Source organism: Neodiprion virginianus, chromosome 3 (assembly GCF_021901495.1).
Source record: "Neodiprion virginianus isolate iyNeoVirg1 chromosome 3, iyNeoVirg1.1, whole genome shotgun sequence".
NCBI classification, from domain to species: domain Eukaryota; kingdom Metazoa; phylum Arthropoda; class Insecta; order Hymenoptera; family Diprionidae; genus Neodiprion; species Neodiprion virginianus.
In genome coordinates this window covers 23,475,182-23,547,270 of record NC_060879.1, presented here as the reverse complement: position 1 = coordinate 23,547,270, position 72,089 = coordinate 23,475,182, and the positions used below count along the sequence as shown (strand labels likewise).

The 72,089-nt window shown below is 45.5% G+C and overlaps 1 protein-coding gene across 5 annotated transcripts; it reads right to left on the bottom strand.

Annotated features, from left to right (window-relative positions):
• Positions 1 to 20,865: 20,865 nt before the first annotated feature.
• Positions 20,866 to 71,631, bottom strand: LOC124300457 (uncharacterized). 5 transcript variants are annotated; one of them, XM_046754591.1, is made up of 5 exons: positions 61,730 to 62,355; positions 61,343 to 61,435; positions 54,738 to 55,845; positions 27,526 to 27,678; positions 20,866 to 23,482 (listed from the first exon to the last, which is right to left on the bottom strand). In XM_046754591.1, exons 2-5 carry the CDS (start codon positions 61,411 to 61,413, stop codon positions 22,502 to 22,504), a joined length of 2,313 nt encoding a protein of 770 aa, XP_046610547.1. In that variant the 5' UTR covers positions 61,414 to 61,435; positions 61,730 to 62,355; the 3' UTR covers positions 20,866 to 22,501. The 5 variants fall into 5 exon arrangements, with proteins under 5 accessions (XP_046610547.1, XP_046610549.1, XP_046610552.1 ...); XM_046754593.1 differs by having other exon boundaries at positions 61,343 to 61,431; XM_046754596.1 differs by lacking the exons at positions 61,343 to 61,435; positions 61,730 to 62,355 and adding an exon at positions 71,473 to 71,631 and having other exon boundaries at positions 20,867 to 23,482.
• Positions 71,632 to 72,089: the final 458 nt, after the last annotated feature.

The window sequence follows — 72,089 nt, the reverse complement described above, 5'->3', positions numbered from 1 at the left end:
TGGCAATTAGCTGTCACTGTTTCGAACAAATGTGTAGAAGAAATTGTTTCATGCCCTTATCCATAACTCTGTAAATATTCCTCGCGCCAAACCATTTACAGTGGAGATGATATCTTAGCCTCGTCCACGGGACATTTTCACTTACACATGTACCTTTTAGTTAAAGGTGCATAGGTTTTAGTACGATATAAGATATACGACCAAGTTGACTGCAGCATCTGCTTATATATTTCTGTCGTGCCATAAAGATCCGCAAGACAAACCGAATAAATCGCTGTCCCTATCACAATTAAATATGTAAGTGTCCAATTATTTCAATACCCTTTCCGCTCTCTGCCTAAAACTGAACCTTGGTCGACTCCGAGCATTCCGCTGGAGGGGGCTGCAACCACCATCGAAAGGTAACTCTCACCGACCAGGACGGTATAACTTGACAATGGCACCTGAAAAGGGACGGTATACCGTTACGACTCCTCAATAATCCGATAAAGAAATATTAGCGTACCCTCGTGTCAGCTGTCTTTATCCGAGTTCGTCGCATTCGCTGCAGCCCAGGGGCTGTTAGTTTCTTTCGCGACTCGGGTTTTCGGCGGCTCCACGGGCCTGGGACTTACGAATCTGGGCCCGTAGGCCAAGGGCAATTCGAACTTATTTCGAAGAGGGCGCTGGCTTCCGGGATGCGGTAGAGCTATGGGCACGGACCGTCGATAAATCTCATGTTCAAGGTCATAAACTCCGTATTACAGATGTCATAAATTGTATACAACTCACTGTGTGTATGCGTTTTTAAATATTTCAAAACACAATGACCTCGATGAGGCTGAGTATTCCTTATAAGAAACAACCTAAATTTGCAAAAAAAAGAAAAAAACGATCACGCACTCTGAGTTAAGAGTTACAGCTGCGAAACGAAACTTTCCTTCCTGATTTCTCAGTTGTTAATTCTACAATGTTATAGATGTCTTTTTCGCATTTTTGATACGTCTGTTTGGTGAAAAGAGAGTCCTGCGAAACGATTCGGCGACAAAATGTTTCCGAGCTCTGAAAATCGCGAAATAGCAAGGGTAACTGTTTGGATTTTGACGGTCGGAATTTGGTGGTGTTTGAAAAAAAGGTGAATTACAGCTTCGATGCTCTATACCGACTTCATTTTGGGAGAGGAATCGATTGCGCGCAGTCCGAATACGCTGCGAGCAACTTATCGAGAGTTACAGCCACAAGACGAAAGGTTTCATGGCATTTGGCCCCTCTTAACACATCGTATGCGAGTATATTTGGCCGCAGGCTTACGCCTGTAGCGAGCATTTTTTCGTGAATTTCACCAGAGTTTATACAATACCCGCCTTTCCGCAAAAATCTAGTAAATACGTAATTTTACATGACCCGCGCTGCCGTGACGGGCTGCAAAACACCTAAAAGTACGTTTCCCGCATGCAATACATTAATCAGTGTTAAATTTTTAATACTGGACCACGTTATGATCAAATTATCGAAAAAGTGTTGAATTTCGACTCACCAACCTCCTTAATACTTCGATCAATGTATTCCAGAAAACCTACAACAAATAGCTGGAGCGTATAGAATCAGTTTTATATCCGTGTCGGTTTCTACGCATAAAATTGAACATTTACTGCTAGAATTATATGAGTCAAGTTAATCCAGACCCGGTGCAGCAGGCTGCGTATGGCAGAGAATTTTTGCAATCTGTCAAAGGGTGTTTTGCACCCGGCAGTTTGACGGCGGAATTCCAAAACCACGGAGGTGATCACGAAGCATCCGTAACGCGGAATGCGTTTGATCCGCTCGCGGCGTGTGCGTTCAGTTGTACGAAAAAAAAAAAAAAAAAAAATTATTTTCGACCCATTATTTTTACGGATGAATTCCCGCTCCGTAAACGGGAGCTGTGCAACAATTTATTACTCTGGAATTAATATTCGTAGCTGAAAACCGGTTCGGATTCACCTGCTGCGTCAGTCCGTGCATCCGTCGAACCTTTGCGGAGAGGCGGATTTACTCGGATCACCGACAGCCGCGTTCCCACGTAAATCAGGACCGCGGCTGACCGGCCGGGCCGTTCCGCCAAGAAGCGTTGCTGAATCACAAGTGATCCGGCAAACTCAACCCTTTTCGCCGACGCGACGGCTGCTAGGAACACGGGGTTGTATTTCAATCGAATTTGTCGCGAGCCATAAAGCAACGATTACTCGTTCATTAATTGCCAGCTCTCACCGAGCTGAAACCACTGACATTATACGTTTACGTATACCGACCTACCCGTATCAAACAATTCAAACGGGTTTTAATTGACGAACGGGTAATTAAAAAGCGCCGCGTCGACGCACCGTATTAATAAATAAGCCGCAATCAAGCCCGGGCTCGGTGTGAGCTAGTCGTCAAACTTCGACCGGCCGGACAATATTTACACCGCAACGGGACTTGGTTCGTTATATGAAAATGAGATGAACCCTTTTGCCCACGCAATTGTCGACACGATTTTAATGATTGCGGCCGACCCTCGATCCGCATTCACGTTTTTATGTTTTTCCCCAATTCGTGCGATACAGCACTAGCGTTTTTCTCTTCTTTTCTTTTCCTTGGCCGAAACAATTTTACACGGACATGGCATGTACCGTGGAAAACGAATCGAAGGATAATACGGGTCTAAAACTATTATACGTATACCCGTATAAGACTTGCACTTTTTTCAAGATATGTATATAATTCGAGAATGTTTAAACCTACATCTTCGATATTTACTTCTCGCATTCCCTGTGCATATATAGGTGCATATAAAATATCAGCAAATGTCAGTTAACTACAACAAACATTATAAATTACAATATTCCTGAAAGTTGAATTTTTATCCGATCGTTAGTTTCCTTCCCCTCGTCTTCAAAGATTTTCAATACCAATTCGTGAAATTTTTGCGTCCAGATAGAAAAATGGCAAACAAACATTTTGTAGAATTGAAAAAAACATCAATTTTATTGGACTGGTACAAGTATTATACAGTTTTCGAGACATCGTGGAAAAATTCAAGTTTTGCGTGACCCGTTGTATGTAATGAGGACTTATTTTCCGCATATCTATAAACCTACTGACGCGGATGTCACAATGACGACGCAAAACGTGAATGGTAGATAAATTAAAAAAAAAAAAAAAACACTCCAAATTGTTTCAAATTTTTTTCCTTTGCCTAAATGATGGGAAATAATTGCATCAGATCGTATACCGTACAGTTGACGGGTTATATTCAACGCCTAATTCAAACGTACCTCCTCGAGTTACACGCCCTATCACATTATCGAGAAGCATAATTTCTGTAATATAAATGGGAACATAAAAAAGAAAACCCTTGACAATGGAAACGAACAAATGGAATCACGATGTGAGAAGTGTGTCAGTCAGCGTCAGAAGATGTTGAGTGACGGAAGAAGGGGGCAAAATTTTCAACTTTTCAGCAATCGCCTTGGTGAAGACCCGTCTACACGCGTTCAGCCATTTACCCTAGAGTCTGCAACGTTTATGATTCAACAACCAATGTAATCTACAAGTTAACTTAATGAAATCTTATTCCCGTTTTGTATAAGTTTGTCTGGGTGTGGGTCAAAACGTAGACACGACAGAATGGAAGGGACACGACGTCGAATTTTCAAAGATGGAAAAACCTGTTTCATCGATTTTCAAAATCTGAAGTTCGATGTGTAGAAAATTGAAAACGCAGAAAGAAATCCACAATAAAAAATCGGCAGAATTTTGTGTTGTATCGCGTATCGTATATCGTCTCTACGTTTTTACATATTGACTTTTCTCTACTTGACCTTTGTATTTTTCGAAATTCGGTGAATCAAATTTTTCATCTCGTGTTGAAAACCCGATATTTTTACCCGTCTATTGTCTGGCCTGTCGACTATAAATTGAGCCCCGCGCCTCGAGGAAAGAAGCGTCATCTAATGTCTTCGTAAAGTCGATTACTTACGATCAGTCCGAGTCAACCAGTTGTTGGGTTAAAATATCTCTTCTGCCAAATGGCGAGGAAAATAATATCGAACAGATCGTTTAAATATAGCCCAATGCGCGAAGTGGTTCGACATAAACCCACACGAGACACGAGAGGTGAGACCAGCCCCTGAGTTCGCGTAAAGCGGCTTCTTTCCTTTCTAATTATTTACCGACAAGGTGCGCATATTGCAAGCAGAAACATACGTGCCCGCAAAACGTACGTAACGAACTTTAACCAGAGGGAAGGCTCATTTTTTAACAATCACCGAGTGAAATATTCATCGGGCAGAAAAGTTGTTCCTGGGTAGTTTACCGTGGCCGGGGCGTTATACGGTCCCCGCAACGCACACTCGACACCGTGCGGAATCACCTACACGGGGCCCCCCGTAGTTCCCACTGCCGGGTTTCGAGGAGGCTTTGCGCTAGGGGTGCGGAAACGGGCGGGTGATACTCGTTGGTGACTATTCAGAGCTAGGGGGTGGTATAAATTATACCGTTCAATCGATTTGCTGTCAACCCCCCGCGTTCCTTCCGCACTCACTCGGGCAGCGGTGTGGCGGCGATGCGTTTAGGCGAACAGTCGTCCGCGTCTGTGTTGGGGTTCGCGGCGAGCCGAGGGGGGAGGAAACCGGAGTCCTAGCAAACACGGTGCTCGGGTTATACCTACCGTGATGGGAACTGACAGGGCACTGCTGCTGCTGCTGCTTCTGCTGCTGCAGACCTCTGCGAACGCTGTGAATATACCTTTATTATTAATCGGTACCCATATGCGATTAAAATCGATCCCTCCGCGGGTTAAAGGTAACTAGGATATTCCGCAGGGCACCTGTACCGTGGTCAGCAGTTTAGCGATTTGCTCGTGGAATAGTTGAAATTGACCGGTCTGGACTGCTGTTGATGTATTTTTGAGGTCAATTCGAAAACTTGGCGTTAGACGGTGTTAGGGGAGAGTAGGATATCTGGAATTATCAGGTAAATTGGGAAGATTAGGGATTTTAAACCTGGTGATCCAACTTGCAGTGCTTAGCCGTAGATTGACACAAATTCGGAATCTACGGAAGTACGAACAGAAATTTTTCTCACAGTGTAAATCTGTCGCAAAAGCGGAGCTGCGTTCGCTGCGTCTTGTAAGGCAAAAAAATATCCACAAGAATCCGTGGAGAGATATTTTATAATTGTCTAACAATAAAGCTGACCGTGCGGACAGTGACTAATTTTCATCTCCTCTTCCTTATCCTTTCGCAATTCTGTATCAGACCGGAATTGCGTGTGAATTTTCAGAGACACGGTTATAGCCGTGTTTGGAATCTTTCGACTCTGCAGTGAAACGTGAGCTTCTGCGTGAGTCCTCCGTCAATTTCGTGACATCCCTTGCGATGTAAAATTCAGCTTGGGCGCCTGCCTGACCCGGTCTGGAAGCGGCGTAATACACTAGGTAATGTGTCTGTCGCGTATATAGGAAAGGACCTTGCGTCGGGCGAGAGGGAATATGAGGGCGGGGAAAGGGTGAGGCGAGGAATGGAAGGAGCGAAGGGTCGAATCCTGCACGTCCTCGGTAACTCACCCCCTTCCTGCCCTCCTCCCCCGGACCGCCAAGGCACCTTACGCCGCCTCGCAGGGACGCATAGCGCGACGAAATTCCAAATTTCGTATCCAAAAGGCATACCGACACGCTAAATTTCTTTGCTTGAAAAGCCTTGGGTACGAAATATTACCGCCATACCGTATACTTCCACCCCCGTATATATTTTCGTCAAAGAACCTCTCATCGTGAAAAAGAAATAATCTCTCCTCGAGCCATGGTCGCGAAAATTTTTTTAAACTTTCCAAATGCGGTAACACGTCGGAGGGAATTGTTTCGTAAAGATTGATACTTTTTTTTTTTTTTTGTTCATCTTGTCGATACTTTTCACTTCAAATATGTGGTTAGGGTTACCTATTTCTCGATGTAGGAGAAAACGAACTATGCTTCGATTCTTCTAACTTGAACGTTAAAAAATAATACATTTCGGAGAATCGGAAGAAAGAGGAGATGCAAAATGTTCTTTGAAAATGTCTCAGTTCTGACGAAATAATAATAATTGGACGATCACACCCAAGAATGTTGAGACTGCAATTACATGACGGCCCTGCCGGTCGGCCCCTGGCTACTCCGAAGCCTTTCCTCCTCACCCCGGCGTTGTCGTCTCCGTAGTTTCCCTCGGTTTCCGCCCTTGCTCTCCCTCCGGTTCTTTTTCTCCGTCGTATCCTCAGCCCCTCGGATTGAGCCCGTTTCACCCAGTTCCATCCTCCACCCCCCGAGTTCTCCGCCCTGGTTTCGCCAAGCCTTGGCCCTCCTTCGCTCGTTCCCTGCTCGTTCCGCTTCCTGACGGACAAACGAACGAACGAAGGAACGAACGAACGAGCAGAGAGCGCGCGTCACCGTCTTATACCATCACCCCGAGCAAATATCTTCTCCCCTGGTTTACTGCCGGGGGTGCGAGGACGCAGAGCACCTCGAGGACGACGTCGTCTGATACGGCGATGGGGTTATCCCAGAATTCACATATCACGCGTGCTCGCGACCCACGTTTGGCATTTAGCGAGCAATCGGTTACGGGGAACACGAGGTAGCCAAGTAAGTAATTGAGTTCCGCGAGTCCTGAATACACTGCAGGGATGGTGGCGAAAATTCTTTTGGTTTTCATTAAATCCGTGGATACGTTGGAAAGCGGACGAGCCAAGAACGCGAGGGTATAACAACGAAATACGTAAACAAGAAACAATAAATCTCCGCTTTTGTCAATCTGCCAACAATTGTAATCAGCATGGTTACGTATTGCCTTGGATCCGCTGATCGGGAACAAAGCCCGTACTCGTGGCCGGGTAAAAAGCATCGCAGATAATTAACCACGTGACAATGACATACTCAACCGTTACAGGTATGACACATTTCAGTCGATGTCAACAGAATGAAAAACTCATTTCGATTCGAGTATCGATTTTTATGGTAATACTTCTTTTCAAATCCTCCTTTTCCTAATCCTCGCTAATTCTATGCGTTAAGAAAAAATCGTACTACGATTATAAAAGGATTGTGAGTAATGGGTGAAGAACGTTTTCAGAAAATTCAAAAAGGAAGGCTGTCGAAGATCATCTGGAATCGTTGAAAATTGAAACATTAACTTTTAAGCAAATCCGGAAATATATTGATCATTTTAACCGAAATAAAACGCATTCTCAATAACTTTAAAAATATCACATTGCTATATCATTTCTTAAGTTTCACATACATACATGGCGCGTGTTCAGTTTTGATGAAATCATGCTGACTTTGTTTGTGAAATAAATTCTCTACAAATTGTACGAGCTCATAATTCGTTAAGCTAACTGTAAGGATTCTAGACCGATTGCGTAAACGCTTTGCCTTCCAATTTGTCACATTTTTCATGTGAATTTGAAATAATTCCACAGCCACCACTCAGTAAATAGTAGGAAGAACCGAATTTGCATTTCAATTTGCAGCAATATGATGAACAACTATCAAATTATATGACAGTTATTTGTGCAAATTATTGATGTAAAAAGAATTTCAATAAATGTGTTAAAATCTAACGTCAGATCTATTTCCGAAGTCAAATATTGTTACATCATCAAAACTTTTATAACTGAAAATTTATGGGGATGTTGTTGATACGGTCAGAATAGTTTGGAATTTCAGTGACTTGACCGCTAAACCCTTTGCAGGGCAGTGGGACTCAGAGAGAGCCACTTCGTTTCATGTTGTTTTTTTTTTTTGCAAGTAAAGCAGTACAAGTCGTACTTATGAACTTTTGAGACTTCGGCATAGTTAATACACATAAATTAATCGCTTCTTGTACAAAAAGATCGATTTTGCAATTGTTATAAATAACTAAAGTATGAAAAATGTGATTTCTATGACGGATTCGCGATAACCGACCCAAAAAAAAACCCTATACGAAATTTCATCAAAATCCATTTGATAGACTTAACGTACTTCCGAAAGGGCAAGAAGGAAAAAAGGCTTCACCTCCTGTAATTTTCAATGTCCAAGTGCGTTCCACCTCTGAAGTAAATTCGAACGCTAAAAATTGAAGAATCCCGATAAATAGTCCCATGCCTAACGTCGGTACGAAGAAGAAAAAGTAATAAAATAAGTCCACAGACCGTAAATCATCCGCTGCTTCGTCTTGCTCCGCTGTACTATTCGCTTGCCGAAGGATCAGCAGCGGCAATTCAGCGTCTCGTTCAGTCTCTATTCGCAATAGAGCCTCAATGCCGAAGCGTGAGTTTGAGTACGGGGAAAAATCGGGGCCGCAGCGAACCGGGGTGCGTACACTTTTAGCGAGACGCGGATACGCCCGGTGAAAATCAGCGACGGCCGTGCCAAACGTCGAAAGACCGAAGTGTGTATCGGTGACATTAATCTCTTAATAACACGTCTACTCGCCCCAAAAGAGGCATCTTCACTCGCACGCTAACAATAATCAGGCGAATTTAATTCCCGCAATCCTACCCCAATTCTATGAATACGCTTAGGGGCGCCACCGTATCCTCTGTGCGCCTGTGTTTCAAAACATACGCAGCCCCCGCCGCCCCCCCCCCCCCCTTTTCCCTCCCTCCCTCCCTCTATTTCCCGGCGGAAGGATATACCCTTATTCGCCATGTGGCACCTCGCTTCTATTTGCGTAGGCGCGGAGATACATTGCGTTTATCCCCAGTCACGCCCGACCCGCGTCGGCTAGTTCCAACCCGGCCGATCCAACTTCACCCGACTTTCACCCCTGCGCGACCCAAAACTCCCGGTGCGACGCGGAGACCAAGGGTGGAACGTGTGTGTGCTCGCTGATATAATTTTACAGCGCCTCTTACCGGGGTCTTCGTATAAACGTCCCGCTATTATAAGTTCTATCTTCAAGGGGACTTGCTACGGGTTCGTTATGCGAATGTCGCCGTATCGCATCGCATGTCTTACAAGTTTCTCACGGGTCTCAATCCCTTCCTCTCGTCGCGTTACTCACGCCGGGACATTCGTTGGCAATTGGAAAAACGGCCACGTGCAGTGGGCATGTTAGGTGCCGCAAGATACACGGCGAAAACCAACAATTGCTTGCCGAAATCCCGATGGAGTAGTCGCATGCAAGTATTCCAATCGGAAATTACGGTTATACGGTTATCGTACTTCATTTGTGACAGTAATTAGATATTCGGAAATCAAATGATCGGTTACGGTTCGTTAACATTGATTTTTTGATAGTTTTTATTTACTTTTTACCTGTCAAATGGTTTTTATTGATTTTCAACGGTTTTTGGATTGGGTAGAGTCACTGGTAATCGCAACAAATCGCTGAAAATTACCTAGAGTTGAAAAACAATTGGAATCACTGAGTAAACTGACAAGCAACAAAAGCAGATGATATAGAAAAGTCGGTAGAATTTTCGTGAAGTCAAATCTGAATTTTCCATTTATTGAAAGACTTATATATACTTATATTTCTTCAGCATTGTCGTGCCCTGATTTCAAGTGACTCGCGATTATTTCCAATGATTTCAGCTATCTCCGTTGATTCCTTTTTGTTTCAAGGAATATTTCAGTCATTTAAATTCCTTTGATTTACAAGTTGGTTTCAAAGAATTTGCAAAAAGTCAAGGAATTTAACTAGGAATCTGAAATTTGCAAGTACGTAACATCGATATTTTTTTAACGATAGCTCAACTATGCATAATAGCTGCGCAGTGTTTCTCGTATATTCAAGGCATTCTGAACTTCGCTTTTATGATCTAAATAACCGTACAATCATCCAGGAGTTTCTCATTCATTACGATATTTGTTGGCGTAATAAAAAAAAATGTACTTTTGGAAAGTATCGAAGCGCTAAGGTGACAGATCTGAGTGATAAATAGGTAATAATTGTTCAACCGACCACTAATTTGACACACCAAATTTCAACATATTATACAATCTCAACATACTAATAAAAATCTTTGTATAATCTTCGAATCTGAAAATTGACCTACTTTTTTTATTCACATATGTAATCGGTTTCTGATACTTCGATTCGATTTTCGTGACTATCGAACAGTGCAACGATGACGTTGTATCATCGATCAGGTTTCAAAATACGAAAATTTTATACTGGAATAAATTTTCGAACAATGTTACTGAAATTGATTCAGAGTGTGAATATACTTCGATTTTTCACCACACAACGCGTGAAGCGGTATCAAAGTCGTAATTCTTGACGCGCGCAACAAGCGAAGCGAGTAAATAGCGAGCGTTTTAAACTTTTGTTGACCCAATCTCCCACAGTGACAATTCTACCAGTTTCATTGAGCGACTTACCACCCTGGCGAAATTCACCTCGTACAACTTTTTGTCAAGCTATTCGAGGCGCGCTCGAAGCGAGACATGAACCAGCGGAGGCGATAATGCAGCGGAAAGCCGGACCGAGGACTCGGTACGACCTCGGATCTGCGTAGAAATAGCAGCCTCGACCCCTCGTTATCTCCCGTCATTTACCCCGATTTTTTCCTACCCTCCGTCCCTCGATCCCTTTACCCGGAGTCAGCAGAGGCGTTGCAAAGCCTGGGGTGCTTAAGATGCGCGCTCGGTTGATTTTGTTGAAGAGCAAAACGCACGACGAAGTGACGCACGTGTTGCATACAGAGGTTTGTTAAGCTGCCGCGTCAAACGAGTCGTACGTTGAATTGGCGGTGTTAATCACTGTTAAAAACGCACGTGAATTGCGATGACGCTGTACGTAGGAAGGACGGAAGGACGTCGAGGTACCTCTTCGAACCGTCTCCGAAATGTACGGTATCCGCGCAAGATGGTAGACTGGCACTGCTCCCAGAAAGCGTATTTGAATATCCTCTAACAGCCGATACCAATAACTCAATTTCTACTCCAAACTCCGAGCAAGGTGCCTCTGCCAGAGTCGAGAGGCGAAACGCTTCGTAATTCACATCGTAGATGTTACACGTACGCATAAAAGCACTTGCTTCTACGTACGAGAGAGCATATCCCATATTCATTTGTCTATTTAAGGGGACCATTACATGCGTCAGAGGCTTGAAGTATACGAGGGGATTTTCAAAGTGGCCGCATTTGGTGTAAAGCAAGGTAGCTGCAAGTTTTTATTTTTATTTATCTCCGTTTCTTTCTGGCGTTCTATCAAAACAAGTATTCAGGCTTCTTAAAATATCGCTTTTGTATCCATTCAGGAGGGTGCTTACAGGCCTGCGACGAGAGACGCTTTAAATGAAATATAATAGCACGAGACAAACACACCATGACAGGGTAGAAAATTTGGGAATTAGGTCAATCTCAATCAGAGTTGGCCCTGTACGGAGATTTTGTTACAATCACTTCGCCAAATAATCAAGTAACAAGTGTTGATCTAAAATATTAGTTAGATAATCGATAAACCTTTTGAAATAACCAGCGTTCCATTCACGCAGACAGGCATACATCCCCATTGATAATTCCTGATCAATGATCCGTTAAGCGACTGATGCAAATACAATGAAATATCAAAATACTCTTCAAGTTTCCATTTGCAAATAAGGGTCGAGCACTGGAAATCGAACAAACAAATCTCGGGACCATGCAATCAGTATATATACCGGTTATAAAACCGTATTTAAGTGCAGATGATTCCGTTGCTTACGGCTAGGTAGAAATCCCGAATCGATTTTTCTTAAACCACTGTCATCTAGGCACATTTTGTAGACCTGTAGCAATATATTTTTCTTCTTTGTCCGAGTAATTGCAAATGATTCAACAGTAACTGTCCCGCAACGCAGAGCTACTCGGAAGGTTCTCAAATGGTGTAGTGTGGCATTGAGGCTGGAGTTAACAGTGAGTAATATGTCAGTAAAGACTGTAAACATGGGTCATAAAATAATGCTTCGTGAATTTCTTTAAACACACTTTCAGGCGTGATTGATTGTTGGATAAAAAAAAGAAGAGAGCAGAATTTGAAATGGGAACAGGTCTTAAATTCGATTTGTGAAAACAATAAGATAATATCCACACCCACGTTTTCGGCACGAGATTAGGGTGTGTTTCAGGGACCGTAAGTATATTTCCTTTGTACCTAGTGCAGAAGAAAGTGAACAATGGTTGTTCGTAGTGACTTACCACTGTCGTAGCTAATCCCAACAATCTAGCTTTCCACCTAGGCAAAAAAAAAAAAAGTGACAATTCCGTAAATACACGTAATCCTGTATAACGGATGCACCCTTCCTCCCCCTAATTTTCCTTGGCATAGCGGGCGGCGCACCCCCCGGGCGTAGGTACTCATTCATTTAATTTCAGTCACTCCCGGCAGGCGCACCCCTGTCGGACGACCGACAAAAAATAATTAGTGAAGCCTTACACCGCGTTACCGTCTCTGTCCCTCCGTTCTCTCCCTCAACTTCCCCCCTCCGCCATCTCCTCCTCATCCCGCCACCCGCCCCTTTCCACTCACCCTCGAAAGCCCCGGGTTGCTTCAACCCGACGGGGGATGGAATGGAATGGGCTGGGGTAGGGTGGGTGCCTCGCGCTCGAATTCCCCCCCCATTCCCGGCGTTCCACCCCCAGAACTCCGCCGCCCCCCGACCGCCGAGCCATTCGCCCACCCACGAAAACCGTGGCTCAGTCAGCCACCCCCGGCCCACCACCCGCCGCCCACTCGGACGGCCTCGGGCTGGATGATTCAGGCGCCAGCGGGGCGCACCCACCTACGAGGTTGGACGGGGTTAGAGGGTTCGGGGCTTTCGGGGTATGGGGGCGAATGTTCGCGAGGGTGCTTTGCCGGCGGGGTGTTTGTACGTGCGAGTCTCACGCACACCTAGACGGACGCCACGCGGTCGCGCGAGGGGAATCGGCGCCCAAGGACGGGTCTGTTACCGGGATATCTGTCCCAGAAAAATGGTACCGGACTCACGCGACACCCCGTGTCGACGCTTCGCGACGCACTCTTCTACCCCGCTAATTAGTCAACAAATGCCCGCCTCCCGAGAATTTGAAAGGAATCGGAGGTTTTAAGCCACCTTCGCTCGGTGCGGCTCTTTCGATTAGTCAAGCTCTGATCTCTTCGAGGTGTTAATTCAAAGATGATACACCTTTCGCCCGTCCTCGTAATATACCTACGACGTTTCGCATGCTGTGTTACAATCGAATATGCGCAGGATTACACATTTATCTTGTGAAATTAACAGCGTGGAATCATCACAACCTTCAATCAAACCAAGGTTTAATATAAAACAGACAAATAATGATTCGTTGTCAGTCATGTTGTCGTTATTATTCGTATAAGCGTCATTTCTACACCACCGACAACCAAAAACCATTTGTATTCCAACGAAGATTTAGACTTTTCGAGACTCGTTATTATCCATTGGCCATCTGCAACTACACGATGATAGTTATACGGAAAAAAAACGATCACCTTTATGTCCAAAGTTATTCCCAAGATTCATAATTTTGTAGACATTTAAGAACATCTTAACCAATTCCGATTTCGCCAAAAATCATAGAGTTTAGAAAGTGACACTGAGTACAAATGCCGAAGTGCGACAAAATTTCTTGAACACGGTGATAAAGTTCCGTAACGTTTTTCTCAAATTTTTAAGATCACCGCAGATCCTGGGTTGTATAAATTAAAGATTAGCAAACAACTTTTCTCAGAAAATAACTGTCTGACGATAAAAAAAAAAAAAATAAGCCACTGAATTAGTTTGCAGCTTTGGAAACGAACGTGCGACTGGTGTCCAGTTAAGACGTACGCAGAGTAGACGACGAGCATTGGGGGGCTTCCGTTCTCGAATATGGTTTCCTGACGCGAGCTCTGGGTCCTGAGCTCGGCGTCGTCGAGGCGTCGTTATCGGTTCCCTTTTGACATCGGAAACTCGAAACGCCTCGCCGCAGCTGCAATGCTCCTTGAACGAATCTTGCCGAAGCAACGACGCAGCTTCTCGAGTCGAGCTGTCTTTACTCCTCTCCAATTAAAAACGTATCTTTCAAAGCGAGGATAATTCTTGGGAAATGCAGATAACGACGACGCAGGCGACGCGTTACATACCAGAAATTTTTTGTGAAACTCGGTGGTAAACGCCAGTAGATTGGCCACCGAAGCTAAATTTCGAATATTTCATAACACAGAATGTAGTTTCAGTCGCCTATCTGCTGGGGCTTGTCAAAGAATAACACAGAAAACTTTCCGCGTACCAATTCGACTTCCTCATCTCGACGTTATAGAAGCTTCGGCGGTGTACGCAACGACCTATAAATCTATAACGTGAATAAATTCTGCGTCTCCCCATCTGTTTGCCAGATTCTCCTTATTTTAACTTCCAAACAGCACAAAATCCTGAAAGTTAAGTGTAACTGTATGCACGCCGAGGGCCTTTGACGGATGGACTTAAACACTCACGTTTCAACCTGATTACGATCTTGAGCCACACGAAAGCTGCCGATGACGTACCTTGTCTGGCACAGTCGAATCGACGGTCGACAGATTCTCAGCTTCGGTAGCCTTGTCAGTTGCAGATTGTATTATCCGAGTATAGAATTCTCACTCACGTTCAGACTTGAATACAACCACTCTGTCGCAACAAGTACAGTTAGCTAATCGCGTGGAAATATATTCTTCCACTTATTGATGATCGGGTGTGATTCGTTGTGTGACCGTTCGTAATTGGCAAGCCATATTCCATCGGCTGATCCCTAATTATTGCACTTCTCGATAGCTCAACTTCCTCGAGACGCTAAAAAATATCAACGAAACGGTCCGTTCAAGCAAAATCCCAGTGACGCAGAAATTTTGCTCATTGTCAGTGAAGAAGTGCTATTAATCTCGATTTGTCCTCGATCAAATAACAAGTCGTTGTAGCGTTACGTCTAGCAGGGTACAAACGAAGACCCGCCTGAATGGAATACACGAGCATTATCTGGAGACTCTCTACTTGCCGCAGGGGATTTATTTCTCTTCTACTATCTTTTTCACGTTAGCTTATGCGGTGCGTGGCCGTAATTCTCTCTGAAAGGAAACCGCATCAAAGTGTATATTTGGGACGACATACAGAATTGATTTCTAATATTTGAAGCTAATATCGATAGCAATCAAGAGCTGTAACCAGACGCAACGGGAACTCAGAGATGTTCAGAAACACAATTCACAATTCTTTTACTTTTTTGTGCAACAATTAAAGAATGAATTTGTAAATTGTTGATAACACTTCCTCGAGAGTCTAATACGAGCCGATTCATTTATTCGATTTCATTATTCGTCGTTATCGTTATGATCAGTGGGTCGTATCGTGCCGTCAACTTCCGGACGTCTTGAACACGATTTGATACATAATTATGATCCACAGCATGCAGTATTAAAAGGGAGACACAATTTTCACAGGCAGTTATGTTGCTTTCAGTCGTTCATCAGTCTTGCAACGTGCATCGCGCCTAAAGATGCGGATCCGCCTGTCATGCTATCATGACCTCTTGGAAAGCACCAGAGCAAGGGAAGTCGCGTGAAACGCAAGCGGATCATCATTCAGCGTTTCTGAGGAGTTTTCCTCGTGGCGGTATGACGTCTGCCGAGGAGGCGTAATAAATTATCGCATGCAAGTAATCGCTCTTCTGGAATAAGAGTACGTCTGTCGTACGCGTGCAAGGTCCATGTGGATATCTATCTACGTTTGAATAGAAATAGGCGAGCAGTGTTGTTGGTCGGGCGGGAAAAGAGATATGAAACGTAAAACCGCAAGTATGAATATTTAAAAACGCTTCTTTCGGGGTAGTAAAGCAATTTTTTTCACGCTTCTGGCATCTGGCCATCGACCGTTGTGATTCATATTCGCTGGTTACATCGAAGAACACCTAGTTCAAGTTATCTGAAAAAAATCCACGCCATTCGTCAGACGGTTATCGAAACGTAGCGTCTGTTGCAGCCGACCCCTCGACAGCCCACCCGGGATTTCCCGTATCCAAAAAAGACAAACGCATCGTAACACTTTCGAATGATAAATCACCCACCCTGACTTTCACCCTCACCAATGCTCCGCTATAACCTGTAATGAACCCATTATTCCATGGACACGATTAAACGACTCGACTCGCCCTACGCGTAGTTCTATAATATCAGTAATATTTCAAGTTACACGAATTTACTGAAAACGGGAATTTCAAACAGACCTGTTCAATTCTATCCGCATTTCGTAGTACAGGCTTTTTCATCGAATATCAATCAGTTTGCATTCTGCGCTTTTGTAAATCCTCCGGAATATGTTTACAAATTAATTTAACACGTTTCAATCTGATAGTATCTAATCAAAAATTATCGACGCCAATGCTTGAGACCCTAAAAACGCTACGCGTACACGATACATATATGAGATTTGTATTCTCCAGAAGTCGAAGTGTCAAATATTGAAACGGTGAACGATGTTCAAATTATGTTACGACGTTTAGAAGAGTCAAGATAAAACAAACGCGCCCTTCTTGCGAAATTTGCCGAGCAATTAATCCCTTCGTTATTTGGGAATTAGTAACCCTATTTCGTTCACGGCCTTCCTCTCTTTCTCTCTCTCTCTCTTCCCCTCTTTTCGGGAGTTTTCGAGCCGTACGAAGATTTTCATGTTTTTCCATCGAGCGAAAAGAATCCATCCCCACCGCGATGGCGCGAGAAGACTGGTGGCCCGAACCATAAATATGATGTAATAAAAGAAAAATGCTTTAAAACGCTCAAAATGGTATGGAATTAAACGCCGTTATTGGTCGTAAATACATGCCCTGATACATAATGGTACATTTTATATCGCGGCAGCCCGACTGCGGATCTATACCTGTGTTTACGCTAGAAATAACACGTCTCCAATCCCGTTCGGATACCGTGATTTGCATACTTCTCAACAGCCTCTCTCATTCATCGCTACAGGTATTGTGAGTGTCCGTGCGTGTGTTTGTGCGTGAACGTACGTAGGCCTGAAAATATAAAAACACCTTCCGCGAGATCCTTACCTTCAAGAATCTACGGTGCGTAATTTACTCAGGATTCAATCCGACGTCACTGGCTTTCCGTTCCTTTCGCTCTTTGGGCATCCTTCGTACTAATTCCAAAGCTAATGACAAAGTTTTCGCTCCCATTTATCATTTAATATAATATTTTACTCGAAAATCTATGCTGTAAAAGTCGAGATATTATTTATGTATTTTTTTAATAATGTTCGAATCGATTATCGGTTCCTTCAAAATATCAAAGTTACTTTTCACGTCGTTTAACGTACGGCGTGATTTGCATACCAGTTGAACGAATTGGTTTCTAACCAATACTACGGTGAATAACTTTTTGAGTAAGAAGGAGAGGGGAGCAATTAAATTGGAACAGATTAATTAACGGATTGATCAGCTGACAATGAGACATGAAACACACGTATGAAACAACTCGGTAGAGGGATACCTCATTTTTTGAAAGCATGAATCCAAACGATACCAGATTGGAGACAGATCAAACATTTCAATGGCTGTGCTGTAATTTCATTTTTACGGACTTGACGGGACATCGAGCTTTCTCGAAAGTATTCCTTCAAGAAATGGTCTCGTGGAAATACGTAAATAATAAAGTGTAGTCCGATATACTATCGGCCAGTTTTGCTTCCGCAAGTATTAAAACTAGGTACATGAGTTATTCAATATTCGTGGGAAAGGCAATGCAAGCACGAAATAACGAAAAAATGACGAAATCCGATACCGCGAGAGAAAGAGAGAGAGAGAGAGAGAGAAAGAGGAGGGAAGGTAAATTGGACGAGGCGTAACCCGCTATATTTTGCGGCAAGTCTTTTTTTCTCCTATTCAAAAATTAAATGGAAGGCAAGAGCGGCGGATGGGTATATAGCCGTCGTACCACCCGGCGGATCGCTACATAGCGAAGCGACACCTTGGCGCCAAACTCACCCTCTGAGACTTCGCAGACTCACCTCCGTCCCCGGTTTTCCCCAGGCTCACGATCCCCATCCCCGTTCCGTCCCCCACACCCAAGGACTCGACGACCCTCCAGCTATCTCCGAAATCATCCCTTACATTCTGGAGCTAGCGCTATTCTCGAGGGTGGAACGGGTCGAGGTTCGCCGGGGAAGCGAGGGGGGCAGGGCTAGATGTCGCCCGAAGAACAAGAATTCTTCTGCTTTCTCCGCAGCAGCGGGCAGAAAGAACGAATAAGCTTTTCACCCCGAGTCGGAGCACGAGGCGTCCCCGAATCCGTTTCCCAGGGATGCGGTCCGAGAAAAAGCTCTCTGCTTAGGAGGCAGAAGTGTATTTTTCTACGATCGACCAAGGAAAATCTAATCATACGACCTCACGCGAAAAGGGTTTCACCGTGTGCCAACCACGACTGCCGGTGATGTATATTTGAGGGACCGGATCGTGGAAATCGGAACGAACGTGTTACGCCGCGGTAACACGAATTTCGGTTTGCGAAACACGTTTATAAACCCACGGTCGCTAGGCGGCATTCGTTACGTCGTGTCGTGATTCATCAATCATTTAACCGTTTCGCGATTAGACCCACTGTCCGAAACCCAAAATTATTTTTGGCAGGTCGCAGAGGTTTGCAAAAAAACGAGGAACGTTAACTTGCGGTGGAAAAAAATTGTTGGTATATCAAAAGAGCGAAACGATGGGACGCGGCAGACCAAAAATGAACGAATGACACGTACCGGCATTAATTTCTCGTAAAGTGAATAAAAAACTAAAAACACACACGAGTTTAGCGTAGTGTATGACGTGCGAAGTCATTTTTCTCGGTTAGATCGAATGAAAAGAGTTACGGCAAGCAGCGGATGCTTGCTTCCCAAATAAACAATCAAGTAACCGTGAATATAGCGACGTGATTTAGATAATTACCCAAAGTCACTGAGAAACGATGAAAGTAGGCCAAGACAATGAAACCCGACGTATTCCCCAAACAATAATTCACATACCCATCTTGCGGTGCGAAGGGGTGTACCAGAGTCAGATTCGGTCCCCACAGTGAAAATAGCAAATTGACGTTCAACGGACTTGCGACCCTCGCCAGCTATCCTCCCGCGACGTCGAACGGATGCCTGGAGGCAATTGGACGGGAGCAGCGTAATTGGATGGACGATTGAAAGTATAGAACCTACATTCACCCCCTAAAAAGGACCGCTGATTGACCGAGCGCGATTTCATGGCGTATGTGTAACGCGTTCCACATCGGCGACGCGGTCATTTGCGAACTTGCCTATGAGTGGGGTGTAGGTGCGTAGATCATGCACCGTTCGGGGCCACCTTCGTGCAATTCTCAATTTACTGTACTGACTTTTGATCTCTTCAATTACTCGATCCACGGCTAAAATCCGAGTTCGAATGCTTGGTACATTTTGTTATTTGAAAATTGGTGTTCACCTGGATCTCAAAACATCTCTTCACCATTTATGGCCATAATGTTAGTGCCGCCGTGGCTAGTTCGAATGATAACTAAGGCTGAAGGTTGAACTGAGGGTGGGTAAACTTTCCCATCGAAACATTTAGACAAATTATTTTCAACGGCATACGCGGTTAAAAGGGGCGACTAATCCTCTTTTCCCGTACAACACGTCGTTCTAGATTAAAAATAAGCGATTTTTCACCGACCAAACGCATCGGGTATCCCGCAATAGGCATTTCCGGACGCCGTCCTCCGGCGCTCGACCGAGCGAAAGTATATATCGAGAAACCACGAAAAATCCACGAAAAACACGCATCACGGTAGAGGAGGAATCGATAACAACAATGGTGAGGGCGAAGCGAGGCCTCTGGCTGTAAGGGTGGCGGCGGGGTTGGGTGGCAGCCTTATTGGAAGCGTCGGGGATGGGGCAGAGTTTTCCTGAGGGCTGACTAAGGGGCAGTAGGTGGATGGCGGTTGCAGGGGCGGAGGGTGAACGGGGGTGGAAGTAGGCGTGCGGAGGACTCGCGAGGGGGTCGACGGACGAACGGACGAGGCGGCGGCGGAGGAGGAACGGCGGAACGAACGGCGAACAACCGGCGTGGAACGAACGGCGAGAGCGAGGGAAAAGCAATGGGTAAAGTGCGCCAAGGTATATGGAGTTAGTCTCGGGATTCTAGATGCTGGATTCTGCGTGTCGGATCAGAGTTCGGATCATCAGGTCCATTTGACGATTTGTAAGAAACCGATCTATACGTACACGTTATACACACACACATATTGTAGATGTATGAATGCGAAAGTATACCAACGACCGAAAACAGACGTAACGCGTCTGAATGCGCGCCCCGCATCGTTCGAATTTTTTTTATTTTTTTTTTCATCCTTCTCCTTTCCTTTTCTTCCTTTCATTCGGAGTTTCAAGATATTCGCTCTGGCTTCCTTCTCGCTGAACGCCAATTACTTTGTTCTTCTCTACAAAGCGTATGGCTATCACCCCACCTTAAAGTTAGATGTAAGGAGAAATCTTGTGCGTTATCATTCCGATCCTAAATCATTTTTCTTTTTCACTTGCAACGGAGATCTTGACAATTCCGAGTAAGTGCGCAAGATTTTTCTTCGCTTTGCTGCTTTCCGGTTTTTCGGTACATAGACCTGACTTATGAACATCTATCGAGTACCTTTATCTCTTCGTATCGTAAATTTTCGTAAAACAAAATGACAAGACCAACAAAGTCCAATCGCGAGCTGTACAACTTTCGATCACATAGATACTTTACTCTTAATCGTAAAGCAAAGGAGAACCATACTATCTAAACAATTCAGAACAGCACTATACGTAGCATATTTTATATTTCATGTATGTGTTTTTCCATTTTTTATCGGTGTGCATTTCAAATACAATAATAATAATAATAATATTAATAATAATAATAATAGTAATAATAATAAAAATAATAATAATAATAGCAATAATAATCGTGATAATAGTAATATAATAACATATTATATAACCTTAGAAATCCACACTATGTTACAACAGTGTTATATTTACAAAATTGAAATGTGTGTGCTTTGCATAGGGTTTTTACTATAATATTATATTTATATATAATTTAAAGACATTTTTTCACGTTTAACGTTTGCCAAATCTAAACTCTCTAACATATATATTATATAGACAACATCGCGAATAAACTTTTATCGCAATTTTAGTTACAATCTCTATGGCTATACTATTGTTAATTATTATTGTTAATTAAGGCTGGTATTATATGTCATATAATATACAGATAAGCTACTTCCTCTAGCAAAGAGACACGACAAGAATGAAGATTGTTTTTTGTTTTTTTGTAATTTTTTTCGTTATTTTTGAGGCGTATTATACGTAGTATTTGAAAGAATTAATTCAGCCCTAAAATAAGGTCTGTCCTATAACACATCGAAATATATAGGTAGATACGACGACATAAGTATATTATATGTATAGAGATGGAGTTGAAAACCAGCATGCTTTCTCACTAAACGTAACGAGAATATAATTATTATTAAAGATTCAGAAAACTAGTATTTTATACATTCAATAAGTTTTTTCTTTTTTGTTTTGTTTGCTTTTTTTTTTTTTTTTTGGTTTCACTATCTTGTTTTCTTCTATTTCACGAATAAAACCGTATCCCCTCCATTCAATATTTCGCGCGTGGGCTTTTTCCGGATCTCTCAACTTTTGCAGTTAGTGAACTGTGCGGACAAGAAGCTTTCGAAACCCATTCGAGTGTCTAAGATTTTTTCAGTGATATTCAAAACCTTGCTTGAGACGTTTCATAACTTATGTCCTACCCTAGATGCAAAGTAACGCAGATCATTCGTCGTAACTTTCTGTACGTGGAGAATATTTTCATTATAAACTAAAAACAGGAATACTACACTTGTGTCGAAGATATCATTGAACGACGAACACCTATTAACCGGTTCCACTGCATTTTAATGCCCATCAACGTGTGAGAACGAGAAATTATCATATTACTACCATATCATTTCACGTGTCTCGAATTGCGTCGCGACCAAGATGCGAATTGATGATAGTACCAAAAAACTGTGTCAAATGGGATTTGAGTTACCTCCTAGAGAGACAGATAGAATTGACAACGTAAATTAAACGTATGGTAGAGAAACAATAGCTCCTCTTCTACGAAAGTTAAAAACTCCAGACTCAAGCCCTCATAGTTTTTCCTAATGATCGTGAACACGGATATAACAAATGCCACGGGAATTAAAACCTATACTTCTCGGTAGGTACTAGAAAAGAGTTACAATTATTAACACTTCCTTGCGGTGTGAGATTTTTATAAGTAAATTAAAACTTGACACGTTGTGCATATAATTGTTACACTATACCAGATGCGAAATTCAACCTATGATGAAGGATACGATCGAGAAACTCGCTAAAGGGAGAAACCTTCTGTCCTGAAATTTACAAAGAAAAAAAGGAAACGATCCGAAGCAGGTACCGGAATACACTGATTCAGAACCTCTCCGTCGAATTAACCGTAGGGTGTGACTTGAAGGCAAACTCAGGAATGATTTTGGTTTATGATAGAAGGAATCGAGATCCCGGGATGCAGCATCGAGGATGCGAGTATCGAGGATGCCTGCGGCAGGGCGAGGGAGGAAGGGACAACGGCGGGTCTGAGCCTCTCGGTAAGAGCAAGCATCACCTGGCAGTGAAGATGTTGAATGGTGGCGAGGAGGTTGAGGTTGGTGTCGATGAGCCCGGCAGCCGGGGAGAACCTCTCCCTCTCCAGCGCTTCGGTGTCGACGTTATTCGCTACCTGAGCGTCGTCCTCGGCCGGTCCTTCGACCGTCTTCGAGGCGAGCTTGGTCTTCTCGGCGAGTAGCCTCTGCTGGTGCTTCAAGTAGGTGGTGGTGATGGGCAGGCTGTAGTCGATGGGGGTGTCCTTCGGGTCGATACTAGGACTCCAAGGTCGCGCCAAGGGCGCCGAGGGCGGCGGGGACGGCGTCCGACCCTCCGGAAGCATCCGCCGCCTCTTCGAGGACGCCGAGCTCCGGGAACTCGCTCTGTCGGACTCCGGGGTTCGCCGGGACTCGGCGAGGCTCTCCGTCGACGTGGTCGTGGTCGTGATCGTGGTAGCGGTGGGGAACCCGACGACCGGAGGATCCTTCTTGAGGAGGTTCGAGATACTCAGCGGATTGTACTTCTCCTCCTTGTCCTTGACGCCGGTCCTCCCAGCAGCGCTCGTATCCTGCTCCGGCTTGTCCTTCGGGTGCTTCGGGTGCCTGTAATTGAATAGACTTTTCCCTTCCGGGGCGTGGCTCGCTTCCCTGGGTCTTTGGCTCGTCTGGACCGGAGACGCTGATAGGGCGGTGGCGGGCGTCGGACTCGGTGGCGTCGCGGACGTCGCCAAGGGCGTCGTCTGCGACTGGGCGGAGAGATTTGTCGGGCTCGGCGTCCTGGGGCGTCGTTGGCACTCCGTACATCCGAGGAGAAATCTGGTCACAGCTTCGCGGGGCAGAAACGCGTAAGTTTCGGTGATCTGAAACAAGAAGAGAACGGGGGCGACCCTCGTAAACAGTCCTTCGTATTCGCTCAGCGGCGATCGACCGCGACCTTAATGCTAGATAAAGACGAGATGACGCGGAGGATAGCCACGGTTGTCCGGCCTTCGATCCGCGAAAAAAAAACCACTCGAATCGACAGCCTTTTAACCATTCCGACCGCTCATCCGCTGATTCGAGTATTTTGATCATGTAAGTGATCGTGAAAGAAATAAATAAAAAAATGCGTATATGAGATGTTTCCGCGAAAAAGTGACCTGCTACCGTGCATACAGCGTCGTGAGAAAGACGCTGCAGCATCTTTGATCCGTCACGTTCTTGAAATTTCTTAACCGCATGAAAACCCGCCCCCGTTATTATACACGCGTGTTACGAAACCACGGGGAAAAAATCACTTTGATGTCTCTCTCCACCTCGCAGTTATTTTCCCCGTAGGCTGCAGCGTTCTTTACCGTTTGGTAGGAAACATTTTTTTCAGGGGTACGTGAGAGCTCCCGCATAACTTGATCAGAGGACGAGAAAAGATAAGACCGAAGACCCTTGGAGCCCTGGAAACCGACGGTGTACGCCTCTCGCTGTATTCGCAATACTCGCGCATTTCTGAAATGTGTTTACCGTGTCTTCTCTTGCCGCGGTAAAACTCGCGACAATAGATTCGGTTAGGAGTTTCCTCCGGGAGACCGAGACGGACGTACGTACCTACAACCTGCCGGTCGCTCAGCCAAGCTCCCCGGAATGAGATACCATTCAGGAATCGAATCCCGGTGTAACGGAGTCTACATTCGATCTACGTCGTAACCTTATACCGTGCGTACGGAAGCTCTGCACATTCCGCAGGGGAGAATTTTACGACTCGCGAAGAGCAATGTTACAGTGAAATATCCGAGCTCTGAATTCTTCCAACTTGGCAGCGCGGCGGTTCTCCCACTGATAAATTCAACTTTTCCTCCGAATTTCATGGTACTTTTAGGATGGTTGTCGTAACACTTCTGCTATGTTCAAAGTCGCTGCGCTGTAAACGGCGTATGCAAAAAGATTTCCATCAGTTTTCGAACCTACGAAATTGGTGTGGATTTTTTCTTTGATCGTTTGTCGCGATATACTGAATTTTCAAAATTCAAATTCTCCAATTTTGACCATATGCAATTACGAGTTTTACGACGTGAGAATCGAGTAACTTTAAGCTCAATTGATTATTTCTATACGATTCTTTATGCATAGTTTCCTTGCAACCGTCTAAAATACCTCTTCTATATCCAAAAGCACAGAATTTTCTGATCCAATTTTATCGACATCGTACACACTTGCAAACAAGAAAGAGCTCTCTTCTGTTAATTAAGAAATTTTTTCACGTCACGACCTTCGTTACACCTTTTAGCACAAAATTAAGAGGTTTAGAAAATCTGAGAAGATCATGAAATTTCGGCCGATCCTCAACCTCAGCGTTCTCCATCAATTTCGAATCAAACAAACCTATTTCCGTCACTGGATGACGCAGAATGTTCAAAAAACCAAAGAATACTAATAATACCGTAAAAACCAAGTCATACGACGAGAAAGAATGTTACATAATTACATGTGGGTAAATTGTGTTCGATTTGAGAGTCACGAGTGTCGTTATTTCCTGGACCAATCGTCGGTACAAGTTACTACAGTCAGCGAATATGCATATAATTGGTAACCGGTTCGTACCGACAGATTCAAAGTGTGCGTACGTGTAGTTGAACGTGAGAGTTGGTTCCAACGAGTAAAAAGTTAGCGTATCGATAACTTGGAGAACTTGTTCCGTACCTGAATAGCGTAATGCTCGTACGGCAATGGCACCTCCGAATCACGTTTGACGACAACTCCATTCGAGCGGTACAAGACAGATAACGCGGCTGCAAGTTCAACGTCCAAGTTTACGCAGCCGGCTTGTCTCCGGAGGGATTGAAGATCGGAAATCGAGAATAATCGAGTGTACGTTACGGGGATTGAGAAGTCTCCTGCGGGGGCGACGAGGAGGAAAGGATAGAAAGAGAGAGAATCTCGAAGCAAAATAGTTTCACAGCTTCGTCGTTCAAGTGTGCGAGCGTGTAAGCGGGCGCAATGCAACAAGTGTCCTCAGGTTTTGAATCACAAGCAGATCGCGGCCCGCGAGCAAGAGAAAGAGAGAGAGAGAGAGGACGGGAGGGAGGGAGATAGAGAGGGAGAGGAGGAGGATAAAGAAAGAGACAGACACATCGCCCACATTAGAGGGCGCGATATAGAGAGGGAAAGGAAAACGACCGCTTGAGAGAGACGGACGGATGCTGCGATTGGTGGAAAGGAGAGAGACGAGAATGTTTGCGTGAATCTACCGTTGCTCGAATACGCTTTACACGAACGTACCTACGTACAACTTCCGTAAAATGAGAAATGCACCGTCGCTCGACGTATATCGACGCTTCAAGGACTGCTCGGTGTTCAATGCATGAATGGCTTGATACACCGATTCACCGTCTCTCGCAAGTTCTCCTTCGGGAGTCTGTAAATATCTGCGGAACGTCTGCGACTGCGGCATGAATATACTTAGATACGTGTAAACTTCTCCGAAGTATATTATATATTAGCGATGATTCGGGAGTTTGCTTGTGGGGAAACTTCTGGTGAGTTTTTGATGAGTGTAATGCTTACTTTTTCAGTAATAGTCTCGACCCTGCTTCCGTTAGGATAGGTCAGGAGTCTCATACAGCTTTCACTTCAAATAAAAACTTGTATGGAAATAATTTTAAAGCTACTGATACGTGAATTGGCAAATAGTTGAAACGCGTGCGATCAAATTAGACGAAAACTGTTCCCAGGAATAAACCTACTAGAATCTCTCCCTTGAAAGTGGCTAAATATACCTCACCGAAGACTCTAAGGCCTAACTATTTGTTTTACTTCTGTAAAACAAGTTAGAAAAGTCTCTGCATTTTCTCATCCTACGTATAGAATATCTTGTTTTGTTACGACGCTGAAGTTCATAACGTTATAGCGTAGTGAAACAGTGAAAACCCAGTCACTCTTTTACGACTTTTGAATTAGTTCTCGCGGGCTGCGAGTGTGTAGGATAAGTGAGCTTTGATTTATTGGACGCTTTACAATTCAGAAGTTGTAGAATAGTGATGAAATAAAAATATTTAGTTAACTTCATGATACAAACTTCACTTCGTATTTCCTAGCACCGAGATAACAAAGAGAATGAAACTTTTGCCGCGAAATCTGTTAACGTCAAATGGAATATCTTTGTAGAAAGAAAGGAACCATACTCGCGGAAATACCCGACATACCGTGCATGGAAAAAAATGTTGAAACAATTCGAATGCAGAAAAATTTAGAGCAAGATACATCTGTTGGCCTACTCGGCACGTATCAATTATTTGAAACTCCGTCTAGCCGATAATCGTTCTAAGCGTCCTGCCTGCTACCGAGAATATGCACCCATCAAAATTCCAAGGTATGCTTTTCATCCTTGTACAACGTAAAAAAAATTCCGAATCGTGCAACTAATAACAGACCAAGTTTCACGAATTTTTAACTCAAGGATGAAATGTTGAATTGTAAGAAAGAAAAGAGTGATTTGAAACAGTATAGCATTGAACGAAATTGTTGCTGGATTCCCCGTAAATTACAACGTACAACTCTTCTTTTTTCGACAGTCGATATGAATCTTTCAGGCAATAACAAGTCTCGGTATAATATGGAAGCCTTTTGTTAACTCGGTCTTAGGAACGTTCGATCCTACAAATGAAGCAAACCGCAAGCTTCAAAATGGCGAGAAAATCATTTCCAAGCCGCTATACAATACTCGCATAATCACGATGTATGAGCTGGTTAAGTATAAGGTACGCGTATACTGGTAAATTCATTCCATTGATTGAGTTACCGTACGGACTGTTGCGACCTACGCAAGTTTTACAACGTATAGCGCTTCCACGTCCTAGAATAGGTATAAAGATCCAGCAGCCTACGCGCAAGCGACGGTCGAATGTGTCTGTAACGAGGGAAAAGGACTCACCGTCCGGTACGTGCGCTTTTGGCCAGCATGTTTTCCAGGGCGACCCTCCAGGTCGACGTGCACTGCGTGAATGATGTCGAAGAAATTCTCGACGATCGCTACCTTCTTGTAAACTCGTCCAGGCGGTACCGTACCTTCAGCCCCATTCAAGGCCTGCGAATCAAAGAAAATAATACATCGTTAAACAAGTTCGTATCATCTTATTTTTCACCAAAATGTACAGTTGTAAAATTGATAAGAATATTTCCACCGAGAGAGCAACGCTAGGAAAGTTACGAGGACACGAACCGAAAATTTCAATTCCCGGGCTGTTTTTCGCGGGATATTTGAATGGTAATACATATCATATAATGTAAGTACCGTGATCGGCGATACCGCAACGATACCGTACCGACATCAAGCGGCTACGTCGCGAATCAAAACGCGAAGCCGCGCTCCGTAGAGAAGCTCGCGGTACAAAAGCGCCGGCGACGTTAAGCTCGGGTACTAAACTAGGGGTTGGGTTTCCTGCTTTACCGACAGACCGTCGCGTACCGTCAGCAACGTCAACACCCGTTGAGCAATGGAGCTGATTTCGGGTGGTTGAAACTTCCCGAGAAAAGCCGATACGTCAGTAATACAGGAATCTTCCGAACCCCGTTCGGGGGGCGAAAAAGCTTCAATTATTATTGCAGACAGAATGTTTGTCACCATGTGTAGAATTTTTTTTTTTTTTTTTTTTTTGCAACGTCAAAACAGACGCTCGTAAGAGTTCGAGTGGTCAGGCTGACGGTTGAGACGTGACGTGATTCTTCATTAGTACGATACGGGAACTCGAAAGGAGCTCGAATAAGTGCGATTAAAAAAGTTTATAATTTCAACCGCATAGCTCACGGCCCTGCTGCAGGTGACATCCTTCATGTCCGACCTTGTCCAACCGACGATGAATACGATTGGTTGAGAAATGAAAACGCACGAGCGAACAATAGTGTGACGTAAATGGTTTAAAAATAGCCGACTGTACTTCAAGCACTCGACTGGCAATGACGTTCGAGATAACAACAGCTTAACAAAATCCATTCGAATTAATGAAAATCCGTTTTCCCTCTCTATCAATCCCTCTCGTTCTGACCCTTCGCACAAAAGGGATGCGGAGATGTAAATTTTCCACACCGTTGGCCCGATTTGTAAGCGCAAACAGGCTTTTGTACTTGTTTCTATTTTATACGATACGTAATACGTAATTCGCAACAATATGCAATATGCCACTTTGCAAGTTCACAATTGACAAAGTTTCACCTCATATTTTACGATTAAGGAAATAAACAGCCGTTTATATAATTAGTCTTTTAGATAAGTCTGCACACATTTTGAAGACTCACAAATGGTACAAAATTGTTAATCTCAATTTTTTCCCATACGTCAAATTGGGTCAATTTCATAATAAACGGGTGTCTTCGTACACACTTCGAACTTTACGGGTTCAATTTGGAACGAAAGGGCACAAAGAGCTAAAACTTTTTCTCTTTTGATTATCATGACCATCGCTTTAAAAACATAATTAATCTCATACTTGATTATGAGGAGCCAACTTGTCAGTAAATTTTAGGCGGAAGTAATTACTGACGTAAAACTTAAAGGAGAGTTCACGAAGATAAATTTCTAGCCGTCTCCGTTTTGTGAATATCAGCTCGGAGAACAAATTGTTTTTCCATAATACCAGCTTGACATGAATCGATTCTAAAAAATAGTTTTAAAGGAAAAGTATTCAACACAATACGTAGTCCAGTTTAATAACACGAACGGAGCTCTGAACGAAAAATCCTCTGCACGGTCTGACCAAAACTCGATACACAAATAACTTTAGTGTTTTTGGTGTCGAAATGAAACTACAGTGATGAACATCGTACCAAACTGCAGTGCATTATTAGTTAAAAAAATCAAATCGAAAGAATTTTCTATGTTTGATCAGCTTTTCCATAACTGAAATGCTGTTTTTCTCCCGACTGTTCCATGTTTGTTACAAATATCGTACGTGAATCCCGAATAATAAAAATTTTTGGATCTTTGGAAAGTTTTCAAGATTTCTCTTTCCTTTGTCTTCGCGTGACGTATCGCAGTGCAGATTACAGTGTTTCTCCGTAGGTTCTAGCAAACTCCATGATATATCCCATTCTTTGTACCTAAAACCGCGAAAAACAAAATTCACGACGTGCAGTTAAGGTTCCGCAATGATGCGACCGTAAACCATAATACAATTATCCAAACACCTAACCGGTTACGAATTTACACAAGGAAACGCGCATGTACGTCTACATCTGGAACAGTCTCAATCTCTTCACAGCAATTATCCACGTCATATTACACGCCTGTAAAATAACAGCAAGGGCCCTTCAGCCAAGCCGTTTACATAGATGCTCGCATATCCTTTGGTGCCTGTACACAGTGCGCATACATGCAACACGGACGATATAACGAGTACAGGGTGCAGCAGTACACCGCATAGAGGTACCGTATCGATGCAAGGTGCGAGTAGGAAATCAAGAGAGGTAGGTAAATTGTTGGAAACAACTTCGCAAACTCGACTCGGTAGTTGTTCAATTGCGCCTGCGCGTATATATTGTATTTCAGTAAAACACCTGTTGAAGGGTGGAACTTTAACTCGTGGAGACCGCGATTCGGTTAGAGAGCGATGTGGGATGGGGTGAAGGGGAGTTGTGGTCAGACCAGCCGACAAAGCCGCGCTCCGTCTGGAGCGTAGATCGCGGTCGGTGCTTTTCTGCCGTGGTGTGCCAAAGCGGCATTCTGCGGATGTATAAGTATGTACATAGGACGAGTCGCGGCTCGACTCGCGTCTAGCGTTACGCAACGATCAGTGACCGTGCGCGAAGGCTAAAAGGCTGCAAACTCGAGGATCGGAGGCGGCGGCGCGGCGGCGTGAATTGCGCAACGAAGCCAACAACGACGTCGCGAGTCACGGGACAATTTCGCTACGCGTCCGCGAAAAAATAGGGAGGGGAAAAAGGAGAAAAAATTATCATCGATCAGTCCTCGAGTACGTCGCACCTCTTTACACCCACACGATGACGCTCGGCTTAACATCGCGTGCCGCGCCGGCTGTTCGAGAGATCGAATCGAGATACGTATTATACCACAGCCGCTGGTATTCCGGGGACGCCGACGTCGCGACGGATTCCCGGCTCTATCGGTTGCCCGCGATTTTTCACGCTTGGACGCGTCGGCGTGTGTTTATCATCCCGTCGACGTCTCTCGACGTCACGCGACGCGGTTTCAGGATTTAAGGAACCTGCGACGGCGTCGCGTCACGTGGCCCAGGCCTATTCGTTGTAAGAAAAAAATAGTACCCGGGTGGCTGCAAGATTCTGACAATCTCGTTAAATGATTGTCTGAAATTGCGGTAGACTCTGTGTTACGCGCAGCACCGACAAACTCGTAGTTTGCAAATTAAACAACTTTTAAATTGTTTTTAATTTGTGTGCAAAACATTGCTGCCTCTTTTTAACGTTTCGTTACGTTGACGTCACTAATTTCAGCCTCACACGTCTCGCTACCGGGTCACCCGAACAATATGCGATGTTCACAGGCGGGCCCGTCGACGCTATGGGAATACCTATTAGAGTATTCTTGCGTCACTGGCTGAGACACGTTCCGCGGAGAATACGTGCCACGTGATTCCTTTCTTGGTGTAGATGGAAGACGCGCAGTTTCGCGTTACGTGGGTCGACAGATTCTGGATACAACGGACCCGTGAAAAGAGGCCTGTGGAAATAACCGGCAAACTTCCATACGATCCGAGTATTCCTTGTGTTTTTTTATCTCACCTTCTCCGTGGCAAAAATATTCTTTCCTGATTTTGTCGATGACAGAGTTTTGCATGGAAAATAAATGCAATTTTTATAAGTGTATAAAACAGAGAAACTGTACAAAATAATCAGATCTCATTCGCTCAATTTCGTCAAAACTAATAATTATAATAAATCTTACAAGCAATTGAATTTGACAGATTTAGCAAATCGTTCGTCATGCAAAAACTCAATTCACAGAAAACAGGAAGACGATTTGCAAGCACTGGACATTCAAAGAATGTTAAATTTACTCGGTTGTGATTCTCTGCCGTCTCCGCATTAAATATAATAATATAATATTCGATCGATCTTTTCTGACATTATACATTCGTGAAGTTTGAAAATAAATATCTATACAAGGTATGCGTTATTCCCTGATTTTCGAAACGAACATATTTCCTTGACTTTTTCTGACCAACGAATTTCCCCTGCGAACAAGTTTTTCTTATACAGAAGCATCGTTTCCGTCGATTTCATTCATGAGTAATGGGAATTCCAACCTAACAATTATAACACAGTCCTGATAACAAGATTCTAAAAAGCAGAATACAACGCCAAATACTCATACAGCGGCATAAGCAACGGTGATACAAGAAAGGGAAAGTCGATCAATACCGCTGCAGGAAAAGCGGAAACAAATCGATAAAATTAAACTTTTAAAGATCTGGTATGAGACTGAATTTTATTCAGGACATAGTAATTAATTAATTAATTTCAAATAAATGTTTCCTCCAAAATTAACGCTGCGAATCGAGATCCTAACAATTTGAATTCGATTAACAACACGTTCCGGTTGTCTGTAATACAAACAAACCCCGTCAATACCGTGTGAATAAATCCTCGTGACTACGTCACCTCGATAATTGGCCAAATCCTGTTTTTTCCCCTATCTACATGAACAGTTTGCAGAACAAGAAGAGTTGAAAAAAAAAACTTTACCAAACTTAGGTACCTACTTATTAACGTGAGAAATTGAAATTCAGTATAAAGTCTACAGCCTCCCGACTCGTCCCGTTTTCACTGCAAATAAAAATTAACAATTATACGATATGGAGATTGTTAAGCACAATATCCTGGATGCATTGCTCGATGAAAACCATACGGCGACACCCGGTATACGCGAGGCTTAGTGGCCGCGACCTCTCGTCGGCAAACGGGCCGTCAAAGCTGCGCACCGCGCTGGCAAGTGAAACGGGGGCGTCGCGACGGGCAGAAAGGTAAGGGGGGAAGTGTCGGCCTTTCCACGGAGGTGTCCCCGAACGCCTCGACGTCGTACCGGGTGGCCGCAGACGCCGTGAAACTCCAAATGCGGAACCAGTTTCCGGAGGGGGAAACGCAGAGTTCGCAGCTACGTCTAGTCGAGGAAATCAGACGTTTAACTGTTGGAAATCGAAATTCGAATCAGGTGATTTTGAATTACTGAAAAACTTTTCAAGTTACCGGGAATAAATCGAGATGGGTGACTGAAATCATTGGAAATCCTTGCGAGTCACTTGAAATAACGTGACGGCCGTCAGGAAATCGTTAAACAAACGTTGGAACTTCATGTAAGTCTTGCGGAAAATTCGGAATGGTTAGAACTCGTTAAAATTTAATTTTTTCCCATTTTATCATGTGATTTCGTTGATTTCCAATAATTCTGGCCATTCTTGAAAATAACTGAAAATCTTTCAGGATACTTAAAAGTCGTTGGAAATCAGTTAGAATCAATGATAATAAATCGAAATCATTCATTTAATTTCCAAGTAAATGATTCCGCAGATACGATTGATCACAACTGCCGTTTTCACATAAATTTTCGCAATTTCTCTTTGTCAAATCACGTACCGCTGCGGGGGATCAAAATATTCGGAACCTAATAAATTTTGCAGCACGAAAAAAAAAAAACGGATGCGAATAGAATCTACATATCAAGCTGAAGCTAGCAGCCAAACCCTTAAAACTTTTTGAAATTGGAAAAATGCAATTCACTTTTATCTTCATATTTCTATACAAGTATTGAGGGTTCAAGGTGTTTCACAAACTTTTGATTTCCGGAATTTACTGCCTTGTTCGAATGACCATTAGAACCTTTGACGTCTAATTCTGGTTCCTAGCTTCAGCCTCGTGGGCTACACGTGTACGGTTTGTTCAAAATCCCGAGACTGAGTCTCGCGTTTATTACAGATATTGTAGCAAAACGAAGAATGGATCCAGCCGAAGATTATTTATAACGGTAACTTGATACCGCAAGCAGTAACGTAACAACTTGAGCCCAATTATCTACATAGATTTAATAATTGCTACGGTAAGATGACGGTGCTTGGGTTACAATATTCACCTGGGAGTCGAACTGAAATTAAGATAAAAAGTCAAGTTTAAAAAAAACAGAGGCAACGACGACAGGCTACGGGCAGTTCGTTCTTATACCGCAGGAACTAAAGAAGAAGCCGTGCACGGCGGCCTTCTTAAGCCCAGCTGCATTGTTCGCAAATTCCTCACGTTAAGTGGAAGCGAGTTCCACAGCTTGCGACGAGAGAGAGAGAGAGAGAGAGAGAGAGAGAGAGAGAGAGAGAGAGAGAGAGAGAGAGAGAGAGAGAGAGAGAGAGAGAGAGAGAGAGAGAGAGAGAGAGAGAGAGAGAGAGAGAGAGAGAGAGAGAGAGGCAGTGTGAGAGAGAAGGGATAGAAGAGAATAGAGGATTATAATTGAAGGTCTGGGAGGCGATTCCACACGAAGAATTGTTCATCGGGATATCGCAGGAATTTTCAAATCACGTTCGCAAACCGAATACAATTTCGCAATTTATAACGATTTTTTTCCCTCAAATCGTGAATCATACAAAAAACTCAAGATCATACAAATGAAAACTTGCATTATTTCGAAATAACAATATCTACCTCAACCTTATTTTCAAATGTACATGGTATTTTACTCAAATTGTGAACATCCTATCCATACTGATAAAAACAACATCTTCCAATCGTAAGAAATGATTCTGGATATTCTCACATATTTGTGGATACGGAATCCACTTTAAAGTCGTAAAAATCAACATCTACATTTTCCTAGTTTAGATCTTTGAAATTGAATTGTATAAAATAAATGTTTTTCGCCGACTTTAAACTCACGTTATAAAAAAAGGCAAAAGAAAGAAAATCGACGACCTTGGGATTTGTTTAAATAAAATTCGTACTCTGCGTCGGGTTTCATGTCTAATTATTAACTATTGAGATACACGCGACAACCTTTATGATAAAAACAACATCCGTTATGATAAAAAGACCGTTTCTTCAACGAACTAAGATTCGTAATTCGAAGGATTCCACTCGCGTCCCTACCTATGAATACCATTTCGAAAATCCCTGCTTATTTTCGCAAAAAATTAGATATTACACCTCGCCTGCGCGACAGTCACGCAAGTATCGCATTTTAAAAACGTCGATGATTGGGCGGGGCTCGTCTTATACGTCTGAAACTATACTTGATCGATGACGTGACGATGCGATGCGGTATCCAACGAACGCGTAAGAGGCACACCTGTAAAAATCTGCGGTTTAAACAAACGAAAACCAAGCGTCGTCGTTATTTTGTACGCAGCTGTTCGCCCGCAGGTTGAAGGTACCGAAAATTCCCCCGTTGCTGATTCTGGCCGACTCGCCATCACCGCTGTACAAACGTCGAGATATACGTCGACGACGGTGCAGCGGGTATTCAGGCGTTTGCCTTCCGTCGACGAGTCGACTCGTCTAAATAGCGCGACACCGACGTCGTCGTATCTCATCCTGCACGGCTCCGGATCTTCGTCGAGGCGGCGAAGTCATAGGCAGCGTAGTTGTGTACAAGAACGGCGGCGGGGGGCGGGAAGGCCGCTTATCGATTCGTTGTTAGGCGTCGATCGGCCCGCGCCCTGCAACCGACAAGCCGACGGAGGCAGATATGTCAGTGTGTATGTGTGTGTGTGTGTGTGTGCGAAGGGGAAAATTACAGAGCCATCGCGACCGAGGCGCAAACTGAGATCCGCTTCCTTACTGAATCGCTATTCTCATTCCAAATCCAGGGTCTCTTGCAGAGCAATCATACAGATTTTGCATACGTGAAAACTGGACCTTTGTAAGAAACTTCTGTGATCAGTAAAATTTCGCCAATAATAAATATGAAAATGGGGTATTCCACGTTGAACCCAATGGTCGGTTTCCCTGACGGATTTTAATCTGATTGCTCTTTCACAGTCAAAGTACGTATTGAAATGATGAACTTTGAATTTTTTCAGATTTTTTCGACAGATGATTTCTTCACAACTCATCCAATAAATTGATTTCAGCAATGTTTTGATTTTTCGCGCCTACATAGCTTAAAACCTGGACGACATATGAAAAAACTTCCTTCGCAAAAGTTTTAGATTCGCTTGTGAACTTCTCCAGAGTATTTTTTCGGATTTTTCATACCACGCTTCAGTATAGCTTTGATACAAAATGTGCGCAAATTATTCGAAACTGAAAAGTGCCCCAATCGAATGGGCTATAATTTACACACAGCGTGCCTTCTTCAATGCGAAAGGTTGTCTAAAATCTTCATAGTGAGCGGTGCAGTGGTTCGGAAGATATATCAACAGCAAATATTCACACAGTGGCGAGAATTCGGTTCAAAGTTCGCGGCGCTGCAAGTTATTTGCTCACCCTACGCGTGGCGCTGCTGCGCACTCGAGCCCGATCTTCAATTGTTGCGCGTGTTGTTTATAACAGTTGACGGCTTTTTCTTGAGGAGTTCACTTCAGTCTATCATTTATTACGATTTGTGACACGATATGTGCGTTCCGTACCGCAGGACAAGGTTTTGAAGCATATTCATCCAAGGTAAGAATTCAACGATGTGTTGCGTATCGTAATACCGATTGTGTAACTTTCACCGTTCATATCGTGAGATATCCGAACATTTCTGAGATAGCACCCAGCCTTAGTCACGTACAATGATCATCTAACAAAAGAAGCCACGCTTTAATCCTTTGGCGATAAGGAAAATTTTTACGATTCTACAAATTAAATCTGTCACGATGCATTCCGCCGTTTACTTACCCATCTAATTTTCACTTGCTGAAACTTTTCACCCAACTATACAATATAGGAGGTCTAATGCGCCACTTCATTATTCGATTAGGTCGGCAGCAACTTAATCTGATTACCCTTTCACACAGGCAAAGTAGAAATTGAAAGGACGAACTTTGAATCTTTTCGGATATTTTCGACACATGATTTCTTCACGACAACTCATTCAATAAATTGATTTGAACAATGTTTTAATTTTTCGCGCCTACATAGCTTCAAATCTGGACGACATTGAAAAAAATTTAGGTTCGCTTTTGAACTTTTCGAGAGTATTTTTTCGGATTTTTCATACCCCATTTTAGTATAGCTTTAATACAATATGCGCGCAAATTATTCGAAACTGAAAAGTGCCCCAATCGAATGGGCTACAATTTATACACAGCGTGCCTTATTCAATGCGAAGGGTTGTCTGAAAACTTCATCGTGGGCGGTGCAGTGGTTCGGAAGATATATCAACAGCAAATATTCACACAGTGGCGAGAATTCGGTTCAAAGTTCGCGGCGCGGCGAGCTATTCGCTCACCCTACGCGTGGCGCTGCTGTGCACTCGAGCCCGATCTTCAATTGTTGCGCGTGTTGTTTATAACAGTTGACGGCTTTTTCTTGAGGAGTTCACTTCAGTCTATCATTTATTACGATTTGTGACACGATATGTGCGTTCCGTACTGCTGGACAATATTTTTGAAGCATATTCATCCAAGGTAAGAATTCAATAATGTGTTGCCTATCGTAATACCGATTGTGTAACTTTCACCGTTCATATCGCTGCATTTTAGTACGTATGGATGAGAAATTTCACAGTTCCATGTGGACTGTTACTTGTAACTTTTGAACTACTTTTCCGCTCACTACGAAACTTATAAACAATCTTTGGTATTGAAATACTACAGTATCGAAATCTTTGCGACTTTATTCAAATAATTGGATCTACTACTACAGGAATTATCATAGTTTCATTCTGGATGGCTACTCTAACAATAATATCACAACATTGTCACAACCAACAGCCATCTCTGCAGCTATCTCTATACAAACTCAATTTTATCTCTACAATTATAACGTCTAAATAATGATATATACACAATTACACATCTATGTGATTATCAGCATAAAGTAAAAGAGGGTTAAAAAGACATCGAAAGGTTTCGACGGACAATTAGGAAGTGGATGAAAATCGAGACAAAATTTTTCTCGACAATCGGCCAATGTATAGAATCAGATAGACGAAGTTCTTTAGCTGCAGCTAATTAACGTGACGAACAACTACGCGAGATATCGTTGATTATACCTAAATTACAATTTTCTAGAGTACATCAAAGAATAAAAAAAAGTGTAGAAATCTTTATTAGGCAGGATAAAGTCCTTCGAATTCTCCCAATCGACGCGACGCTGCACACCCGTTCAGTTCGTTTTCACGCTACATGCGACGCGGGCGTAACTTTCGTTCGCCGGGACCAAACGGAGTCAGACAGGCCACCCAGTAGCCATTTAGATAAACGACCGGCCTCCGTTGAGTGCTGCGGTACACCAGCCGGCCGGCCGAGACTCGAGAGCGAGGAGTTGCGGCTAGCGGCATGGTGGAGTGGGCCAGAAAAGGCGAGGGAGACAGAGAGAGGGAGGGAGAGAGAGAGAGAGAGAAAGAAAGAGGGAGAGGGAGCGAGTGAGAGATAAGGACCGTGTTTGGTCTTTAGCGACGGAACAAAGAGGCTTAAGACTCGGGTACGGATCATCCCCGGAGGATCGATTTGTTTAGACTTTCCTTGTATATTAGTTTAGGGCCCCGGCACGTAACGCACTTGTTTATTTTTACCCTGCACCGCGGCCATCCGTCCTCGATGTGAATAATACCAATGAGATGGGTTGCCGATGATCGCCAGTGATTCGAAAACCGTTTTTCAGCCCATGGTCAGGGAGCGCTTGTTTTCTAGATTGAGATGAAATCCGGTGGACGTAGATTCCGAATCGAAACGCCGACGAATGGAAGGCTGAAGTTTGTAACGTTGATATGTAACAGTGCTCGTTTAAGAAAGATCGTTATCTCGCAATACCTAACAATTTTGAAATCATCGAATTTGTGTGCTTTTTTTACTAATCTTACAAATTTGAAATTCGCGGGGAATTCCGTTCAGCTTTCTTTAGTGACATCGAGGAAATGAAGAGTGTAAAAACATCTGCATAAAAACTTTACGAATTTACTCTCTTATCGTTATCTAATTGAGAATTCATGATCAACGTTGAAAAACTGAAGAATTGACAATGAAAATGGCGACTGAAAAATGAAATATATGAAATAAAGAACAGTTATTACTGTTACTGAAATTTTATCGATCCAAGATTCCAATGTTTATTGTTTAAAGCCTTCTCGCGGCAAGTTATAGATACATAGACGGGATACCGTCGGACATATCGATTTCTTTTCTCGAGGAGCCAATAAAATGGGCCTTCAAAGTGATCGGCAATAACTGAAGTCGATTATAACCCTCCGCAGGAGAGACGGTTGCGACAGTTTTTTGCATCAATTTCTCGCCTTTTTCTTTTCCTTCTGCACCTTCACCATTTCTTCTTCTCTCCCTCCTGGATTTCCACTTTTTACTACGTTTCCTTTCACCGAAAAGTGAGGTCAGACTCTTAAAGTGTCCCGCGCAACGAAATACACGGTGAATCAAAAGACTTGAGATCCAAATTGCCTCGACATTTGGTACTATTTGGAATTGCGCTTTCGCAGAGTGAAACCCGAAATTAAGAATCTAAAAACCTGATAAACAACCCTAGGAATATAAAAGCCTCTCGTTTACCGAAGACCTAAATAAAAAAAAGTTGTCAGTCTCGAGTTTTCCACTCTGGCCGACATATTTTTCCAATAACGCGAGCGTGCCTTATTTTCATCCAGCGTGAGTAATTCGATCGCCACTCTGGCATAAGGCAAAGGCGCTCGATGCATCATTTCGTTGCAAGTATTTCGTCCGTTATCCGCGACGAATACGATTTCGATGTCGAGTGAGGCGCGTATCCTCGAGCCCGGAAGCCCGGGTCTCAAGTGATGCGCCGCGGACGAGCGCGAGGCCCAAACTGAATAAATTATCATCGGCGCGCATCCCGCTCTCTGTATCCCCGCCATCGTCTCGGCGTGACCGGGCTGCCGCAGAAGATTCATATCTGACTCGACTAGTCCGTTCACGGGCGGCTTCGTCGCCTTGAGTCCCGTACGGGACACTCACGGCCTGCGGCGAGGCGGCGAACCGACTCGAGTCGACTCGAGCCGAAGCGGGCCGGGACAGCCGGCGTCGAGTGGGACAATAATTGTCCCGGCGTCATTACACCTTTGACAAGACTTCGGCATCCGGCTCGTCGGCGGTGGGACGGCAGGGAGGCAGAGGGAGCGAGAGAATCTCTCGGAGAGATTCCACGCATGGCGCGGTCGTCTCCGAGGGAGGAACGGGGGGGAGGGGGAGGGAGAGGGAGAGCTCAGCCGGTGCCAAGCCTCGTTGGTTCCTCGGAAGGCAGCTGGCGGTCGGACGATCACCGCGGGCTTCGGGTTCTGCCTGGATATGCGTATATACATATACGGATGGTATCGCACCACCACGGTATATATGCCTATGCATGATCGCGGGGGTTGGAAGGAGCAGAGATAGTCGCGACGCGACGCCGACCCCCTGTTACAACCGACGAGGAGCTTCGAATTTCCGGGGGATAAAATATCCGTGGGCGACGACGTTGGTCGGAGTGGTGGGCTTTCTCGGAAAAAGGAAGGTCGCACGGACTCTGGGTTGCTACATGCGCCGCGAAGCGTCGGCTGTGCTTCGGCGGTACGTGCTGCGTATATCCGGCCGGCATGCTGTGCAGTCTCGCGATTCTACCTCACATTCCTCGAGGATCGATTTGCGGAGTTTTATCAAAGAATTGACGAGCTTGATATACATTCTTACTCTCTCATTCTATTTTAGCATTCCTTTTGAACAACGTTTAGTTACTTTCCACCAAGGACACCGGAAGTTTATAAAGCAGGAAGAGGGATCTGAAAAATATTCCTAACGAAGGACGGTTCTTGCAAAGCATTAGGACTTCCGCTTTGTTCTCGGATGAAAACTTGGTCTGCTTATAACGGTTATGCATGCATCTTTTGCATCTGCTACGCTCGTTTACTGTTCCTTACGTCTATCTCAGGAACGTAGAATTTAGTGAAATTAATTACAGTCATTAATATTCTGGTGTGAAAAGTTTTGTATTAAGTGAAATTCGAACACTCATTGTCAGTTTACGTGGAAGGGGCATGTTTCGCGTATAACGTCTACTTGCATCGTCTTTTGCAAAGATCGTCCGTCTCAAAAACATGACAAAGTGTGACAGAGGGAGAAAGAAGTTTAGCCGATGTCTGAAAAATTAGAATTGACACAAAAACAGACCCACGAGTGATTCATTTTCCGGCATCATGTATGAAAAAATTACATTTGATCGATATCTTAGCCAATTCGATGGTTTTCCTTATAAAATTTGAAAAAGTCACGTGTAGTATGAAATTTTTAAATCGCAAACTCGTCTGAAAATTAACCTAGAAACGGTTACTTCATACCGTGTTCGATTCTCGTCACATACCGATTCGACTTTCACGAAAGGGTTAGAAATTTCACATCGACCGAGCGAATCGCGGCCTCCAGGACGCGCATACCTCTGCATATTTAGTCAGGTGCCACACACTGCGCGAGGACCGCGACTCCGAGTCCTTCGAAGGTTTTGAGATGACGCTGGTGCATCTTGCCTGCTCACCCTCAGGCTCAAAGAAGTTTCTGTTACGTAGCGCGTCTCGGGTTTCCACCCGCCGTTGATGGCAGGTCACAGTCAGCCTGCAGGGGAAAAAGGGGATGGAAAGGGGCCTCCGTCGTTCGGCATGCTCGACTACCCTAGTCGGTGTACAGGCACGTCAGATTTCAGTTTACTTGACGCAACGCCGGTGACGCAGACGGTGGACGTGGAAAACTGGGTACTTTCGTCGCAGACTTTATTATAATCACTTAGCTAGGCTGAAGTCGAATTTGAATGTGCAGTTTGATTCTCCTCAGATGGTGATGACATTCGTAAAATTGACGGAGTCAAGGCGTGTCGTGAGCTGTAATCCTGTTTTCTCACATCAGTTAGTTTTTCCGATGTGTTTATTGGGGTGGATGGTGGGTGTTGCGGAAAAACTTCACAAACAACGAAACGACATCTGGAAGTCTAGTAGACGACTTTCTCTTTCTGACTCATTTTAACGTTTCCCTGTTCTGAATTTAATATTTACATACGATAGTCGATGGTATCCGCAGCCTGCAGGATAGAGGCTTATCGATAACGATTAATGCACGTAACATAATATAAAATAACCACTGCATAGTCTCCGAAAAATATCCTGTTATTATCTCCCTTGATCATAGCGCGAGTTATACACACGTATAAATATCTCACATAAGTAATTAACTTTGAAAGAAAGAATTCTTGGGTGTGACGGTCAATTGCCAAAAATATTAATACTTTATCAAAAAGTTTCGGTCGGAGCATGACCGACCATCCTTGGTTGAACTTGACGCGCAGATGGAAGTAAAAAATATCAAAGATACAGATGAAGTAAGAGATAACCAATAACGGACCGTTTTCGAGCTCTCCAATCTGAGCGAGTGTGCAGAATTTCGTCACGGTCAGAAAGTCTCACCAGATCGCGGAGAGAAGGAAAGAGCGACAAACTACGGTGACACTCGTCGTCGGCCGGAGCCAAGGCGAGCCGGGTTTGTCTCGGGACCGACAGGGCGTCGATCGAAAGGAGGGAAAGGCCGGGAACATTAGCACGAGGTGCTTATTGTGAGGTGTCGGCGTTGCACGGCCATGCGGATGCGGGCCATTCGGGAGGCGACGCAGAGGGCGCAGAGCGCGTTTTCCGGGGTCTGATGGTCCCGCCGGTGAGTCAAGCAGGATTGGTGAATACGTCGGCGGCTCGTCGCGCGGCGGGAGTCTGCAGGAGGATTTCCATTGATCCCAGAGGTCGGCGGGGGCCCGAGGACAATGAAGCGGCAGCCGTTGTTCGCGTTCCATGAACCACCGCTGCACGTGGCTGTCCCGAATCAGGATTTCCCCGCGTATCGATCGACGGGGGTGATGAAAAGAGATCAAAAACGAGGGGGAGAATTAGGGAAAGGAGGCGCGAGGCGTGAGGCGTGAGGCGCGAGGCGTGAGCGCCCGCGATTTCGGATCTCTCTGGGTGGGCTCGCGTACATTCTGGACGTAGTCGGCCGGGAGTGAAAAAGCAGGGACCAGAAAGCGGCGCCGATAGCCTACCTCGACGCAGCGAATTTGCCATCTCTTCGTCGAATTAGACTTTCTTCTTCGTTTCCGTCACCGCGGTACCGTAGACGCCGACTCTCGGTGCTCGTTACCGTTATCTCAGCGTGTCGCCTCGCCTGCCGGGTGTTCCGCTAGTCGCAGACACACACACCATCATTATTATTATTAACCGAGAGACAAGCGCGTTGGTGGCGGCGTCGCGGTTGCTCTCCTCGCTTCCAGAGGCTCTCGGTCCGCGCGGGTCGTTGTATACGGAGCGTCGAAAGGCGCGCGCATGCCTTTTAGATCTAAAAACGGAGGCGGACCTAAACTTTCAGCCGTAATTGAAGGGTCGCGAGGCTCCCGCGGCCGCTCCGACCGGCTGAAATATAGCCGCGGCAGCAACCCGACGGCTCTGATCTCTGTGTGCGCGGTCACACAGACGCGACGCCGCCGACCCGGTATCGGAGGGACGGAGACGGCGCGCCGCGAGCGAGACGGAAGAAGGCGAGCCAGCGAGCCGGCTGAGAGAGCCGCGTTCACCGCAAATCCACAAGTGAAACGGAGGCCGACGCTCGCGTCGTTACGGATCCGAGAGAGACGCGGATAGCGCGACGTAATGGGCCGTAGGTGCGAGGTTTGCGTGTAATTGGATTCATCCCCTCGCTACACGCTGGTACTCTCAGTTTCGCTCCCTCTTTGCCTCTTCGCTTCTCTCTTTTGCGTTCGACGGTGGCGCTGCGACCCGGTCGCTCCGTTCTCACTTTCCCCCCCTCTCTCTCTCACTCTTTGGCTATCTCTTCCTTTTTCACTGCTGAAAATTAACCGAGTACAAGTACGGACGCGAAACAGAGAGAGTTGGAGAGGGAGAGAGAGAGATAGAGAGAGAGGGATAAATAGGAGTCAAGAGATGCAGCGCCCGCACGGCTTCCGCGAGTTTCGTAATCGCGGAGCATTTCAAAGCCGCCGACTGTGTTCAAAGAGAGCGTGTCTAGGTTTACAACGCTGCGTCATCCTAGACTGAGAGGCGAGGGTACGGAATCAGGCTTTTTAAAGACCGTTATTTTCGAATCTTAGCAACTTTTCGTACAGAACTTCCAACCAGTGCCCGCTACTTACGTTTCACGATTTTCCAATTCTCATCGGAAATAAAATCCTGTCTTACAATTAATAACGTTCAGGGGAAATGTATGGTAAGGTGATCTGAATTAATCACAAAGTAAATTAAATCTAAAGCAGAAACGCCATTGCAACGGCAAAACCGAAATTTCACACATGTAATACATACGGCAGTTACGAGCGATTACTAAAAATAACGCAGACGATGTAAAAACTGCATTCCAAATCACAGATTTTATCATCGGGTCTTCCAACTTCTCTAAATTCACCGTAACGTTACCTCTCGATATTACAATTTTCAGAAATTTCGGACCAGAAATCCGCAGAGGCAAACTGGCGTAGAAACGATATAGCCTGCACCCACCGATTCCGGAAGAACAGGAAATTACTAATCAACGACAGATTTTCTACTTTCTCGCCTCTCGGCTACAGGGTGAGTCACTTTTTCATAACCAAGGGTAACGACAAACGCGAGATTTAGACGATGGATCGTCGAATCGTTTCTCAATAATACAACGGAACATACATACTTTACAGTATCAAAAGAATTAGTTACATACCAAAATTCTAGGGGCTATTCTAAGGGGTGGCATGCATACATGGTTTTCACCAAAAAATTGAGGTTATTCTTAAAAACTTTACGTAAGAACTGAAATTACGGATATGTGGTAATCATGCAACGTCGTTAAGATCCCGAAAAATCTTTTTGCATCGCGTAGCGATTGCACGTCATTATTTCAGAACAAAAAGTCCGAAGACACATTCACACACTACCTAAGATCAAGTCCCACAGAGTCACAACTCAATATTTCACAGGATATTCAAGAAGTTGAGAATATTAAAAAAATGGTCATTTCCATAACGATGTGGAAAACTTGTCCACCGTTCGATTTCGGCTAATCATTCCGTCCGGGCAAATTCGACGCACCCGAACGTGGTAAAACACATACACCCACATCCATAATTCACAAATAAAGCAATAAGCGGCGTCGCGACGCACAGTGTCGTCACGTAGCCGCGATCGACGTGCCGCGTTATATTATCCACAGCCACTCGATCGGCCGCCGAAGGCGGCCTCGGCACATAGCCTGAAAGACGCGGCTCCGCGAGGCGAACGGCGAGAGGGAGATAGAACGAAGAGAGAGTGAGAGGAAGGGAGGGAGGCAGGCGTCGGGCCGACGAACGTGGCGAGAGGCCAGGGGCATGTGGTAATTCGACTCATCGATAGCCGGCGGTGGCGGGCCGAGAGGCCACGCGAGGTCTCGCTCACCGACTCACCCGCCTGCAGCTGTGTCGGCCAGGGGCGCTGAGTGGGCCGAGTGTCGTGTCCCCAGGCTCGGGCAGGCGGGCAGCAGCCGACCGGCGCTGGCGTCGCGTGTGTGCGTCGCTCATTAGGCGGCATTCGCGAGCGGCTGCTGCGGTCGCCGCTAAACGACCGGCCGACCGACCGGCGCGGGCCTCGCGATCGCCGCCCCAGTAACGGTGACCCCGGATGCAAGGCAGCTGGTCGCTGCAACGGGGGCGATGGGCACCTGTGTTTTCACGTCGAGATATACGGGAGCACGTGTTCGCTCGGGGCCGGTTCTCTGCCGCTGCGCGGGACTCTGTCTCGCGCTCGCTTTATCTACGATGCAACCGATAAATTTTCACTCTATGACGCAGACGCTATCCGCCCACCGTAATCTGATTACCGCCTCCGTGCGCGACCCCCGCTTCGCTTCGCTTCAACCTCTGCAGCTTTGCCCTTGCCGGAACGAAATTTTCGTGTTTACGGAATTCGAGGGCCGGCACCCACTCAAACTTCGAAATCGACTTCGCCTGACTTTTTTAGGAGTTGCGGGACAGGCGATTTACCAGTTTTCATTTCCTTGCTACGTTTATCACCGGTATCGATGAATTTTAACCAGACTATGGATCGAAGTATCACCGGATTATTGTATTCCAATTAAGTTACAGCATTTCTCTGTCAAGTCGCGCATGTACGTTGAAAAGCATAGGTTTTTTTTAGCAAAACGTATATGGGTTACCAAAATCACTGCCAAAAACTTTGGTTACCTTAGAATATATATATATGTATTGACCCGCGAACAAATTAAAACAAAATATTTCCTGGGCTATCGCTTACCTGACTCAAGAAATAAAAACAAAGGGTTTTTTTTTGTCGTTTCTGGAGGAGCTACCCCAAATGGGTTTCATGTTAGGAAAGTTATACAAAAAATACATTAGGTCATATCTTTTCTTCGGCGGCAGGAAGTGCTGAAAATTCGAAGTCAAAAGTGCAATTCGAAAAGGATCAACGAATGTCTCGAACAATATAAAGGCTGACCCAAAAATTGGAGGATTTACATATCTTTGGTATACACCACACACATCGAAACATCAGCCGAATAAAAATTGTTACCCTAAAAAACTGGCCGAGAAGGTTCGTGTATCAGTCATACATACGACGGTCTCAATCCGAATTACGATATTTGAAAAGGACTCTCTATAAAGTAATTTTTGAAATGTCATTTAATCCAGCTGTACTGCCACAAAAGATCTACGCGAGTGAAAAATTGATGTTAATTTATCGAAGGCGTAAAAAATTGCAAATCTTCTCGGCATTGCACCTGCACCACAACTGCATAACCGTAAGCATGCAAAACTTTTCTCAGAATCTCAGTTCGGTTAAACTGAATCGTTTGCTCTTTCCACAAGTCTATCGGGAATGATTTGAGACCGGTATCACACAGACAGCCGGAACAGGCCTTAACTGAGCTCGGTGAAAATGGTGGAGACAGATGGTGTTGCCGGGTGCCACAAGTAATTTCTTCTCCTGGCTCTTCCGCAACGAGTTTATCAAAACCACCGCAAAATCGATAGAGTAATTAACTTTTAGTCAAGTTGTTTTTGTTTTTTACCATTCTTTCCTCTCTCTCTTCAGCTATACCCCAACATCTCGCCCTCGTAAGTCTGCTGCCCGTACATAGTTTTCCTTACTTTTTACTAACCGATCGTCTTTACTTATTCGTTTGTCATCATCTTGTATCGCCAATCCTATTTTCCTAACCTGATCGAGCCCAGCCTCCGCGGAACGAATCGTTCGATATTGGTAGCCCGCACCTGGCCGCATGCACCGTAAAGTATAAATAAGGTACAGAGGGTTTTCTAAGGCCACCGAGAAGAATCCGTCCCGCTCCATCATAATACATAACCGGAGAAAGATGCAGGCGAGCACCCCGCATACCCTTTACTAGCTAGCTACACCTTTCCCGTAGGCCGCACACATACGCCGAGAGATAGAGATCGTCGGGCAGGGCGTGCGCTATCGGACTTATCTCTCCCTTCATCCACCCTCTAACAACCAGCTCGTACGGGACGGTGAACGTCGCCGCCGAGAAGATGCAAAGAGAGATGAAACTTGTTGGGGGAGAGGGGGAGAAGGAGGAGGAAGGAAGGGGACTCGAGAGGGCGAGGGGGCGTCTATTTTTGTCGGTCGTCGGCGGTCGCGGCCGCAGGACAAAAAGTCCCGGTTTTCTCTCTCTCGCTCTCGCCCTCTTTATCTCGCTTCGTCTCGGTCCGTTTCGCTGCCACTCTCCGAGGCGCTTTTTATACACGCGCGCGCGCTCCGAGCGCTGCCAAAGCCGAGGGTGACGGGTCGGGGGCCCGGAGCCGGAGCCGGAGCTGGGAGCCGGCTCTCCTCTTTCCCCCGGTCGCTTCTCCCTTGGCGGCAAAATACTAATTGCCCTCGGGCCGGCGAGCCGAGCGCACGCACGCCTCTTTCGGAAACGCGGGGCGAGAGGGACGGACGATGATGAGAGGTCCCGGTCCCGGTCCCGGCCTCGATCCCGCGCGAAACCCCGCGGGACACTCCGATGTGCGTGAGACCGTACCCGCCCTCGAATTTTCAAGGAATTAATGCCCGTGTCCGGGACGCTCTCGAAATACCGTCGTTGGTCCACGACCGGCGAAAAGGGGAGAGAAAATTGGCGGCAGCTATGTCCAATTACCGTTGTCGGTAAAAAGAAATACTATTTGGAGAACTAGTGTAGCATGATTTCCTCTTAGTCTTGCCTCGAGTATGGAAATATAGGATTGCCCTAAAGTAGGGCTGCGCGGTTAATTGATCAATCGAAGAAAACGATTTATCGAAAGGATTGATGAACCGATTAATCGATTAACCGCAATTCTCTACCCTAAACTGAGGCCTATGCGGAAAGATCGGTTCAAATATATTTTACAATTGTTCTGTAAATTTTTTGAAACTTGAACAGCGATTAATCTTGCAGATTTTGTTATCGTATGATTATAACTTACGGTATAAATTTACCCAATTATATTATCAATTCATACTGACTACCCGTTGCACCGTTTTTTGAAATGCGTCCCAATTTAAGCTGTGATAAAAATTCATTTTGATTAAGTTTGAAACTGAATTTGGCAGAAAAGGAATTCTTGTATTTCATCACTCAAAAATCCAGTGCTTTATTATTTTTTGGCAAATGAAATCAAGATTTATCCGTACTTCTGGTGAAAGATGATTTCGAATTCAAGTACAAAAGGCAACATGATAATCGTATAAAATGACAATGCTTTAATTGTGAGAAAATTTGCGCGGTGATTCGGCTATACAGTAATCGCTCTGTAAGTGATGATTTTTTCGATCTCAGATAAAGCAGCAGGGGTTCTTATGATCGCGAATAATCATTCAATAACCATCGTCTCATTCCCCGCCATGTATAACGAGTGGCAAAGCATCGCGGTAGAACGAAAGGATTTCTCGGCCGAGAGTATCGCAATACACACTTTAATATCTTATCTTGAATCAATCAATCCCTGGCAGTTTTCCAGCACGGTACGATAATGAACGGAGATCAAGTTGCACGGTGCGCCTTCTTCGATCGAGTTATACGACTTCAACTAACAAGCGGTGCTCGTCGTTGCTTATTGTTACAAATATTATCATCACCTTTGCTCACGCGAAGTAATTATCGTAACAGTTAGGTACCAAAAGTTTTTCGTAATTCGCAAATGATTTTGTAACAAAAATCAATCATTATCATATATAATCTTTCACGTGTGTTTAACGGAACAAAAAAATGTACTGCAATTAATTTTTCAACCTTCACGTGACTCGTTATTCGATATGCGGCGTCTTGAATATACGAGAAATTGTGTAAAAGGATTTGGTTTTTATATATGTACTTTCTTCTTCCACGTTACGTCGTATAACGGAGCATTTAGAGAGGTACAAGCCGTCGTTCGTAAAAGACAAACAAACAAAAATACTGCAAATAATAGGATGAAAAAGGAGGAAGAGAAAGGAAAAGAGTAGTGCTATTGGATAGCGAGTTGAGGCAGAGCGAGGGAGCAAGGCTTATCTCCTCTCGTTGACTCCTGGTACAAGGATAGGCGATCTTCTCCGCCTCTCAACCTCGCCGCAATTTCCTCGCGCATTCCGGACCGCCGAAGTTTAGTTATGACCGGTTAAACGGATTTTTAATTAGCGAAGGCCAAGGTGCAATTACACGCCACCCCCGGCACGGGTTGCAAATTTCGCGTATAATCGCGTTAGAGTCCCCGCAGGCTCAAATCCTCGAGATTCGCTTTTAGGTAACTATTAACCGAAGAATTCAAGCGAACCAGTAACTGTAGTAGAAAATGACTCATGGATAATTGGTAGCTGGATAAATAATCGTTTCAAATACATCATCCTAATTATGGAGAAGACGGAAACTCTATACAGGAATAAATTTAAGGCTAGTGCAGGTGCGAGTTACACTCACAATTCAAACTTTCGGATCGTACCCGTTTCGGAAAAGCTCCGGCTGCAGGACGCGGTGCAAGCGTGTATGTAAACGTACGTATCCCGGTATTGGGATACATTGCGGTTTTATCTACAGCACAGCTGTGCGGCGCGATTGGAAAGGGTTAAAGAGATTGCGGAACGGTTTTCGCCGCACTTGTGTGTTCGAATTTCGAACTGCAAGTTTTAAGAAATGAATTAGAATTATTTAAATACAATCACAATTTACAATTTGAGATTGCTCGGGATGATTTCATACCTATCAAAGTATCTCGACCACTCGTTGAAATGCGTTGTAATAATTATACGTCGATTTTCTCTTACGTTACAGGGACGTAATTTGAGGATACACTCGAACAAGTCCCAAAGGTTATTTTCAAAAAACTGTATAGTCTCGAAAAAAAAAAAATTGTACGTATACTCGCTATGCGTAAATCGCGTATCCGAGGTTGGGTTGAGAGGTAGTAGAGTCTGACGGTTTTGAGAATATTAATAGAATACGGGGCTACGCCCCGGCAGGCTACGCGCCTCGCTCCGGTCAGCTTGAAGGTCCATTACTCCGCTCCAGGAAGTCGTAGCGTCATGAAACCTGAACTAAAACCTTTGCGGGAAGGAGAAAATTATTTCAAGTCGTTGAAAAGAAACCGGGCGTAAGTCGGTCCAGTTGTTCCGGAATGTACTTGCGAAAGAGACGGACAGACGACAGTATAAAAATGCCTTCCATCGTCTTTCCTGAAAACCCTTTCCTCGTTGTATTCTATCGTTTAATTATCACGAGCCATCGACCCTGCAAAATGGATTAATTTTTATGAAAGTTGTGGAAAAATTATGCGGGTGAAATTTTCCAACCTCCCTTGTTTAAAATAGACGAAGATATACGAGCGACAAATTTCACGGCGATTACTGCGGACGATCGGTTTGGATGACCTCGGCTTATAACATAATACCGACGGTAAGCAAACTGAAGAACGTGACGCCGGTAACGTTGACTAATTGGATACCTGCGTTGCGAGAGGCAGCTCGTTAAAGGGCAGCTCTTCGTATATTGTTGAGCTTCAAAGCTCCGTACCCCTTGAATGTCGCAACCGAAGGACCAGACAAAGTTTCGCCCACGATGCTCGGTATGAAACCGACCAATCAAGGTACCGAAGGTATACTATTTCTCGGGATCCTGTCCCATGGAAAGCCCCGCGATGAATAGAGCTTGTAACGAGAGACGTCGACGAGAACATCGACGAAAAGTGCGTTGAAATTTCGCTATACGCGGTCGATAAAAAATCGAATGAAAACACGGGACTTTTTTCTGTATTCAAAATCTCAGCCAGACTCGCGATTCCTGGCTGTGCAGCAGGCATGTAATGAAGGCAGAGCCGACAGCCAGGTTCGTACGCACATGTGTGTCTCGCTCGAATTACCGCGGCTCGAAATCCTCGGTCTCTATTTTTCTCCCCCTGCGGAGTCCCGGGCTCTCCGTTGAGTGCGTGACTCAGCCGAGCTGAAAACCCGTGTATCGCCACCCCAGCTCTTTCCTTTTTTTCCGTAGCTCTGGCCTCCTCACCCCGGGCGAAACCAACACCAGCAAACGCGTGTGCTTTCATTATCGGGGCGGCCTGGCGATAATCATCGAGGGCGTGGGGCGGGAGAACCAAGAGAGAGAGAGAGAGAGAGAAGAGCGGGAACCGAAGGGTCCCTTCGACGCGGATATTGGGGTTAGCGATGGTTAGCGACGGTTAGCGACCAAGCCTCGAAAGACTCGGAGCCCTCTCTCCGACAAACGTACGCTCCTACAACCCGTCTTCCCACCGAGAGGATCGACTCCTGCCGACTGAAAACGCGGCCTCAACCAGATTTGAACATTTAGAGTAGATTCGTACTTCGGATACTTGCGAATTCTTACATTCTCATCTCTCGCCACGGAGTCGAAGTCACAGTAATAAATGTAAAACCTCGTAACTGTGCAATTTTCAAAAAAAGCTCGTTATTTTGCAACAGCAGGATTGTTCTAAAATTCGGCAAACATACATCTGCATATTTTACAAAGAAAAACTCGACTCCGTCAAAGTTACGCTTAAAGTTACAAAATTATACCTCATTATTCGTCCAATCTTTCATAAGGTACATTAACGTTACTAACTTGAAATTCGTGATTAGTTGAAAAATACATAAATAAAAAGTCCAAGTCCCACACTTTGTTCGAACGAGAGAGTGAATATTCCCCCATGCACCGCGATTGTCAGCACTTTGTTTACAATTTGACTTACACTCCATCTGATATTATATAAATCGCGGTTTTCAATAAAATTCCGAGACCCTTTCCGGTTTTTCCTGATCGTAACGAACCTGAAGTTATGACTGTTATATCAGCGGCGAGATGGGCCGCGCTGTTAAATTATATTTTTGTAATCATTTTTTCCAGTATAAAATATGCAATAAGAATTAGGTACGGACTAAATTCAAAACCTAAATATGTTATACCTGCAGAGGTTGGCTGCAAGCCTGCGCAACGGGATACCGCGAAACTCCGAGGCGTTGCAGATGTATATTGAATGAAGTTAAAAGTTAAAGCGAGCGAAGCTGAGGCCGGCCGGGTGTCTGCAACCCGAGCGAATTCTTGTGTCCCAGATTCCCGCAATTATTTCGTAATTACTTTGCCTCCCATCGAGAGTCTGGTTGACGAGTTGCCGCTGCAGTTGTAATTAGATTTTTCCTAATTATTCACAATTACGCGGAAGAAAGGTCCGTCTGTCTGGCTGAGGCTTGTCTGCCTGTCAGTCGCTGGTTAGGTCGGAGTTCGATTCGATGTCGAACGGAAATTGCGCTGTGAGGATTCGTTCTCTCTGCAGCTAACCGCATTTTTTTCATTATGTACTTCCTTTATTTGTCGACGTATCGAGTCTGCGCTGATCGTTAACACCGAAGTATGAATCGAAAAATGTTTATAAAACAAGAAAATAAAATTATAAAAATACAGTTTCATCGGTTATTCGTTCAGCTCCATGGTTCGGTTGCGGGCCGGAAATAGTTTCAAAAAGGGGAACTCTAGAGGCGAAATAAGATTACTAGAAATCTACTGTATCCGGTATAAGGAATGAAAAAAGTAAGTTGAAAATTAGGTCAGATTAGATTGCATTAGCTTGGGTTGGGTGAAAATTTAGGTATTCCTTTACTCTTCGTAGTAATACTTTGACAGTGAAATTTTGCCACCACAAAATTGATTGAAATGTTTCAAAGAAATCGCGAAGATAAAATTTATCAAAAATGACCTTCGCAACGAAACAAAATGCAAATTTTTGATTTTCGAAGGTTTTTTCATTTTTGACAAAATTTCTGAACGACAATCATGAGATGTGATATTTTGAAAAAAAAATGCTTGTGTCGTACGACTTCTAAAATTCACTTGACATTATTATTGCATAAGCTGCTGTTTCTCTACTCTGGAGTTTATTCTTCAAACTTTCCGTAAATATTGTACAAAACACAATTAAACCACAAGTGAAAATATCTCTAAAAATGTCGAATGTTACGTAATACGTACACGAACTCGAGTCCGAATTAGTTTCGACAAACAAGTTTTTCAATTACGGAACAGCCGTGGATCGTTTATTTTTTCTCAACAATTTCTGCAGGCACGTCACGAATCGGCTAAAAAATAATGCGGTCTTATCGGAATTGAGTCCTACGCAATTAGACTCCCGCGTTTACGATCTAAGAAAACTCTGACGATGAGCAGCGATAATATATATCTCAGTCAAAGCACGGACCGAGGGACCGAGTGGAAAAGCAGCTCGGAGGAACGAGGCGACGTGGCAGAGGCGTCGACGGCCTGCACGGGACCTTTAGCGGCGAGTTGCAGTCGGCGGACGATCAATGACAACCAGAGTCGGTCTCTGTCGGGCCGGAGGCCCTGGCGTCGGTTCGTTTCTCTCCATACTCACCGGGCCCGTCCGGAGAACTCCCTCTCAATCAAGATAGACGGGCGAGAGGCTTAGCGCCGAGAGAGGCGAACACGATCGGTAGAATTTCCGTGCAGCGGGAGGGAGAAGAGAGCTAGAGAGAGAGCTAGAGAGAGAGAGAAAGAGAGAGAGAGAGGGAGAAGGAAGGAAGACGAGCATCGGCGGAGCCTGTCTGTGCCTCTGCTTCGGCAAGTGACTAATGACTAGCCCCAGACCCCACGCTTCTGGCTGCCACCCAGTGAGAGAAACGAAGAGAGCAATATGCCGCGGGGCTTTTTTAACCAACGCGTATCAGCGGCAACGGCAGCAGAATGCGAGCGGCGCGTCGTTATCTCCTCGCATCCCCGTTGCGCAACGGTCAACCGTGAAAAATGAGTATCGGGTAGCCGAAAATATTTTATATCCCCAAGCCCTGGAACATCGTCTCCTCGTGGATATGGAGCGACGGTTTGCGAGGTGTGTCGGCGAAATGGAAATTCGCAAATTCGGACTCGATGTGGGAAGTACGGATTCGGAATCGCGAAGGCAAAGTTGTTGAACAGTTGTTCGACAACATGTTTGTCAATTCTTAAGGATGATGCAAAAGTGAAGTGGATAATACAGAAAGTATTCCACTGACGTACAATTACCGAAAAACGCTTCGCCAAAAGAGGTACTAAAGTGGTCTGAAATAGTTTTCCTTCACTTCCGAGTGTTCGTAAAATTAATTTAATATTATCAATTATCGTTCACTTTCAATTCAGCTGGAATAAAATTTAACGCTTAAAATACCTCGAGCGGTACATGAAGAGCAGTTTGAGTCGACGGTCAAACCTGTTCCATCGGGTCATTCTTCCGAACGGAACGAAATTGCAGATAAACTGATCACAATTTCTTCCTGTAATTCACCTATCTAGAGTGATTGCAAATTGTGTGTCTAAGGTTTTCATCTTTCATCAGGCTCAATCGCAAATACTCGAGTTTCCACCGATACCAACTTCCAAAAATTGACGAACAGCACCAAGTGGTGAAACTACGGCTAAAAATCAGAGTGAACTATTTCTTCGAGATCGGAAGTTTGGCGAGTAATCGATGAAAACTTGACGTATGTCTACAAAAAAGTGCGCTTAAGGCTTGACGCAAAAAGGTGAAACTTACCTTGTTATGAGGTGGCTGGGTGGGAACGTAGAGAGGTGGATCAAGTCCCGGACTGGTGACGGCGTGTCTGCCAACGATCCTGTCGGCAGGTTTGGCATCGTATCCATCGGGCTGTCCGATGTGAAAGCCCTTGCTCTTGACCCAGAACCTGAACTTGCTATTTTCCGCGCTGTTGGCCTCCTCGCCTCTGAGAGTGCGAAGAATCCTGGCGTACTTTTTAATCGTGATAGTTTTGGTCTTTGCGAGATCGCCGTAGGTCTTGATGACCCAAGGCTGATAGGCGTTGAACATGGTATCGTTCTGGAACTTCTTAGCGGGCCCTTCCTTGCCTATACCGACCCTGAATATGCCGCTTGCGTTCTTGGCCGGCGAGTGAGCGTTGTTTGGACTGGCGAATGCCGCGTTGGCCGTTGATCCGATGCTGCCACCGCCGGCGCTGGTCATGTTCGAGATATCGAGATACGACACTGCGGTGTTTTTGTTCAAATTCGTCGCGTTGCCAACGAACGTAGCAACGGACGGCGTCACCGACGGTGTCATGTACGGAATGGCGCTTCCGGCGCCGAGAGAAGACGAGGAGGAATTACCGCCGCCGCTCATCGTCGGCTGTCCCGTAGCCAGAGGCAGCGCCGCTACAGACGAGAAGCTCGATCTGGGCACGGGCCAATTCGCGGGGCCCGATTGGCCCGCGGCCTTCGAGGGGCCCTCGCTCTTCGAGACGGACCCTCCACGCCCCGAGCCGCCACGGCTCTTGGTCCCCAAGGCCTCGGAGGCCCCGGGAGCAGAGTTCCTCGTCGATCCGGAACCCGTCGAGCGCGACTTCTTCGCCGGAGGTTCGCCCTGCCCGCCCGTTAACGAGTTCAGATTCCCATGGGACGGACTGTTGTTGTTCTCCGTCCTCGAGCGCTTGTTGGAGGATGTTGAGGCCGAGGATATGCCGCCGTTCGTTGTCGAGCAACCGTTGTTCACGGGCACTCTTCGTCGCAGACCCATCATCACCGAAGCCATCGTAGAGCGTCGCGTTGAATCACTGACGATAGAATCAGGTTGCAGCTTCGTAATGTCAGCAGGAATAGTCTCGCGTTCCTCGCCTTTCCGATCTCGGAGTCTGAAACATAAAGGGAAAAAGGTTGAAGATCGGTGACTGGTTCACTCGAGCGGCGTATGGTTCCGTGAATACGGTCAAAGTGTTTCGGTAACGTGTAGCTTTCGGGAGCGAACTACGGATTTTTGGTCACGGGGGGGGAAAATAGTCTAAACTTGTACCGCGAACTAGATTTCGGTCCGCTAGTCAACCGTGACGGCCGTTCTCGCCTGCCGATACTTACACTGGCGTTGCGGCGGCCCGAGTCGATACGGTCGCGAGATAAGGCCGCGCACGAAGGCTTTGGCGTTTTCCTGACGACAGAATCGCGCAAACAAAAACCGATAACGACGATAATAGCGTCGCGAGGAGGTGTCGCGACGGTAGAGTTTGCGGGTGTACCACACGCAATGCGGTGCATGTACAGTACTGCTGATTGCATACGCTAGAGCATTGCACAAAGGCATAGATATGATACGAAACGAGTTCCAGTTTCTCGCAGGTTTCTTCTTTCTTTGATTCTCCGGTATCATCAAGTATTCAAATCGCATGCAATACCTATTTTTCGAGACGTACTTGCCACTCAGATGTCTGTCTGTCGGACCCCACCCAATTTTCGTTTAAAACTCCGACCGAAACGGTCATAGTTTGATTTGTGGTTGTTCTTGTTTACGATGGCCGATTGGTCAAGAAATCCATCTATTCATTGACAAAGTCGTAAGAATTGAGACTTTTGAGATGTGGTTGTAGGTTGAAAAATGTTTTCTCTCGAGAAACGCTAGTTTACGGTTCCACTTTGAGGTTGTCTGAAATTCCGTTAAACCATAATTGAGCAGTACACTGCATGTTCTGGAAACTCAACACCAGGTGAAAAGTCATCACACAACTGCAAAATATCGATATTTTTGTTTCGATGTTCTCTTACGTGAACGTCAATTTCGTCAATAAATTAGAAACGCAATTCTTCTGTTTTCCGTAGCTCCGAGAGAAAGGTGTCACAAGAACAGATACCTGCCTATCTATATAATGATCTTCTACCGCAAAGGCAAGCCCTGAGGCACGTGCTGATCACGAACCATTCAACATCCGCCACCTTGGAATCCAGCAAAGAAGTCGCGACAAGTTCGTCGAAAGCAAAGGGCAAAATTCGTATCAGCTGAATAAGTGCAATTCCGAGTCTGACACCCAGATACTCTTCTCTGCGGGAAAAGTTTGGGGCTCCAAGTGTAGAAAATCGGGAAACGGATTCTGCCGGGTCACAAATTGGGGTCCTTTACCCCGCCTCGTCCCCATGCAACGACACAGAGTTCGAAGAACGCAGGGTGCGCGCAAGCGGCAACCCGAGGAGTCACGCGTCATTTGACCCCCCACGTTGACGACCGCCGAAAACCCGAACGAAAGGACGAGGCCTGGTAGGTCGTGTGAAGGGAGGCGAAGTCAGCAGTGCCGAAGAAGGTAATGAAATATAACGACATAAAAATGAACCTTCCTCTCTCGCGCGTGTGTGCTTACGGTCAAGGCGCGCGGAGCGCGTGAAACCTCCCTTGAAGGTACAATCTCTCCGTTTTCCACTCCCAGGCGTCCACGTCAAAGCGACCTCTCCTTGACGGCTATTCCTCTATTCTCATCGTCACTAGTTCGTCAGGCCTGCGGAGGTACCTAGTTGTTTATTCCTCGGAGGATGCAGCGTACGTTACGGCAGGCATACGCCCGTCACTCCGTGTATATAGCGCAGCGTGCGCTCGTAAGGACGACCGGTGCGTAGTTCGCGCTCTGATGCACGGTCGCGCCGGAGTTCCCGAGTCATTAAATAGGCGACCTTTCCAGCCGGCGAAGGCGGCGGGGGCGGGGGCGCCGGGGAAGCCGAGCCAGAGTCACGTAACACCGACTAACCGAGCAACCGTCCAACCTACCGCGCTGCACCCACACACCTAAAAGGACTCGAGTAACTCCGCAGCGTCGCGGCGCAGACGGCGGTGCTCCACTGCTCGCCCACACGCTTCTTACTATCTCGCGCATTGCATACACGACCTCCTCCTACTCTCTTCCCGCACGGGACGAGGACGGGACACATTGCGCGGCCACTGTCACGCTAGGCGCTTCCTGTCGGCTGCCCTCGTCGGCACGGAGAGGCCGGGGCGCGTGTCCGCAATACGTAATCGCGGGTCGCCTCCTCGTGCAGCGTGGGTATCGAACCGGGGGTGCGAGGGGGGAATCTCTCCGCGTTTAAATACCGCTCCCGGCTCTCTGGCGCAAAACCACCCGGAGGGACTCCGACTGGGAGAGCAGCGGCCGATAATCGCTGCGCCGATACGTATACGACGTATAACGTACAATGTACGTATACGTATACAGAATTGAGGTACGGAGCTTCAGTCTCGTTATTACAGGAGATGGGAAAGTGCTACCCCGTTTCTCGCGTTTGCAAGAATGGCGCTGGATTTGAAACGTTTTTACTTCACTTCTCGGGATAAGGGAGGATTTTCTTGCAGTATCGGCCAGTTGGAAATACTCTTTAGTCGAATGAAATGTAATTGATGCCGATTCAAAAGTACGAGGCAAATTATTGAACAAATCGTCGTATCTTTTTCTCTTTGTTTAATCAAGTGCTATAATCTTAATGATCAAACGTAAACATTTGTGCTGCCATTTTTTATTGTCATATGCGGATATTCCCAATTGTCTCGACACAATCTCTTCGCTTCGTGTTATAACATCGTGTACGGCAGAATTTACAGGATCGTTCAAAATATGCACAAGTGTAACATGTTCTCATTGCCAGCTTCAGTTGCATAGTCGATTGCACCACCCCGGGAATTGAAAACATTGATGCAATATCCTGATCCGTAAAATGCGAGTTGAATACGAGTGGAACGTAACTCTCAAAAATTACCAATCGGTAAGTAATAATTGTGCGATAATTGCGGTTTTTACACCAATTAACAATTTGACTTGGATTCTTCACCGGCTTAAGAGTTGATATTCGGCCACGTAAATTTGTGAAATTTTAAATACTATGTTGTAGAAATAAATTCAGACTACTTATTACTCCACATTTAAATTATCCGAACGTTTTACACCTACGGTGAATTTTATTGCTTTTCCACATTTTACCAACTATTGGGAGGGGAACACTGCGTCCGCAGATTAACGGAAGTTGCAACGAAAGTCGCTGAATCCTCGAAGAACCGATCATCCCTCTCTCTCTCGTTTATATTCGGCGTTATTTACGACGCCGTAAGAGACTCGTGTTTGTGTGCGCGTGTGTGTTGGTGCCCCCCTTAACGGACGGCGCGTCGCATCGGCTCGGCGCTAGATGCGATGCAGCAGGAGGAGCACGAAGCGTGAGGTCGACCGGAGAATTAAGGAGGTCGAGTGAGCGAGGCGAAGACCGAGCCGAGCGCAGCGGTCGGACGCGATAAGGAAGCCCGGGACTAATTTGGAGGTGCGCGAGGTCTTGAATTTCACTCGCAGGATACCGAGCCGTCGTCCTCGTTAGCCGCCGCGCCGTGCCGCGCCGTGCCGCGCCTGTTCCGTAGGTGAAGAAGCGGGCAGCGCGAGTCGGAGAAATAATTCCCGTTCCTCCTCCTTGATCGTCGTCGTGCAGGTTTCGCGACGACGGCTCGGATAGACGTTCTATGCCTCCGTTCCACGGATCTTGCGGCTACGCGTCGCTGTACAGGCTATAATATTACAGACGGGCGCCGCGCCGCTCAAGTGTTATTTGTCCGCAGATGGCGGCTGGCTCTTTGTTTCGCGCTGAAGCGGCTATAGGCTCTGTACCGTGCTCGCGGATGGATCCGAGGAGGAATTCTCCGCCGCTGATCACTCAGGCACGAAAACTGAAGCTGCTACGCGACCGTCACGAACGGTCGTCCGGAACCAAGCAATCGCATGTGTTGCGCGCCGGCCACGTTATACGGCTTGCGTATCTACATATGTACGTCATACGCATCTTATCCTCTCCGCATACCATATACCTATAGGCATAAAACTCGACGTCTATCTCTCTTTCTCTCTCTCTTTCTCTTTGTCCGTCTGTCAGTACGTTCGCTTATATCTCCGGGACTACCGAACCAATTTTGATTCTATTTTATTCTACGAATATCTATAATGTCTGGTCAGGTTTTAGGATATATTTCGTTACATCCAGATCGACGGTTTTGAAGATATAACGATATTTTTAAACCAAATCGTAACGGGATCGGACATTTAACCGAACGCTAACCGAACTCTTACGTATAGAGGAAAGGTATGTATGGTCATGAGTTTTCAAGGTGTCGATAAGCTCTGCAAAAAAGTCCACGAGAGCGTATGGCTATGTCTAATAGTTTTGCCACAAGAAGCATTTGAGAATATTTGCGGGCGGTGCCGCGAGGGCTGCCGGTATACGTATATACAAAAATTAAAGTCAGCGTATAGTCGAGGAAATAAAGCAATGGACTGTCGATTTTTTGAGCAGTAAGACGGATTTTAATGCGGTTTTTTGCATTCGCTTCGTAAGAGCGCCTACAAACTTTGTGAACTAAATTGATTAATTAATTTTTTGAAAATGCATTATGGCATTAATAATATGCATTTTGCAAGTGCACTTCCAAGAGACACTAAATAAAAAATTTGCTACTCGGGGGTTTTTGGGGTCGCTGAACACGAATATCGCCACGGCAACCGTCTCCGAGGTACCTGTTGCCCAGGGTGGACAGTATCAACGTCTTCTCCTAGAGTTTTGGCGAAAATTGTGATCGAATTTGTGATTGAATTAAGAACAATGTTCTTTAATTGAGGTAAAAATGATAATACTCAAGATAATTCCAGAAAAAGACGTTGAAACGTTCACCCTGGGCACCACGTACCTCGGAGACGGTTGCCGTATCGATCTTCGTATTCAGTGACCCCAAAAACCCCCGAGCAACGAGTTTCGACAAATTCGATCACAATTTTCGCCAAAACTCTAGGAGAAGACGTTGATACTGTCCACCCTGGGCACCAGGCACCTCGGAGACGGTTGCCGTGGCGATATTCGTGTTCAGCGACCCCAAAAACCCCCGAGTAGCAAATTTTTTATTTAGTGTCTCTTGGTAGTGCACTTGCAAAATGCATATTATTAATGCCATAATGCATTTTCAAAAAATTAATTAATCAATTTAGTTCACAAAGTTTGTAGGCGCTCTTACGAAGCGAATGCAAAAAACCGCATTAAAATCCGTCTTACTGCTCAAAAAATCGACAGTTGGGCCGTTTTTAGTGCTTTATTTCCTCGACTAGTAGTTCTGTGTGTACCTGGGTACGCATACGCACGTTGCTGCTGTGCCCACACAACAGAGCGTATAGCATTATACGTGACGAAAACAGCAAAAGTATTGATCACCGAGTAGCGTAAGTGATACGGAATATACGACGTGCACGCGTGTGTTCCGCAATGTTCGCACATCCCGGGTATACGTATAACGTGTGCATTGCCAAATCCGTGCTGCACACTTTCGCGACTCATGTATCGTTGCGTATGTATGTAGGTGCTTACTGAGATAACGTATGTGCACGGTACAGTTCGGAAGCCACTGCGACGGCCAGAAAGTCGGAATAGTTAATCATTTGTCACCCCTTCTTTTCCTGTCTTCCATGTAATCGGTCGTAGTTACGAAATCAGGCTTATAACGCAGCCGTTATTTCCATTCGAGAATCGTTCGAATTGCATATAGATTCAGAAATTGTCAAGGTTTTGATCAAGAAAATATTTCGAAAAAGGAATAAATTATTCTTATCGACTTGATCGTTAATCGTCCGTAGGCACTACCGTTACATACGTATTCGTTCTCCGCGTAAAATTTACACGCGTATAATCAAACTAATGTTTGTTATAAATATCGTGAGATGAGAATATTTCTTTCATAATTGAGTAAATACCTACAAATTTGTTTATTCCGTTCGCATGGAAACGAATGTCATGTCAGTTTTAACAATAATTGAAAACTAAGAACTATAACTACAAACGTATGTGAAGCTAGTTTATTTTATTTTTTTTTTTGTTTTTTTTTTCTCTCATCCAATTTCACCAAGGTTTGATTAATTCGTGGTGCATTTGACCCGGCCGATCGTTTCTCTCCCCCTCTCCCTATATACATGGCATACCCGCCGAACGACCAATTGCCCAGCACCCCTTGCACTTGGGCCAATCGCGCTTATCCCCCAATTACTCCTCGACGGGCCGCTCGCTCTTTCTCTCTCTCTCGCTCTCTCCGTCTCTCTCGACGGCGCAACGCGGTATGTACGCGCACCTATATACATCTATATACCAGTAATTACACCAAGCTCGGTTTGCCACCGTTTGAAAGTAGAGTTTATTGCGTTGCTCGTGGTCGCCGCCAGGCCGTCGTCGGTCCGAGTTGAATCCGGACGAAACGAGGGTCCGACTCGAGGCGATTGGCCAGAATAGATAAACATATAAACAGATGAACAAGCAGCCGAGTTGGGGAACGCCGTCCGATCTCGGACACTAACCACGCGCGACCAGAGGTCTTAATTAACCCTCGAATTCTCATCGCGACAAAACGAGCTCGTTCGATGCGCGCGTTATAACGTGCCAAAAAAAAAATCCGACCGAATTCCTGTACGTGGCTCGAAATTACGGGGGCGAAATACGATCGGGGATATGGAAATTTCGGCAAAACAGAGACGCGGAAAAGGCGGCGGAGTCGAAAGAGAAGCTTGTCGGAAGCGGCCGTCTCGAACAAAGGACGCGGCACTCGGTATCTCGCACGCTTCGAGGAATCCCGGCGGCATTCGTTGCCCGCGGTGAGCTGAATTCCCGAACGGGCGGGTGTGGCGAACCCCGACGACCCACGGCGACCTGGGCCTCCGCGACGACCGTTAGCGATTCCCGATCCCCCGGATTTCCTACGAGCTCTCGCGCCTTACCCAAACCCCAGACGGCGCGACTCGCCTATTTTTAATGATCCGCCAGCCGTTTAGCGGCCTGCTAACAAGCTCCAGCTCCTCGCCTCTCCGAGTCGCCGTGGGTACTGCATATCCGGGAGTTGCTGCAGGTGAAACATGCGAGGAACATACGCGTGTATTTGGAAAAGAAGAGACCAATTACGACGTTTCTCGTTGCGATCTCAATGCTCGATGAAGAGGGCGTCGAAGGATCCGTTGGGTGGGATTAACGACCACTGCCGAAGATCGAGCTATCGGAGAGTCTCAGGATCAATTTAACGCTGGGGGATGCAGTGGTTTTTTACAGTTGGAGCAGAAAGTGCGGACAGTGAAAAAATGAACAGGCACCGGCTGGCTTCATCTCGCTATTCGCATGCCTGACAATTGAAATTGGATTGTTACCTATACAACAACTGCAGTTCCGGTAATGCTGCGTCGCGTACGTAATCCAAGGAAACTCTGCATGGTCGTGCGTTCGTCGGTATTTCTTATCCCGCAGCTTGGCACTGCGATACAAGGTACGTTCACACAACCAACTATTCGCGCACGTATCGAGCTGCACTTTCTGTTTTTAATTTCCAATCAACACAGTTCACACACCGCGAATGCTACGAGGTTTCGTAGCGGTCGGAGAAAAAAGCGGTATCAACACCCCGGCTGCCGCGAAGCGATGGTAGAAAATCCCGCACCCGGTAGAGCCGAGACGAACCGAGGAGCCAAGAAACCCGCTGAGGTAGACGGGAACTCTCGAGCTGCGACGCGGCGCGAGGGAGCCGCGTGAGTCGTCTGATCAGGTGACAGCGCCGGTGAACACGTTTCAAAAGTGCCGCGAGTGACTGGGACGGAGGCGTACGCGTTCCGTACGTCCCGAGGCGGCGGCGCTCACCGCTCGGGAGAGAGCGAGAGAGCGAGAGAGGCTGAGAGAGAGAAGGAGAGCGGCGCGGGCGTCGATCGCTTCTGAGTGCAAACTGTTCGGCGCGCGGTGGGACACTGGCGCATGGATAGCGGCGGCGGCGGCTGGAGGCGGAGGCGGGAGGTGGGCGGCTCTCTCTACGCCGCCACTATGCCAGCCGCTGAGCGCAACCGAGTCGGGCCGAGCGGCGACGGAGGCGACGGGACACCGTCGGCGCTCACGTTGCTGCACCGAGAGAGCCGGAGAGCCGGAGAGCCGGAGAGTATCGGCTCTCCCCCCACCCTCTGCCCCGACGAGGCTGCAACCGCTCCCATGCCGCCCGGCGGTAGCGTAATATCTCGGGCTCTGCCTGCCACCGGAGCCTGCCTTTCAAAGAGCTTCGAGTCGAGGGAGAGAGAGAGACGGAGAGGGAGAGAGGTGTCCCGCGTACGTACGTCTTTGGCAGCGGGTGAATAAAAACGAACTTTGATTACGAGTGCCCGAGTGCGGGTGAATTTCACTTGGATCGACGCTTTTCGGACCGCGAGAAACGATCCGAAGATTCATTATCCGCTGTCGTGATTTTTTTTCGATATTTCTTTTTTTTTTCTCTTTCTTGTCTTCTCGATCGATGTTCACTCGTCGTGAACGTTCCGTAATTATTGTATCATCGTGGAATGATGAATTGTACAGATAGAGGAAAACGAATGGAAGAATCGTCCACCCTGACTTTCTCGCTTATCGGTGTACCGGGAATTTTTACATTGGTTAATCATTTCTACTAATAAACTGATTGGAAATTTCGTAATGCAAGATATCGGAATATCAAGTAGGCACCTGAAACTGATTACCAGAATTTTTTGGAAATTGTTGAATGCCATAAGTGGGGGAAAAAGAGTCAAGGACGAGATCGTCCGTGTTGGCCGGCAACGTCCATAAAAAACCATATGGCCCTTGGATGGTTGATACGAAATTCGAAATTCCTTTGAAACGAAACCGCGGTTTATAAAAATCTACTCCAATACGCTGAATCTTGCAAATTTCTATGGAATCGTAATACTCACATCTGATGATATTTGCAGAGCTCCGATAAACATGAACCAAGTCGTAGGTGCTTGTCTATGAAAATTTATTCAATTTTGTGTGAAAGGATCCGATTTATGAAACAGATAGCACGGTCGAAAATGAACTAGTTTTTTGGATCGTTTATACTTTCACAGCGTACTTTCATTTCTCAACTCATCACTGAAATTGACATAACTGTATAATCTGATCTTGAGAATCGACTTGACAGCCTGGTTCTGCCGTGATCAAATCCGATTAAATGATCTAATCCCGGATCAGCATATCGAAGATTATTGTCAAATTTTGATTTCCATTTGAATAGATGACACAATGGAATCGCAGGGTGATATGCTCTAGACTGAAACGGTGACGTGAACTTCTGTTCTTCGCAGAGGAGAAAAATGACGAGCATAACACAGCAGACGATTTATTTTCCTTATTTACATCGATGTTAAAGTTAATCGATAGAACGAAAAATAATTCGCATCTTTTTTTGCCGGGCGGTTAGACTGCAGCGTTAGAAATCGAATATTCCCACAATATCCGAACACATTTCCACCGGTTCGTAATGTTTCTAATTTTAATTGAACTTCAGTGATTGGTCTGACGCGTTGGTGTCGCTCCTAAACCAACTAGCCACACTGCCAAGGTGACTATCGGTTTTCCCCCACTCAATGGGAAGCGTCGAAGAGACAGTCCCGTGAACGACTTAGGAGAAAGAAAGGGAAATGAAAAAAGAGAGAGAAACGGATAAGCTGTTGAGTTTCTAACTTTATGGCTTTTAATGTCAATCGGCATTTCGAGTTGTCCTCATACATACGTACGCACACTCGCGCGCAGTGTTTATCTACCTGACTCTACCTAGAATCCTGCCGAAACAGTCCGGCTGTGTATTTCAGGTATTATCTACTCACTGTCTCAGGTATATACAGTATCAGCTAGCTCCTATAGGTATCATAAATATATTCTCTCACCTTTGTCAAATCCGAGATCAAATCTCAGTTGTTACACAGATCTCTTGCGGTACTCATCGAATCGCCTCACCTTACTCAAGTAAAGTATCCTTCGTTGTTATTTAATTATCGTCTGTCTTATTCATCATCCCGCTTCATTGCGACAGTCATTTATCACTGATTCGCGGCTGCGTCATTGATCCGGATCTATCGCTATCTCTCTAAACAGACGATTCATAATATATGTATCCGTCTGTTACTAATCCTTTCTGAACTACTCTTTTGGAATCTCTCGAATCTGTAGATTTTGCAACGCGTGATTTGCGTCGTTAATTCATAATTCTAAGTGGGATTGATTTAGTATCAGTAAGTATACCGAAACCATACAATTTCTCTGACATAGGGCGCCAAACAGCCATTTCGAAGGCGGGCAATCGATAAGTTTTCCTACATCTCACTCGAAATAGATCAACTCGTACGTAAAATGGAATTAAATTTTTGTTCCTCTGACAATAAAGCTTTATAATCATTGACTTCTTCAAAGAATTTCCATCGTTCAAACCATAACTTATACCACTCGCGAAGAGAAAAATTTCACGTTCTTCTCGAAAAATTTATTTTTCCGTATTTTTAACTAGCTATTGAATGATTGCAAGCTATGCCTAGTACCGCATGCGTCCACGCGAAGTAAATTTTTGGATGAATTTTTAGGTTTGTATAATATACCTTTAAAAAATAAGCCGTATAAAATTGTGTCAAAGAGTATATTTGTTACACGTATTTAGAATAAGAGTAATGAAAATGAAAAGTATAAAAATTACTCATCCCTCCGGCCTCCGAGAAACAAATAAATGCTTAACCGTCCCAAAAGACAAAATTAAGACAGGAACATCCACGCGAACTACCCATATTGCGTACATTATACCACCGAATGAGTATAAAAATAAATTTAGAGGCAAAGTGGCGACGAGACGAATGTTACAGGTACAGTTATAATACCTGATCGCAGTACAATGCACAATTAGTCAAAGAATAGTGAAAACGAAACTAGTTTGGAAGCAAAACATCGTTCAACCTTACAAACACGCGCAGTAGCACGTATAGGTAAAACCCTAGCGATCGTGAGCGCAAGCTCTACCTACATAAGAGTGAGGCGTTATTCCGGGATACGTTTCGAGGGTAGCGGCGGAATGGCGGGGGGGAGGGGGATGAGGGGGAGGAGGGGGAGTCCAAACATATTCCGCTTCCCGTCGTGAACGTAGAAGTTTCAAGACCACCAGTTCGTAGCGTCGGTTAGACGATAAACAAAAGAGCAACGAGGCGAGCAAGCGAGCGGTGGACGGTGACTTTAGCCGTCCGGAAATTCCGTTAACCCGCGCGGGTACGCGGAGAGGAGAGGAGGGGAGAGAGAGAGAGAGAGAGAGAGAGAAAAGTGGATAGCGTCCATCGAGCGCTGGCAAAGCTCGTCGCCGTTGCTCTTGGGTCGTTCCGTCCTTCCACGGACCAACAGAAATTTCCAAAAACCCTCGGCGCCCGTCGCCCTCGACCAACGCACACACAGGCAAGAACCCACGGGTGCGACGAAGCCGGGCTTAACGCGGTGGGGGGCCGGTGCCCCGTAACGCCCGGCACGAGGCTCGGGGCCCGTCGGTCCCCCGCTGGCTCGGCCGGAGGGCCCGGAATTATTAAACTCCGGCACACATGCCGCGTCTCCCTGCCCCCACCCTGCCGCCCGGCAGGAAACCGGTACTTCATGCGGCACCGCAGGCCGGCGGACTGTGTGCGTTAATGTACCTACGAGCTACGGGCAGCGTGCGTGACGTACACGTGCGTACATCGTGTGTACCCCCTTCGACAATCGACCCCATCAATTCCGGCGGTGTTTGTCTCCGCAGCGTTACGTGGGCTGTGTTGCGCTTGTTGGCCCGATCGCTCTGGGTGAGCGGGACGCGTTTGGCGGTGAGTATAATTCGACGGTATATCCTGCCGCAGACTTTGGACTACCGAACGCCGCTAGTTACCGCTACGGGATCAATTTATGCGGCTCGTCGCCTTTGATCGCTCTGCGTGGGTCGACTCTCTTTGTCGAATCGAACGGTACGTACGCTTTGCGGATGGGGGCGCTGAGTTTTTGGAATACCTACTTGTGGCAGGATGCGCTTATTGTGGGGATTTTGAAAGGTCGGTCGGTAGACCGTAATTAGCATTGAAATACGACTTGTGACTTGTCTCCGGCTGAAAATCAAACATTTTTCTTGTCACAACCGATGAACCTTGTATGAAGGGTTTTTAATTACGGTACTTTTGTCTCTGAGCAAATTTATGGATCAAAATTGATCCATGGATCGTGAATTGATGTGATTTCCTCTGAGAACAGCCTGAACAAGGTTCGGCTTTTCGTAATATTCGTGATCAAGAAAATAAATAAAAATTACCTATGGATGGTGGAAACGAATTTTCATTAGATCGTAACGTTGAGCGTGAGACTCTGCCGGCTACGAAATTGTTGTTAAATTCGTACTTGACAATCCAAACTAAACAATGGTGTAAAATTGACATGGTTGTTACACGCCTGCTTCACTTCGAAACATTGTTTCAGTTCGTCGTCATTTCAGTATTGACGGAGTTCCAAACGCCGAGTATTTGCTAGAAGAAAATTTTGACTCAACCGTAAACCCGTCTGTCCATCCGTTTCAGGCTTTCAATCGTACCCGAATAATTTTTAATATACAACCCACTCAACACAGCTTGCAGTGAAATTTTCCGGGGATGCTCACGGGACCGTAATGCAGCCGACGAGCGAGATGGAAGAATAGCTGTCACCGAATACCCGTGGTCCAGAGATTTGGAAACCGGGCCTCGCCGCGTCATCGGAACTAATTGATCGCCCCGTCCGCCTGTCGGAGAGCCGGCACGAGATTTGATTGGAGTTTTTATCGGTAATTCAGGACTGAGATATAAATCGGGTAGCGAGTTGGACGCACGTACACAGCCGGGGAGATGTTTACCGGCGGGAACCCGTCCGGGGTAATGAGATTTTTTAAATTAATCGGCAAGTCGCCAATATTGGATAGCTCTCTCCGCTCCGCCTGGCGCGGGTTTTCATCCGGCCGGCAAACTTTCCGCCGCCGGGGTAAGCGGGAGGACAGGGTTTATTACGGCTAATTCAGAGAGTAACCGCGGTCGCCGGAAGGGGAATGGAAAGGGGAAGTCCCGAGCGCGTCGAGAGCCGGAGGCGGCAGCGATGTGGGTTCAAATCCGGCTGCCCGCACCTTGCACGACTCTTAAAGCTCCCGTAAGGAGACGGACCAGCGACGCACCGACGCGGCCCGCCGGCTACCTGCCGGATGGGCCCGAGTCCCAGTCCCACTCCCGTTCGGGGCCCGGTGACCCGCGCGGCGACCCGGCGACCCAGCACCACCCATTGTGTCGCGGACAACTTTGGTGGCAGCAAATGTAGCCATTAGGCCCGCCCGCCTTTCGCCTCCCGTGTGTCGTGTTGGTACAACGAAATGCGGTGTAGGTATTCCGGCGCGTCTCTGTGTCGAACCCGACTAACGGAGGTAAAGAAAACAACGATTTTAGTCCGGCTGAAACAGCTTCTGGCTAATCGGGCCCGGTCTGCTTTGGGATTTTACGACAACTCGATTCCCTGACCGTAAAACCACTCGGCGAAGAATCTCGCGAGTCAAGTTTTTCATCTCGTGCATATTCTACGCGTGTTTCTCTACGCGCACACAGTTTTCACTGGATTTTTGCAATATTGCTCAACTTTGTGACGGTATAATTTATGTTTGACTGAGAAAAAAGTTATTATTCGTAATTCCGCCGCAGTGTGACCAAAATTGTCTCGTCTGAAGCGTAATATTTTTGTTTGCGGGGAGAATCGGATCAAGATTGTTTAAGTCTAATACACGAGTCATTCTAAGAACCTGTGCGCGGTGAAAATTGACCATTATTCAAGGGCGTGATAATTGGTATTTCCTTTTTTGAAAAATGTCCAAGACTTTAGTGAAATTTCAGAATATATTCACATTGTTTAAAAAATTTTATGAATTTCAGTCGAGAACAGGCAGATTCGGAATCGCCTTAGCCTCCGTATCTATACTGTGTTTAATTTTTAATTGAGGCGAAAAAAGTGTGAAAGAGACTTGTTCTCGTAGATTCAGCTCTGAATAATTTAAGCCGTTCTTCTTCCACCTACAATTCCAGGTTATCGTTGAGATTCAGCCTCGTTTCGGCTGTGTCAATCCGTACGAATCTCCTAGAGGATTATTCGAATTCGTAGATTGCTGGACGAATTACAAATTTCCTGTCACGTATATCCGCACGTTTCGACAGTTAAAAAGTGGCAAATAAAATAACAATCAACAGGTGCGACATGGCTTGGCGATTTTTTGATACCTCTTCTCCGCAACAGAAGCTCAGGCAGCGCGCGCACCTCGAGTTTCAACGAAGCCTCGCAGCCCCGCGGGTCAAATAACCGGCTAAATCATTCAGCGAAAAACTAGGCGGTGCCCGCTCGCGGTCACCCTTATTTACCGCACTGGTTTTATACCTCGATTCCACCCCGCTCAGCCCGGAGATCATATCGTCACGTGATACTGTAATGGAAATACACGTGCGAGGGTTCATGACTACTCGTTAAATTCTACCGCTGTAGGATTGAAGCCAAGGCCAAATGCGTATTCGATATAACGAGACAATAATTTGAAACGAAAATAAAAAGAGAGATAATAAATTTTCAATTAGTTTCTCGAGGTTGTTGCCATGAAATCCTTTGAAATCAAAATTTCCTAGGTTTTCACGCTGTATCACTACTCATCGAGTGCAACGAATTGTACGGGTTCATTATTTGTTCACCGAAACCTCTCGCGGGTGCCAAAATAATATTGAACTGAATAAAGATGGAAAGAAAAGTTAAAAGGCAAATGTTTAGATGTTTCGGTGCAATTCGGACGAAAAATTAGATACATTACCTGAACACGAGTCGAGTCATGGTCGATGCATTAAATCGTGGAAAAAGTGGTTTCGAGCAAATTATGGTGCACATTATTCACGGTTATGCTATTCCGTTTTTTTTTCATTTTTCACTAATTTAAATCATGGATTCTTCATTCCTATATGCTTTGTCTGCCTGTCTTATATTTCGTTGGAAATGAAACTTGTATCGGATAGAATGTATATTCAGAAAATGTATACCGGAATCTTGGGACATATTGGTACTAAATCATAATCCCACAACGCCATTTATATTTCCAAACAGCTGTGTTATTTCAGTCCTTGTTACGTAGAATGTCTCAAAAAGTACCGGGAATATAACATAGTCAGTTTAACGATCACGATGCTAACGGGTTTAGCCGAAGACATGACAACTTTCAGCCACAAATGGCGATCCGTTATCTCATTAAAACCTGCAAATGCGACGATTTTTCGTTTATTTTCATCCATTTCGACTTTCGAAAACTAATTGGCCCAGAAATTGTGAAATTCTTTGCGGAATTCGTTGCGAACATTTTACGATGTCATCAATCGTGACACAATGGAAATCTTTCGTTACAGATTTTACCGTAACTGAACTCACGAGTTTCCGCACGTATCGTATTTTTCCCCGCAGTTTGCACAAAGCCGTGAAACGTACGGTTCCGTAGTCTCCTAGAGCTCTCGTGAAAGATTAAACGAACCGGTTAGCAAAAGTAGCCTTCTAACCATCTTGTGATTCTGATTACCCCGCTTCTTCACACGTCATTCAAAGTGCCTGCGTAGAACGATCGGAAAAGCTAGCAACATCAAAGCGAAATTTCTCACCAATCCTCCGCTATATAGACGTCTAGTGAAATCCCGGGGCGTCGTTAGAGGCAAGTGGATCAGAACTGGGTAGGTGCCTGGCTCCGGTCCAACGCTGAGTAGATTAAAAGCTTCTTGGCTTCTTCCGTGGAAACTGAAACTTCCGGTTCGCGGTCGCGGCGGCTCCTGAACAATCCCGTCGCTGCCGGGTCTTCCTTCAACCGCCACACGCGCACTCCGACGAGCCGACGAGCCGACGAGCCGACGCCGACGTGGGGGGCTTCTGCGACGTCCCGGACCGAGATCAACGGGTTTGCTAAACCTGAAACACTTACACGGACAACACTTTACCGCCCTTTCACGCACTTGCGCCGCGCCACCTACGTGCAAAAGCTGATAAAAACCCTAAAAAATTAGTCCACCTTAAGAAGTTTGATGGAATGTGTACGTGTTGACGATTTTTGGAAACCGGCACTTGTTTCACTGTACGTTAAAATTGCGTAGCTAAATTCTGAATAGTGGAGAGTCAGATCATACTTTGTAAGCTTTTTTGAACCAGATGAATATCGTGAGCGTTGTTACGCTGATTTGAACAATTTCTAATCCTTTGAACGCGAAACCCTAGAAGGAATAAATAT

Coding starts and splice junctions, on each gene's coding strand:
- LOC124300457 (XM_046754591.1), bottom strand. CDS start 61,413: ATGATTAACTATTCCGACTTTCTGGCCGTCGCAGTGGCTTCCGAACTG. Junction 55,846..61,342: donor CGTGCACATACGTTATCTCA/GTAAGCACCTAC, acceptor TTTATGTTTCAG/ACTCCGAGATCGGAAAGGCG. Junction 27,679..54,737: donor CCCAGCCACCTCATAACAAG/GTAAGTTTCACC, acceptor TTTGATTCGCAG/GCCTTGAATGGGGCTGAAGG.